The sequence below is a fragment of the Lepisma saccharinum genome, chromosome 23 (genome assembly GCF_977018435.1).
Source record: "Lepisma saccharinum chromosome 23, izLepSacc3.1, whole genome shotgun sequence".
In the NCBI taxonomy this organism is placed as follows: Eukaryota; Metazoa; Arthropoda; class Insecta; order Zygentoma; family Lepismatidae; genus Lepisma; species Lepisma saccharinum.
In genome coordinates, this window is record NC_139251.1 from 25,265,418 (window position 1) to 25,337,506 (window position 72,089).

General features: G+C 38.8%; 1 protein-coding gene across 1 annotated transcript; it reads left to right on the forward strand.

The window, feature by feature from the left end:
* The first annotated feature begins 15,845 nt into the window (after positions 1-15,845).
* ogre (optic ganglion reduced) lies at positions 15,846-39,513 on the forward strand. Its single transcript, XM_083110108.1, has 2 exons — positions 15,846-16,704; positions 35,942-39,513. The coding sequence occupies exons 1-2, from the start codon at positions 16,192-16,194 to the stop codon at positions 36,512-36,514; spliced, it is 1,086 nt and encodes a 361-aa protein (XP_082966234.1). The 5' UTR covers positions 15,846-16,191; the 3' UTR covers positions 36,515-39,513.
* The last annotated feature ends 32,576 nt before the right edge of the window (positions 39,514-72,089 follow it).

The window sequence follows — 72,089 nt, forward strand, 5'->3', positions numbered from 1 at the left end:
TAACCTATCTTTATACACTACAGGACACTTCCCTAAAATATAACAATTACAAGAGGAAAGGAAAAACAACTCCTATCACTTTCTCCTCCTCCATACACACGTATTGTAACTGAATGTCGAAAATATCTTTGTTATGAAAAGAAATTGTCGAAATGTCAAAGGAAACTCGCATGATCATAGGATCTTTTACATTTACATTTTAAAAAAAAAGTCTGAATGGCCCTCTTGGTGCATCTATCTATTATCAAAATGTTCATTTAGCTTTGGAAAATTACTAGGTTCATTTCTCTAAAAGTAGGCAGAAATTACTTCCCTTCCCCAACGGGTCTTACAAATCAGTCATATTTAGCGACTTTTCTCTGAAGGTGGCAACTGTGTCAACACTGCGAAAGTTCGCTCGCCGTGCCAGGCGAAGACGGGCACAGTTTCTTATGGGCTAACCCCGCCCCCTGCCACTTTGTTCTCGGCTCATGATGGAAATGTTCTTCGCTGAGACTTCTTCAACCCTCTGCACGTGTGTCAACTTGGTTAGGCCAGCTCTTGGGCGGCACGGACTGTTCCCTCGCGAGGGTACGAACGAAACAGCTGGCGATGCAGTGAGGAGGTTGGGGCGGTCGTCACGTCAGCTTGACCGATTGCAAGATTCGAATCTCCTTGTCTGTAAACTATCAATGTATTAATTTAACAATAATTGGCGAGGAATGCGTTTCTTCTGAGGGTAGTGGCATGGCGCGGCGGCTCTACCCCTTGAGCAGCCACTGGTCATATCTGTTCATAAGATACTGATTGGTGTAACTACTAAACATCACTTCTATAACGTCCACTGCATGGGCTCCACAGGACGAAAACCTCTGAAAACCTGTCGAAGTTTTACGGTACGTGCCTGAAAAAATACCTCGGTTGCAGTTACCATTGATCTAAAGGGTACACTAGGGGTGCCGGGTTCGAATTTCGGCCTGGATAGGTGATCTTTGTGTTTCTCTTCATCAATTTCATCATATCATAACTCATCCTCATCTTCACGATTAGCCAAAAGTGGGAGAAAAGCGAAATAAAATTAACCAAATCAATCAATCAAATGTGTCAGAAAAGGCGGTTAAATGAGGATCGACCGATTTAACGTCCCTGGTTAATTAAACTGAAGTTGTAGCTCCTTCAAGTTGTTCTGTGTACTGTAAGAAAGCTAGAAATGTATTTTATGTTTTAAAGACTTATATTTTTAAAATATTACCTAATATAACACTTTTATAATTACTTTTATTAACATTCTTTATTGTTGTGAACAAAAATACTCACAATTTCTTTTATAGGCAGGCCTACGTATATCACACAACTTCTTACAACATGCAGACCATCTTGCTTGAAAAAGTAAACGATTTCTTCTTTAATTGATTTTATTTTCGTAGACTGTGTAACATACATGCTATTCTCTCTTTTAATGAGAACCATTAAAAATTAATATTAATTTTTAATTCAATTATATAAATATGAAAATATAGAGATAAGAAGATTCAAATCCCTGATTTGAAAAGAAAATGCTTTACACACAATATTTGCTCGTAACAAATGTATGCATGTGAAGAAGAATACTTTATTTCAAGTTTTAAAGCTAATCATATTCTTGCTCATTACTGTTGACTGATTGATTGATTTGCTTTATTTTACTTCGCTTCTTGTGCCACTTTTGGCTAAGGGCCTCCCCCATGGCGCAGTGGTAGCGTCGCCGCCTTGTAATCAAGGGGTCCCGGGTTCGATACCCGGTGGAGGCACAAGTGGTTCGGATCCCACTATAAACTGTAGGTCCAGTCCCGATTAGCCTTACTGTGCATAAAGTGGACTTAAAACACCAAATCAAACCAAAATCAAACCAAACGTTTGGCTAATTTGCAAAGATGTTGATGAGTGATATGATGACATTGATGAATGAACACTCACAAACATCCATGACCAGGTCAGGATTCGAACCCGGGACACCTGGCGTCGTAGTGCGATGTGCTAACCACTCGGCCACTGGGGCCGGCGTGTTCAATACTGTTGAAATGTGTCAGAAGGTCTCGTACGTTAGTGTTATTCTCGGTCTCAATATAATATAAACTCGTCTTGTTCTCATATCTTTCTTGATAGAGCTTGCTCTCGTCTGCAATTTTGTGACGTTAGAATTAATAACACTTTTCACACACACACCCATTCATAAAAAAAATATTTTCTTTTTTCTTGCATATTTTTTTTACGCAGCTTTTTTTTGCCTTTTAGACTAATCGCGAATATGAGGATGAATGAAATGGTTGGAACACTCCCAGCATAGAACTCGAACCCGGAAACTTCGATGACGAGACCGTGAATCGTACATGAAAAAGGAAAATAATTGAAAATCAAAAGAGATCATGGGAGAACAAGGTAGCCTTGAAAAAATCAAGGAGTAACGCAAGGATGTGGTATTTCTCCATTATTATTTATTCTGTATTTTGATAAAATAATTTAGGAATAAAATAATTAAAACCATCAGGAATATATATTGACGGAAATACTACACAAAGTAATATTTGCAGACGACCAGATATTGATGGAAGCAAGCAAAGTGAAGCAATCAATTCTTATTTCTTACAAAATATAAAATGAAAATTTCAGAGGATAAACCGAAGTCAATGGCAATAAATTGTAAAAGCGTCCTAGTGTCAAAATAGTGATAAACGATAGAATAGTTGAATAGGTTTATTTTGTATATTTGGGAAGTCACATTTCACAGTGTGAACACCAAGAATATGTTGAGAAAAATTTAATGAAATATAATAGATTAAATGGAATTTCGAAAAGGAACTTTGGACAAAAATGGGAACAGAAATTAAAATTATATACCATAACATAATTTCAAAACCGGCTCTTCTATATTATAGCAAATGTTGGACTCTTTGTCAACGTGATAAAACTAGAATAAATTGTTCACAAATAAGATTTTTGCTGTTTTTAAGCGAGTAACTTTACGAGACTAAATTAGAAATGAAGAAATCCGAAATTAATAGAAAAGGTCGAAGCAATCTTGGAATAAATTTTAAAATATCAGTTCAAGTGGAATCAACATGTTCTAAGGATGTCATTTGCCTCGATAATTATAGGCCAAAAGGAAAAAGAAATGTAGAAAGACCATATCGCCGATAGAACGATCAATTTTTGTAGTCACAGAACTGACTCTGGTTACCCAGAAGAATAAGATATACTAAACGTTTCAAATGCAATACTGAACAATTACACATTTAGAATTTTGCATCGTAAATGTTTTGTATCAGTCCTGCGGACGAGTTCTTGAAACACAGATAGCACACATGCACCTTTTTGTTCCTTTAAAGCTTCCTGGAGTGAAGTACCTTCGTATAGATGGTAGCACGTCTGGGTCAGTCGAGTTGCTTTTGTTTTTCGTGACGACATTAAGCCAAGAAGACTGGTTTTCTCGCTGTGGTCGTTCACCTCATCGCCTCTCTTTTTGCTAATCTCAAGTTCTTCCAAGCAAAGCGTTGACGTGCACCAAAAGGAGCTTTGTTCTTGCGAAATAAGTGGGAAACTGGACATCTTGTTTTCTTTGAATCTCCGATTCTTATATGGTAACATGAGCAAGTCACTTTTGTATAAATATTACGTCATGCTATTCCTTGATAAGTAGAAGAGAAGAGTGATTTGGCGGGCAGTAGATTAAAATCTTATAATTATGTAGGCCCAATGGACAATAACAATTAAAATAATTTTTATGAGTGATATTTCATTTTTGTCTGAGATTATGGGATATTTATATCTACGAAAGGGGAATTGTTCTCAATGGCTCTGGCAACATTGGATTCAGCATTTCAGGCCTCGTAATAACACAGCAGTGTTTTGTAGGCACAACCTAGATCTGACATTGTTTTTATCTATAATGTTTCTCATGCTCACGAACTAACCAGCTTATGTAACTGCATTTTCACAACTCTGCGAGACCCAAACGTGTCCTGGGTGATATCATCCGCCACGGAATGAGGTTTCATCAGTTTGGAAGCACGACTTCATCAGCTTAGTTCTTGCTTTAGACATAACAGAACGATAAGACCTACCATGTCTTCTACAACTTGTAAGCAAGACCTTATTTGTTGCTAGTTCTGGTTCCAATCACGGTCTGCAAGATGTTGGATCGGTGGTCTCTATTTGGTCTAGCGGCCCCCAAAGTGCCCGTTATATTAACTTAGTTAAGATTCAGAGATCTGAAAAAAATCAGATTTTTGTTCCATAGTTTGGAGTACGTTATACATTACATTTAGATTTAATTACAAAACTAGGTTCGTTCAATATCTATCAAAATGGCAATTTTATCATATCCAGCTACGTTTTGACACAATAGTGAATTTATATTGTTCCATATACAAATTTCACTTAGTGAATCCAATCTTATAATTCAAACCATTGGCTTATTGATTTGGTTTATTTTACTTCGCTTTTCTGCCACTTTTTACCCGAAGATGAGGATGATATGATGAAATTGGACACTCACCACGAACACCCATACCCGGACCGGGATTCGAATCACGGACCCTTGGCGTCGTATCACACAAAACAACAAGTGACTGAGTCGCCCCTTCCTAGGGCGGCTCTGTACAGTAATAATAGAAAAGCTGATCAGAATGACACCTTATGATTTAAAAGGAATGTCACTTTCACGTCGAGAAAATTTCGACGACACGGCCTTTCAAAATATCCTGACTGTTCAGGATCCAGAGGCGTCGCCTGAAGGGGGTTCACGGAGCACACGAACCCCCCAACCGAAAACGGAAAATTTTCAATTTGTTTTGTTATCTGCAAAATAAAACACTACAGTTCAATATACTTATTTTACAAAGCAACTATTTTCGTTCATAAAGTCTTCACAATGCTTAAAATTTTCCAATGATGGAGGTTAATTCTTAGGAACAGACAAAATAATTTCCAACGGTAATTTTTTTTTTGTTTACCTTAGTAATGTCTCCTTGTTTTTCAGGGCATTGACGGACGAGGCGAGGGGGTGGGGTTAAGCGGAAACTATAATAATTCACAGTAAATTAGAATTGGCCTGTGTTTTGTAAATGGATTTTCGGTGGGCGTTCTGGAGGACTGGTTCCAGGTTCGTATTCTTCATAAAACATGAATTATTATAATTATTCGTATTTCTTCATTTACTTTAGTTTATTATTTTTTCCTTGTACTCTAAAATTTATTAACGAAATATATTCTGACTTCACTAGAACAGTTCTGTACCGTTCAGATTTGAATAACTAAAATATAAATTATATTTATACAATAAAGGAGAAAAGGTTTATTTAAAAAGCAGAGGAATTCTTAAAGATTCGCATATATATATATAATAACCCATGGCGCGACAACCCTCGAAGGGCCTTGGCCTATCTCTTGAGTCCCGACTGCCAGTCTCCCTCCCACAATCCTACCTAGAGGTGTGGAGTTCTTCAACCGGTAAATGGGGTGACGTGTGGTCAGCATGTGTTCTTTCTGAATTAGTGGCTGATGTATCAATGATTCACATTTGGGAGGTCGTGCGTTAAAATTTCGTGAGTCGACATTCTGAGGTTATCCGTGGCCTCCTTCAGTCACTCCCGATGGATGGTGGGGTGATACATTTGATGAACGCCGCTTACCACTTTCTAGGGCTTTCCTGCGTTCTGTCATCTTCTGTCATAACGTCCAGATGAATGACGTTAATAAAATCGATCAGCATAGGTTTTTGTAGCCTTGTTTAAAACTTGGTAAACAGTGATATGTTTCTGCGAGTATTGACGCAGAATAGTTGATAGTTGTTGTTAGTGTCAACTTGAAAAGTTTCAGCTCTTCATGTTTATTAAATTTGCTTACTATTTTTGTCCTCAGAAATTCTAGACAAATGCCGAGATAATCGTGTTACTTGGCTAGTGTAGGACACTCTAAAAACGGAAGTCATAGCTTCGATTATTGGCTCAAATTTCGCCTTTTTGTATGCTCAATTAATCAGTTGTCCACACTTACAGTTTTCTTCTCTGTGATTGTGAGCAACAAATTGGTTCTCAATGTGTTTGTATCCCTCCCCGTCTTGGAGGGGAGTAACATTTTCTGTGAATTTAGGCTGGGTGTGAACACCCAACGATTTACTCCACGCGACACCACTGTCAGGATCACAAAAATCGGGATGTCAGGATGGGGACAGATATTTTTTTTTCTAGTAAGGACTCCGCATTTCTTCCTCAAATTTCCTTCCGTCGCCCTCCGTGGCTAGCGCCATGATGCCAGGGGTAACGGGTTCTTTCCGAGCGTCCCTTCACCTATTTCACCACATCATCTCATCATCGCGACTAGCCCAAAGTAGCAGAAAAGCGAACTAAAATAAAACCAGTAAATAAATAAATCAAATTTATTTTTGGTTTTCTGTTGCTTCAGTGAAAGACGTGCCCGGGATATGTACAACACTAACAATAACATAACATTAATAATTCAACTTTATATTACTTTTGTCATGTGCAACTTTTTGTTACTTCTTTCTGATTTGAAATAAAGGACGCAAATTCCCAGGGATGGTCGACAGTTTCAACCCCCTCCCCCCTCGTTTTCCTTCTTTCTTTGTTGGGATGCTCAGTCAAACAATTCGCTAATCTACCATCGGTCTACTTTATTTTCAAGAATATCCAGCCCTCGAGAACACTCGCAGGTTGCCTGTTCGGTCTGCAACACAGACGGCGACCTTGAACATTAACATTTATAATTGTATCTAATTGCTTTAGTCTCGCGCGCCCCTGCATTTGCGCAGTGTTGCCAGATCAAGATAAATTTCTCTAAGTGATAGTGTCCTTTTCCGCTTGACGTTATTCATAAAATGTATCTTTTTCTTGTGGCCTAACATTTTATGAATAATGTCAAGTTTGCATGGAAATTTAGATCGAAGCGATTTCAAGTATGAAATATATTTTCCCTGTTTGACACTTACATATTCGCATTAAAAACATTAATTGAAATTTGGCTTGGAAATGTGTAACTATTAAAATTATAATAACTAGAGTAAGCCTGTTACCATGACTGCATTTTCGTATTTTGCATATTAACCCAAAATGATCTTTATTATTCGTTCATATCGTTCATTCAATCACTCGAATCATTTCCGGGGCGTAGTGGTTAGCACAATGCACTACGAATCCCGGCCTGGGCATGTCTAGTTTTTGTGAGTGTCCCCTTTCATGAGTTTCATCATCACTCATCTCATCGTCGCGATTAGCCAAAAGTTGCAGAAAAAGCGACGTAAAAATACCTAATTCAACCACCCAATCGAAGCATTTCTGTGAATGGATGCATTGCTTTGGGTTAACTACTAACGATAGCAAATAAGAGGAACTTCTGTGATCGCATATACATTTTCCTAAAACGAAGGGGAAATTTTGCACCTGGAAAAGGGGAAAATTGCTCTCATGTTCTGGCAACACTGCCTCATCGTCTACAGCGGCGAGACAAAGGGGAGCGGGTTGAATCGTGCAGCTGCTACAAGTGCGTGTCACAGTCCCTGTGCGTATCCCGTGACGTCACTCTACTTGCACTACGTTTAAGATCATGACGTCATGACAGCCCAAACCTGGCGTTATTACATAAGCTTGTTCATGTATTCGGATCATCATGGACAAGGAATAGGGGCGGACTTGAAAAGGGGCGATCCATATGCAAGTATTGATGAAAACTGAGTACTGTGCTATGTTATAGTGATGATTAGATTTTCGGGAACAGTCTTTTTCTAAACCTTTTTAAAGCTGCCTCTTAGCCCCACTCTTTCTCTGACACACACAATACATACACACACAGTGGCGTGCATAGGATTTTCGAAAGGGAGGGGTTATGTATATTTATTTGTCTCTTATTTATTTGTTGCGGAGATTAAGGCTCATGCCTTTTCTTACACTCAACCACATACAGCGGCGCTGACTCGTCAAAATTATTGGGGGGGGGGGCTCTGATCACTGAAATAAATTAATGAATGACCCACTCCCTCCCTTTTTTAAGTTTTGGCCTCAGTGTTCGGAATCTCGTAAAAGCCCATGAATTCCTCAAAAATATTAAAATTTTCATTTACAGTTGGAATGCAAAATGTCAATTGTTCACGGATGGATATGTCACGAGTTTCGTCAACCATAATAGCAAAATATTCCCGACTTTTAATATCTGCTACCACGGAGCGCAAAATAGATCTCCCTAATATATCAATGATCTCGTTCTGAATGTCATGTGAGAGCCATTTGTAGCCCGAAATCCCATCCACTCCCCTAGTACATGCACATCGTCTTTTGAAACTCTTTTAGTAAAAATGTTAACAATACTCATAATTACATACTTAGTATATAGTAATAAGTCATGTGTTTTGCTGTCTCTGGTCATAGACCCCCAAAGTTGATTGTCTAGAACATTTCAAATGTGTTTTTAAAGTTACGTTCATGTGGCACAATTCAGAGTAAACTTTACAAGAGAAGCAAAATAATAGCTACATTAGAACCTCTTAAGCAAAATTATTTGTATTTGTATTAATTACTTGACAAAAAACAAAAAAAAATCGAACCAGGAATAAGCGTAGCCTATAGCATCACTCCATAAAACTTTTTCTTAATCTTCTTTTGAAGGTACCTATGGAATTTGATTTTCCCAATTCATGTGAAAGTGCATTCCAGTCCCTAACCACTCATACAGTAAAGGAGTTACTAAAAAAATCAGTTTTGTGGGTTTCAATTGTTAAAAGATTCCAACTTTGTGATCTTGTGTATGGCAATCTGTCTGTGAGATACAAAGGACTGAAGTAGCTTATATAGCAACGCTAGTCTTTCTAGTCTAGTGACAGTCTTTCTTTCATTTTAATACGGCCTAATTTATTATAATATTCAGTTAAGTGGTCACACTTCTGAATTTTTTGAATTCTCAGCATTTCATTACAGTCAGCATATACACTATCGCAGTAGTCAAGATGTGAGAGGACCAAAGCTTGTACAGTGTCTCTCAAAAGTTTTAGGACAACGACATTTTAAACTAGGCAACCCAATTTACACAAGGCGTTGGTGGGTTGCGTGTAGAGCTAGGCTCAATTTCAGGGTTGCCACATGCACAATAGATATTTATAAAATACGCGAAAGAAATAAAAACAAGTATTATTGTATAAAGTATTAAAAATATCACTATAATATCTCGTGTGACAAAATTCCTTCGCAAATAAAAAAAAATAGGTTTTCTAGTATTTCATCGCTGATGATATATACAGAAACGAAAAGAGGTGACAAAGGATAGGAGGAAGAGAAAGCGAAAGGAGAAGACGAAAAGTAGAGGAGAGAAGAAAGAGAGGATAGACGAGGAGAGGAGATGTAGTGAGGAGAATGGAAAAAGATTCTAGGAGAGATGAGCAAAGAAGAAAAAAGAGAAGAAAACGAGATGAGAGAAGAGGAGACGAGAAGAGGGGAGTGGAGAGTAGAGTAAAGGAGAGAAAAAGACAAGAACGAGAAGAGGAGGAGAAAAGTGCAGTCGAGTCGGAAATCTAAAACAGGAGAGAAGATACGAGGAGTGGAGATGAGTGGGATGGAGATAAGATGCGAGAAAAGTAAGGAAGGCGATATGAGATAAAAGCAGAGCAGAAGGAGAGGAGAGAAGAAGGAGAAGGAGAAGAGAAGAACAAAAGAGACTGGAGAGAAGAGGTAGTTGCAGAAAATATCGTCTCAGCGTCAAGAATTGATGCATTGGTGAAATTGTCGACATGAAACATTCAATAACATTTTGAAATGTATAAAATGAATTTATAAAAAAATAAATGATTTGACACGTTCAAAGGGATATTTTCATGTATAAGATCGTGATTTATGATACTCTAACGATAACTGTGTACTGCTTCAAAGACATTGAAAAATATTAATGAAATAACTATTTATATTTGTGCAATACAGGACGTACTAATTTTACCCCTTTTCCCACTCGAGTTCAATGCAAGGATACATCCGCAAATATCGAATGAAAAGTTCTCATCATGTGCAATTCTCCATTAAATGTTTTCGCCGAGTCGTACTACCTTCGTTTGCTTTGTTACAAACAAGTATTGTTTACACATTACATGTAGGAGGAGAGTTGCATCTACATTTCACATTGGTCAGCTCCTTCTACTTACTTTCATGAGCGAAAGCTTGTAGGGTAGTGTTTACCGTTCAGGACTGTCAATCTGATGGTCGTAGGTTCAAACGCTTCCGTTGGCAGAAAATTTTCGTAAGTTTTAGACCTATCCCATTGTGTTCATTGTCCACGCCGTGTGAAACGGAATAATTCAGTTTCGAATTAACGATGGGGGGAGGGGAAATATTAAATTACAAAGTATCCATTTCAACGACCCGAGAAGTGGACAAAAATTGGATAATTCTTATAAATATTAAAATTACATTCATGCTTTTAGTGGTATAATCGCAGGTAAAATCAAAGATCTTACATGGAAGATTTTATCTTGTACTGAACTAAGCCAAAAGGCATTTCGCACCGATCTAATACATTCTCCAATACATTTCAAAATGTTATTGAATGTTTCATGTCGACAATTTCACCAATGCATCAATTCTTGACGCTGAGACGATATTTTCTGCAACTACCTCTTCTCTCCAGTCTCTTTTGTTCTTCTCTTCTCCTTCTTCTCTCCTCTCCTTCTGCTCTGCTTTTATCTCATATCGCCTTCCCTACTTTTCTCGCATCTTATCTCCATCCCAATCATCTCCACTCCTCGTATCTTCTCTCCTGTCTTAGATTTCCGACTCGACTGCACTTTTCTCCTCCTCTTTTCGTTCTTCTCTTTTTCTCTCCTTTACTCTAGTCTCCACTCCCCTCTTCTCGTCTCCTCTTCTCTAATCTCGTTTTTCTTCTCTTTTTAATTCTTTGCTCATCTCTTCTAGAATCTTTTTCCATTCTCCTCACTACATCTCCTCTCCTCGTCTATCCTCTCTTTCTTCTCTTCTCTACTTTTCGTCTTCTCCTTTCGCTTTCTCTATCTCCTGTCTTTTGTCACCTCTCGTTTTCTCTCACCTCTTTTCCTTTCTGTATATATCATCAGCGATGAAATACTAGAAAACCTATTTTTTTTTATTTGCGAAGGAATTTTGTCACACGAGATATTATAGTGATATTTTTAATACTTTATACAATAATACTTGTTTTTATTTCTTTCGCGTATTTTATAAATATCTATTGTGCATGTGGCAACCCTGAAATTGAGCCTAGCTCTACACGCAACCCACCAACGCCTTGTGTAAATTGGGTTGCCTAGTTTAAAATGTCGTTGTCCTAAAACTTTTGAGAGACACTGTACAAGTCGTTCTTTAATAACAGGCGGAAGATTTTTTTTATTATTATTTGCATAGTAGATGTAAGGAGGAATAGGCTTTCTTACAGACCAAGTCAGGTTTGTATCTATAATCACCCCTACATTATTTACAGATTTAGAAAATGGTATGCATGCACCGTTTAGTTGTACACAGATGGCATATTAGCCGAATATATACGTATATACTATTTCTAGGAGGGAGTTTTTGTTACAAGTAACAAGAGATAAACAATTACTTTTAATTTCAAATATACTGTTGTAACGAGTGCACTCACGGTCCCCGAAATGACGTGTCAATCATACCCCGGCACGGGGCCAAACGTCGTTATGTGTACGGGAAACCGGTCGTGACTCACGGTCCAGTTATCAAGTTCGGTACTGAGACGGTCGTTTATTGTCATACTATTGCGAGGCGGAGATTAATACCTTGAAATGTTACACTGTTTTGTTTACCTTTGATATGTAGATTCGAACATTCATAACACACTAATAGCATAATATCCGGTACCTGAAAAAACGTCAAATAACAACACTGACGAACGGTAAAAAAAGTGAATATATATTGTAACAACAAAGAAATATTGCAATCAACAACTGTTTACAAAGCCTCCTCAAACGCTCACTCATTCACTCTCTCTCTCTTTCACACACATGAGGTATTTTTACATGTGAAGTATGGATACAAATCATGGATCTCATTAACATATCATTCCTTTTAATTTTTAAACCTTTATGTGAATTTAGGGCATTTGTCTGCCAGCTCCTGTGCTCTTTTAAATTAACTTAAGATGCCAGCCCTCGGAAAGCGGTTAACTAAGACAATTGGGTCGGCGTGGTTATATCTTTCGTTCCAATGAACGTATGCATCCAGTCGTGAGCACGACACTATACAAGTTTCTCGGACGGGGGTGTTACACATAAGCCTCTCTCGTCCAATGAGAACAACTACTCAATCACATAGTGATGCAAAAACTTAATTGGCTCCAGCTGCCGGAATACACTAATCAATCGTCGGCGCGAGCAAAAATTACCTTAAAAACCACTATGCAACAAATAATACTATTTCACGCACACGACCTTGCAATAAAAACAACTACGCTTTCCATAATTAAAAAAGGACTCATCAGTCAACTATTGACAAATTAAATGGCGCGACGGGGGGTCGGTTACACAAGAAATGGAGCACACTTTGACAATTTACACTAAATATTAAAGAAATGAAATGGAGCTTCTAACCCTGAATGCAGACAATTAAATTTGAACATCTGAACATGAAATTACCCTTCTTTATAACAATACCAAAACAATTTTTAGACGCGGAAGTTAGGTTTGGGTTTTCCTGAGTAACTTTGCAAATAAGTGAGACGTCGGCGTTAACTGTACGGTGTTGATACTAACGACGTACGTTTACATGTACATGAGACCCTCTGAAGTATACTGTACCAGACTCTGCTACATGGCGTGGTCCTTCATCTCTCCCGGACGCGGGACTTGGCACACGGTTCCTTTGTGGCGAAATTGTCCTCCGAGGTCGATCGCGACGAAGAATAATTGCGACGTTATGGTGTACTTGCACCTCCTTGGTACTTCGGGCGTTCCTCTTGCCACTAGCGTCGGATGTACGTGGTCACGCGCCGGTCAGGAATCTCTCCAGTGTCGGGCATCAATTGGACGTCGATCTGCAATCATCTCTCTCTGGAAACGTCCTTCGGGCTTTGGTTGGGACGTCGATCTGAAATCATCTCTCTCTGGAAACGTCCTTCGGGCTTTGGTTGGGACGTCGATCTGAAATCGTCTCTCTCTGGAAACGTCCTTCGGGCTTTGGGCAGTGTTTGGTTTCGGCGTCGTCTGACTGGCTTCGGCGTCGTTTGACTGGCTTCGGCGTCGTCTGACTGGCTTCGGCGTCGTTGCAGGTGTCAGGGAAGTCGACAGACTCCCTTCTCAATCTCCTTTAGCCGCCCATGATTATGTAGTTAACGCTTGGCAAAAACAAATCACCGCGTAATCTTCACCAAAATAAGGCGCACACTGGTACCTCTCTATCTGCGATTCGCTCACGGTACGTAAGGAAACAAAGTCCACGGACACAAAACAATGATCACGCGAGAGTGTAGCGCGGAGATGCTCTCTCTGTGAAATCCGGGTAAAAACTGTGTCTGGGATGGTAGCACCGTATATTTATAAGAGAATCAAATTCGTCCGTTGAAACCCACGCTCAGGTAGCTTGGCTTCGCTTTTGGAGGAGATGCGAATGACCTGTGTCCATTGTCTTGAAACTCGGTCACCGAGGCGTCTTCGATCCTTACAGGCTTGCTCTCCAGCTGGTGTCTCTGGTCATCCGTGAACATGGGTTAGCCCGCCCGCTGCGACTCAAGCCTGGTAGCGACGAAAACAATATTTCCTTATCTCCGTGCTGGTGCAAATATGTCCTGTTCTAAGCGGCGGCTGTCACTCAAGAAAAACCCGTCCCCAGCTTCCGACGTCTGGCTCGGATACAAGTTTATTCACAAAATAAGATCAAACCTCACACTTTCATGTTTGTGCATAAAATGAATCCATAAACAAAAAATAATTTATATCGAACTGCGTTTCACATGTCACTAGATACCGTGACACTGTACTAACAATAATATCGCATACATAAACACATTAGTGTAGTTGTGAGTGTTTAATGGTTTTTCTCTCTCCAGAGATCATTAAAAAATCTACATCATTACGCACAATAAAAGTAAAACAAGAATGCAAAACAATAATTACTATGAAATATAATGATTTATATTAACATATAGCAAAAACTTATATAAAATTACACATAGTAACACCACTACAACTTTTTCATAATTTGATTTTTTTTAAATTTCATTTGCTGTTTTAAGTCCATTTTATGCACAGAAAGGCTAATCGGGACTGGACCTACAGTTTGAAGTGGAATCCGAACCACTATGTGCCTCCACTGGGTATCGAACCAGGACCCCTTGATTACAAGGCGATGACGCTACCACTGCGCCATCGGGGAGGCCCTATTTCATAATTTCTTAACATCTTTAAGCAGTTAGTATAGGACGTAGTTTGCTACTTTATAATATCTGATATATTTAAAAGTAGCAAATTTATTTATTCTTTGGTAATTAATAATAATAATATATTTTTAATTTAGTAATTTATTATTATTTGTGAAAACATTATAAATATGTATATCGTATAATTCATATGTATGTTTGTGGGGAAGGGGGTTCGTAGATTAAGATCTTTGCCCCCCACCAGTCTTAAATAATTTTGCACCCTGAGATTCAATCTCAAATAACACCCACGCCGACACTCGAACTCTGGAACTTCGGTGACGATATCGAAAGTCGACCACATAATGAATTAATATCTAGATAACAGAATGACAAGCACGCTCTTAGATCTAGGCACAGTCGACGTCACCAGTCAGTTTCAAAGGCATTGGCAATTTCACACACGTACAAACAGTGAAAAAAACCAGTCGAAATCAGGGCTGGGTTCAGTTGGTAGAGTAATGGCACAGTACGCCAGAGACCCAGGTTCGAGCCCTTTCCGCTGAAATTTCTACGTGTATATCTCCTGCGTGTACCAAATTGCAAGGTAAGTAAAAACCTGGGCTGGCGTACCCTTGAATGAGGATTTTCGAAAATTTCAACACAAGCCTATATTCTTTACAAAGGTATTTTCGAAAAAAAAACAAGTATTTCAACCCCCCGAGTATTTCCCATCTGGAGGGGGGTTGCAATGTTAAATTTAGAACAAAAATGGCTGTAAATTGGGCCTTTGGTCGTTTTTTGCTGCAAAATGGTAAGCGCTCTCGCCTTTGGTGCGAACGGTCCCGGGTTCGATTCTCGCAAGGAGCCCCCAAAATTTTCGCGTTGGGACAATTGGGGAGCAACTTCAAAAGAATTAGGGTGTTCCAGTTTCGAAAGACAGTACACAGCGGCGATGGGACTCGATGCGCTGACCAAGCGTCACCTGATGAAAAAGCCGCTCTGGCCTTTAGAGGGCTGTTGCTCCATGGGAGTTTTGTTTTAGATGAAAAAAAATTGGGGGGAGGTAGCTGCTACGTAAGCAGGCTCATCATCCACAACCAAATCTTCGCTGTGGTCGACAAGATACGTGGAAGAACGCACGTAAACACACTTGTCTGTCCGCTGCTTTAAAATTTCCCGCGTAAAAGTCCGGGAGAATCGATGTTCCTGTGCATCCACTTTCACCGGAGCCAACCCTCATCGATATTTACCAGGGTGTCTACAAAACAGGGTCTTGCAGTCTCTGTTGAACCTTGAAGAGGTCATAAGAATCAAGTTTTGGGTAAGAAATGCGAAAAATGTCAAGAAAATGTTCCGGACACGAACTCCTGCAGGCATGTAAACCCGAGTAGGGACATGACAGAAAATATACCAGCTGCCGTTTCAATGAAACACTGCCACGAGAGCGCTGGTGGTTTTATTTTCAAGGACCTTCGTGCGAGAGTAGGCCTAGGTGGCGCGCTGGTTGCCTCCACAATACATCGCTCTGCAGTGCACGCGTTATCCCGTGGCAAGCCGGAACTCCGGGTACAGTGGCGCGCTCTTTCCAACCCCGTAACGGCAGACGAACGGGGGTGCGCTTCGGCGACAGACAACAACACACCACAGCGCCGGGAGGGAGGATGCACAAGGCTCCCTCCGTTCTCAATTTCCAGTTTATACCTATAACTTGCAGACGCCATATTGAACGCTGAGGGGAAAATACACGGTTTATTATTTCGCGGGGGTGAAGTGCACGCGAAATTTTTAACGCCAGTGCGTCGGAACAGTGAGTGACTTCCATGTTTCTGTGACAACGCCAGGATGTATAAGCTATTAGGAGGACTAAAGGACTATTTGAAATGGCAGGACATAGTGACGGACAACGCAGTGTTCCGTTTACACAATATTTTCACGACAGTGCTCCTGTTGACATGTTCGCTAATCATAACGGCCACGCAGTTTGTGGGCAACCCTATCCATTGCATAGTGCAGGGCCTGCCTACGCACGTTATAAACACCTATTGCTGGATAACGTCCACATTCACCATGCCGGACTCTTTCCAGAGGCAGGTAGGGGTGGAGGTGCCTTTTCCGGGAATTTCGAATGACATGGGGAACGAAGAAGCGAAGAAATACTACACGTACTACCAGTGGGTGTGCTTCGTACTGTTTTTGCAGGCTGCTATGTGCTACACGCCTAAGTGGCTATGGGACTGCTGGGAAGGTGGGCTAATGCGGACTATAGTCGTGGGCCTAAATATAGGCCTAAGAGCGGAAGAGGAAAAAACAGCAAGGAAGAAAGTGTTAATCGACTATTTGTTGCAGCATGTCAAGGTAAATATTATTTTTTCTTCGTATATTTGTAGTGAATTGGCAACACTGATTCAAATGTGTCACAAATTAGCCTAATTAGATTTTTTCGAAATTAGGGATATATTTAGTGGGTTGGCAACACTGATTAACATTTCTGTTGTCCTACGGTGTGATCATTCTAGGCCACTTACTTGATAACCCGTAATTAGACATCACTAGATTCGGTCACTAGGTTAAGCGCGGGAAAGATACTTTGATGATGAATGAAATGTTATATTCTGTTAGGGTTGATTTCACCCCCCCCCCCCTACTTCTTTTTTTCTTTCTTTCAAGGAAAAGCCAAATATGCTTGTACGGTTTTAACTGTACATGAGGTCCGTAAGACACAAAAATGGCTGCAATTACAATAATCAGATTTTCAAAAGCTCCCTAAATAATAATTTTTAAATCATATATTTCACTTAAGAGTATTATGTTGCAGAGAAAACTGTATAAGATGTTTTTCTTTTGTTCTTTTTCTCTCATCCATGGCACAGCAGTTGCATATACGCTCATCCAATGAAAGAAAACACATTAATTTGTATGTAAATCAATTTCGATCCCCCCTTTTTTAATCACTATAACAGCCCCTCATTTCCATGTGGGCACGCCTGGAATTTTCCCGAAATGATGACTATAAATACAGGTATATTTGTCAGATCGAAACTTATACAATCTTGACTATAAATATCTAAATGTATGTTTTATTTCAGTTGCATTTTGATTGGTTTGTTTAACCTTCATGTATGTCTAAAATGGTTTTCTTTCAGTTTGTAAGTAAGAGTGCATAACGAAAACAAAATATCATACATGGTAATTATGCTCGTGCTCAAAGGGTAGTTGGAGAGAATCAAAAACTGTTCGTTTCCTTGGTCCTAAAAATAAGGACATCGATTGTAGGAAAAGGTTATAAATAAAAGTAAAGAACTGGTTCATAAAAATTGAAGCCACTCCCTCCGTACGAAAATTCTGGGCACGCCACTGATCTTAGTATGTCTATTCATCTTTTAACAATGACATGGTACATATTTTTATATCGTGATTTGTCGATTGAAATATTTTTTCGAAATAACTAATTTGAAATCCACTAGCAAACTAGTTTAGACATCAGGAAAGGATAACATGACTAAAAGCTTTCATACTAATATACAGAAAATATTTATTCCCATAAAGTCAAGACTGGACTAGTTATAAGGTTTGTGCATTTTAAGGTATATCAGTTGTATGTCGCATATGCCTTAAGTTACGATTCACACATATTTCAAGCGTTTTTGGTTTTGATATTGTTAAGAGTGCAGATTTGTAGGCACCAAAAACCTCCAAAGTCTAAAATGTTTTTTCTCAGTTGAATACTTATAAATTTGTATTAACCAACACTCTGGCATCCCTAAACCTGAACGTTATTACCGCAGCAACATAATTTTTCACTACGCCACCGGGGAATCTTCGCATTTAACTAACAGTGGCAGAAATGCAATGCTAAATAATAAAAATAAAACGTGGAAAGAATTAAAAACATTACATGTGTTACTGCAAGGTAATAATGCAAATCATATAAGCAAGAATCCGCCCCTAGACGTCCATAAATGCCACGAATGATTACCAGACAATTTCGGGAATTTTGTGGTTGATAGTGGATGTGAGTCAAGATGATTCATTCCTTCATGTTTTCTCTTGGTCAGAGACCAAATTTCGTGATAAAAACAAGCGTTTCTGATGCTTCCTGTCAAACTGCAACCGTCTTCAATGTCAAAAGGAAATACTGAAGGTCACATAAATGTCTGAATGTCCAAAATTAGATGTCATGATTCTTGTTAAAGGGTAGCATACACCTTTCTCTGAAAGGGGAGTTTCACTCTTGTCTTATCCAAACTCTTTTAGTGGATAGGCAGGCATGTATGTAGAAATGTACATATTTAAATTAATATGTTAATATAATTTATAAGTGTTCATAGTATATAAATTGATTAATATTTTATTGTTTTTATTACATGAATAGGCAAAAAGCGGTATAAGAATAGAGATAACAGCACTAAGTATTCATCATGTAATATACGTATTTGTATAAAAGCAACTGTCCTGTCCAAGAAATTCAATGTAAAGAACTGAAGATTTATCCATGTTATGTTCATTTGATGAACAGTAAAGGTCCTGATTAATATTTTATGCATATTATTGTAAATAGTATTAAATCTTCTTTTGTACTGTCATTCAAAGTCTTTTGATCACAACCTAATCTTTGACAGAAGTTCGGCTGAAATGAATAACCCTGAATTATGCAATAAATGCTAAACAAGCAAATTTCCATTATTTAATTTTAGGACTTGGTAAGTCTTTCGGGGGGGAGGGGGTCCGGATCCCCCCTGAATAGGTCCTTGTAGATAGCAGTTGATTTTTAGAAAGTGCAAGGGGGAACAGTTTAATATTATAGGAATGCAGGTGATATTGACAGGCAGAATTTCCAAATATGTACATTCGTCTATCTGTGCGAGTTAACAATTGAAAACAATCACATGAACACTGTTGTTGCCCATAAACACTAAATGTCACATAAGACAGCAGTCACTCAGGAGTTCTAGAGAAGTTTTACCGTGTAGAAAAGGCTTCCAAATTGTTCCTTGCCTGTTTCCCACCAAAACGTATTTAAAGCTGTGTGTGGTATAAAATTATAACTTATCAAAGGATAAAACCACGATAGTAAGCCATATTTTATTTGAGTACATTATACAAACAAAATTCCAGTCAATATTAGTATCACAATACAATAACTTGATTTGATTTATTTAACTTCGCTTTTCAGCCACTTTTGACAAATCGCGAAGGCCATTTGATCTTATTATCAACACAATAATGCAACCTAAATCTGCATCAGTGATCATAAATATAAAATATTATGCAGGCTCCGTCCATCTCTGCCGAAGATCGAAAACTGGCGCGTAATGCAATGGCAGCGCAAAGCAAGATAAGTTACGAGTATAGTGCAAATTTGTAACCGTTATTCTATATAATTTTATATGGTGTACAGATCTAAATCTATTTTGGTGGCAAATTATCCCTTTCCCTTACATCTGTCCGTAAAAGTTACTGCAACTTATGTCTCCCGGTGACAGTGGCGTAGCCAGAAATTTTTCTTGGGTATGCCAAGGGTGCATAAAATATATTTAGGTGGGCTCTGGTTAGTTGTCATGGCAGGAATTTTTCAAGGTGGAGCAACGTTTCATGAGGGTGCTCCCCCAAATCAACGTGCTGTACTGGAGCATTCTTGCATGGCTCAAATCCATACATATTATTACAAATATTTTGTATGCAATTTTTATTATTGTTAAAAATTCTGCATATGAATTTCCTGTATTTTGTAAAGAAAATGAATATTATAAAAATTAAACGAAATGAGCTTTCGTTGGTTAAAGAAAAGTTTCTCTAGGCTTTTACAATACAAACGAAGATTGTAAACGTATAATGGGATAATTATTTTCAACTGATAACATTAAAAAAAGATTTAACTTACCAAAACTCATTTTGTCTCAGTTACCGGAATAGTAAAAATAATTCTACAGTAGAATAACCAGTTTGATCAAATTTATTCAATATTTCTTTTCCTATTTTTGTCGGTTTGTTCAATGTTTTTACATGTATTGAAAGTTTAATTTAATCATTTTGGGCGCACGTAATTATTTTTCGGACGTTAATGAAAGGAAACCAAATTAGTGGAGAATCTAGAAACGTTCTTCACTTTTGATTTATACTGTAATTATTTACCAGCCTGTTACTTTGCGTTATCTAAATAATATATATATATATATATATATATATAATGTGTTCATTCTATTTAGGTGTGGGGGTTGAGCCCACCCTCGCCCACTCAGTGGCGACGCCCCTGCCCGTGGCTAAGAACAACGCTTGCCATTCTTTTGTTCCCTCCTCCCATTACCGACCGCATCTGTCGGCTCTATTCAGAGGATCTCTGGTTTTATTCCAGACACATTTTAACTTATAGTTCTATTTGGCTGTAGTTCTATTCCGGAGTAAACCAACTGTGCATAAGTGAACCTAAAAATAATTTTATTTTTCTACTTCCCTACCCCCTTTCTCTGTGCAGCGATATATACGAGCATATCTGCATGCCTCCTTACCTGTGACGTAACTACAGCTGTTTGACGTATTAGTGGGGACCAATCGTGACCCTGAAGAGGGCTGTTGCCTCACCTGTAAGATAACAATCTTGCACAGTCAAAAATAGAAGCTTGTAAACGTCACAGACGACATTCTCCAGACAGGGTAGAGGGAGGAGGGGGTGTTTGCTTATTTTTAACAGGAAAATCTCTGTAGTCATCTGTCACCACAATGACAGTCTTGAAATAGCCTCTGGCAACACGTGTTGTGCAGGTTATTGTGGGAATTTCCACTCAAACATATATCTGATTGCTGATTTGATTATACCATATCTTCACGTGTTTATGTCAGTAAGTTTACTACTGTGATGTATCGCCCGGTTATGTAGATGAAGGAAATCGCAAATAAACCTTACTTCACTAGAATACAAACCTAAAACCCAGGAAGTCGGCTTGGTATTAGGAATATTCGTTATTCCTCCGTAAGAGGTCGCATGCGTTACGTGCTGGACTCGCTATCCCATCACGAAGGATCCAAGTTCAAATCCCGCCTTTGCGTTATGTTTATTTGCAAATATCCCTTCGTCAATTTTAACTAATCATCCTCCTCTTCGCGATTACCTGAAAGTGGCAGTAAAGTGTAAGTGTACATTACGGTAAAATGCAAAAAGTTATTTCTTTCAAATTATATTCCCTGTAGCTATACAAAGCACGATTTTCAACACTTATGCTATCTTATCCAACGTTATTTCTGTGTGATCCGGGCAGTAAGTCGTTTGGCTACCACATGCAAGCTTGGCGTTCGATAATCAGGGGCAGTGGGGGTAGTTACCCACCACTTCTTGCCACTTTTATACCCCCGCACTATGGTCTCTTAATGCCAAGCTAAGCCTTTTATACCAATATAAAATACACAGTCCTCCTCCCCCCCCAGCATTGGCACCCAATCGCCACTACTGACGGGGGGGGGGGGAAGGAGGTCAGCTTAATTTCCATACAATTGTTAAATGAAAACAGCACGATCACATTTGGTTCCGCCCATGCTCCAGAATACGTGGAGCCTTACCTTCACGTACCTTCCCTTTACATTCATATACAGCATTTGGAAAAATCACATTTCATTTTTCAATCACAGGTGCGTATGTATGTATTTCTAGGTTACCAGCGTCATGGGAGAGTATCCTTTCACCCCTGCCCCCCTATCTCGGTTAAGAGCTCCTGTTTTAGATCAATACAAATGGTCCAACGATCTCGGCTATTTGTGCAGGTGATGTGATCAGCACTATGCTCCGACAGGGTTGCCCACATTTATTAGAGGCTGTGGAATCTCGTCTCGGGAATCGAATCAGGATCTCCCGCTCGTATACACTAATGTTTTAGTGTATCTTTTATGAAAATACTTTTGCATCACCGTGATCGACAGTTTTTTCTTCTGGTCTGTCAGATTACATTTTTAATACTGAGAAAACTCATCACACCTCTTTCGAGTTTCCGATATATAATTAAAATGAAAATAAAATAAATAAAATAATTATATTTGCTATTGTCAATCTATTTCTATGCTGTTCGGAAAAGGCACTTAATTTCACCAAGAAAGAAAAGCTCTACGTAAAAATAGTTTTACAGCAAACAGCTTTATATTATATCTTTTAACATCAAACATTACAGACATGATATAAATGTTCGCTCATCACTGTTTAGAATCTTTACGCATGTCCAAATAAATGTGTACTTATAATATTGATTTAGTGTGACTTAGATGAAAACATCAGAAAATCTCAGTTTGTAACTAACGTACATTTTCCCGAAGGCTCCAAACTTATTTTCTTTTCTTGTTGCAGGCACTGCCATCTTTCGGTAAAATTTGAAATTTTTTTCTAGTTTTTCTTATCGTGTACAGCGAACCGCAAAGAAAACAGTAGGCAAATTGTCCGTCGCTATTATTCTATTGTTTTGTTTGTAAGGGGAATTGTGTTGATACGAAGTTGATGTTGAAAACAGATTGAATGAAAATGGTGGTGGACAATTCGGCTAATATTACTTGTACCGTTAGGTTTACAAGTGAAATTTAAGACCTTTCAAGATTTCCAATACGAATAAGAACATTGTTCAACATCTCTAAACTGTTTGTTGGTTCTTGAACTTTCTGTTTCAATGACACTTGATTAGTGTACGGACTCGTTCACCTTGCTTCCCGCTTGGTGGATAAGAATACTGCGAACGGACTTACGTGTAGCCATTATCAGCGTGCGTTTAATTGTTTCCAACTGTACTCTGGACACTAAACATGTTTTGCAGAGTCCAGTTAATAAAAGGCAAAAACAGAGCTGTACTTTATACCACAGCACAGTTCTTGCCGTGAATCAAATGAAAAAAGAAAAATACGCCCAAAACTCAACAATGCTTCCATGTAGTGACAAGAACAAACTTCCTTTCTAGATCACAAGGACCTTTAAGTAGGTACATAGAGGCGAGTATTCAGTGTTAGAAAAGGGGAAACGGGACCCAATTGACAACAACGCGCTAAAATGAGTTTCCTGTTTCACCAGCTGACGAAGTTCAAAGACATGTATGCCACGTCGTGTTCTTTGTACTTTGTTGAATGCACCGCTACTTTTTCTTAGCTTCTTTTCTCGAATCCATTGTTAGTTCTGTGAATGTTTTTAACGTCATCATATCTGTTGAATTCTTGGTAATTAAGTGTCAAAGTGGTTTGGCGAAGTGTTGAGTAGTAGTTCGTCCAAGGTTATCTTGGCATTTTGTACTTTTTCGTTCCTTTTTTAATTACATTCTTCTGATTGTATGTCACATTTGTGTTTTGTTATGTAACTATGAAGTTGAACGTTGTAGTAAGTACTGTTGGGCGATATATCATCGTCCAGACGATGTATCGCGATATTGTAAAACTATCGTCCAGGCGATATCAACTAGACGATATATATCTTGGCCACGATGTATATCGTGTCGGCGATACATCGTGACGATATTTGGCGATGTATATCGTGGAGACGGTATATCACCGATATCACGGTACGGAAAAAATATCTATGTATTTTCTTGACGATATATCGCGATATCAAATTTCCGATATCGTTCATTCCCTAGTAGTAATGTAAGGGAAGGTTGCTCCGTGCCATGTAGCCGCATGTATGGTCATGTTGCAGGCAGAGCCACACACATTCTCGATCGCTGCCATTTCTGGAGGTAATGTGATCAGCACAACGCTCCGACCGCCTTTACGCCTCAGGGTTGTCCCCAGTACACATTTGTTGAACCCGGGAACCGGTTTACAGAGATTTGGCCGGAAAAATTCAGACCCTAGATCGCCCATCCCGGGAACCGAACCCAGGTCCCCCATGGCAGCCAGGCTAGACAACCATTGCTCCTGAAGTGTGATGAAACTATTGCAAGCATCTGGACAACCACGAAAGCAAACTACACGAGGATTCACGTGAATGCTCCAGTACATTGTTTTAGGTAGCGGGGGCCCTGTCGTCAATTACACCAGGCCGGATAGGTCATTTTGAAGTTTGCGACTTGCAGCCCGAGCTGGCAACCACTTGGAAATATTTAATTTCGTTCGGGTTTCAACTGAGATGACAGGAAATGCTTTCGCGTCAGTGGCTGATGGATCAAATGATTTAACCGGGGGGGGGGGGGGTGCATTGCTTACCGCCTACAAATTTGGTGATTGACGGACGGGCATCACAGGCCAATTGATGTGAAAATAATCTGATAAGTTGTAATTTTTCGAGGTGCGAAATGGAACATGGCAATGAAAATCTGCACTTACCAAATTAATGTAATGATTGATTGATTTGGTGTTTTAAGTCCACTTTCTGCATAGTAAGGTTAATCGGGACTGGACCTACAGTTTAGATTGGGTTCCGAACCCCTATGTGCCTTCACCGGGAATTGAACCCGGGACCCCTTGATTACAAGGCAACGACGCTATTAATGTAATGATACTGGCCAAGGGCGCCGACTTTCCAAAATTTCTGTGGGTGCATATCAATGGCGGATAGATCTGTAATTATCAAGTATTGTATACTTTAAACAACTTACATGCACAATGATTGCAAGAGGCAATAATATTATCAACACGTTACTAAAAGAAAATACCACATTCATACAAATTAAAATGAAAAATCTGCATAAATGCAAATCCTTTTAATTGTATTGCAAAAAGAACTATGCAAGGATTTTGTTGTGAACAGAAACTACAAAATGACTAACTTTATGTACCAAATAATAATAATAATAATAATAATAATAATCATGACATGTTAACTTTCAATATAAAACACATTCCTTCTTACGTCATTTGCACTTCTGAATTTGTTTGCAATTTTGGTAATGTCAATATTTTTAGTCATTTCTTTATGAACATGCAAAATTGACAAATCATTCAATATTATTTGGGTCATTGTTGACCGCAAAATCGTGAACATTTCACGCATGGAACCACTGTTTTCTCTACTTGAAATATTTGTAATGTCTGACAAGTTGGCCACTTTTTCTTTGTTCGTTCTGCACACATCTAGAAACATGTCCCTGTGCAATGTTAGCTTGTCTTTATCAAATTCTGTCCCATCTCAATGTTTTAATTGCTTATTATTTTTTGATAATGGCAAGTGAGAAATATTTATTTTATTTTGTTTTTATCAAACTAAACATCTTGTGGGTGCGGCGCACCCACAAGATTATTTATGTGGGTGCTCGAGCCCCGGAGCACCCACGTAGTCGGCGCGCATGATACTGGCTAGAGAAAACTAAAAGATTCCACTAAACACAGTCGTTGTGAACTAATTTAAACCAAATAATATATTTGTCAACGAGCTTGGACATAATGGAACTAATGCTATCAATGGTTATGCAATAATGTATTTACTAATATTTAATTTGAAGGGTACATATTAATTAATGTATAAAGTTTTAAGCAATCAGAAAGCTATTTACGAGGATTCGGATGTTGAGGTTTATTGTCATGTTTTCCGTGCATCTGTAAATGGAAAGAAATTTGCCTACGTGAGTATGACCTAAAGAAGAAAAGAAAATCGACTCGTTTCAAATGTGCTGAATTCATGGAAGTCGCATGAACTTTGTTTGCCATTGGACTCTACGATAGATTTCATTCGTTCTGCACTGCAATACTCAGAAATTTACTGTCTCTAAAGAAAACAAGGTTAGGCTCGTAGGAAAGTTTCCGTGCTTGTGGAATAGTCGTATTAGCGTTAACTTTAAGGATCACGATGTTGGAGGCTCTGCCTATGGAAATCTTGGTGCTGGTGTTTCGCTTTGTCTTGGGTGGTTGTTCCTGGAATAACATCTGCACTCTTTATTACCTAAGTGCGATGTTCTCCCCTCTTGAAATGGCGGTGCTCGTGGCCCTGTGAATGTTTTGTCTGCCACTGCATTCCTGCTTCTCAAGTTCCTGTCTGGAAAATGATAGCTACTGTCTGTGATTTAGAAGTTCTTTTATATTAATGTATTTCCATTATTTGTGGATTATTACGAATTATTAAGATGGTCCGCGGGGTCACGAAGGTTGAGAGCCACTGCTCTGGAAGATGTCATTTTCAGATTTTGGAACATCACGGTCGTTTTTCGAAAGCGTCTTCGCTGACCTTGGCCAAAGTTCCAGTAGAATCTTACAAAATGTGCAACATGAATATGAATATAATCTAGTTTTGTTTTGCGACTTAACTGCAAAGTTATGCAATATCAGGTGTTGAAATAACCAAATAGCTTTCGATAATTCCTTCTCAATAATATAATCGTTCGTGTTTTGAATTCCAGCAAGGATATGCAAGGTCATTCTTTATTCTTAGGCATGCGTGCACCGACATTTCAACTATTTTACAGACAAGTTGCTCGCAGTAATCTAAAATATGCTTCTGGCTGAGTGTTGCAAAAATTGATGTTCACCATATTAAATATTTACACTGATACTCGCAGAGAAAACACCCATCCCAGGGGAGTTGAAAAATACAGGACGGATTTTCATATTCAGCTCTCTAAGTTATTTTTTTAAAAATTTCGAGTTCACTTACAGAAATTTCCATTACTTTTATAACGAATACAGTATGGTTTATTTAATTTGTGTGTGTGTCTGTATCATGTGTATATTGAATCCGAATAATGAACATTCGTCATTGTAAATCTCTCTCTGCACAGTTGCTAGCCAAATTTTAAATTCTTCAATGATATGGTAGTCTCCTATATATTAGATTATATTGCATAGTTATTCATGCTGTTACCGGCACTGGCGTATACATGTTTTTTTTTCAGGGGCCGGAATTGTAAAGGTGGATAGTAAATAGCTGCTTTCTAAGGGGCTGTATACACAATAAGATATTTCTTATATTTCGAACTTTCCACTCTCAAAAATGGCAAGGGGGGGTCATTTTAAGGGGAGGTTGCATATATCACCCGAGATCTTCTGCTTTTATTTGAAAAATATTGATTTTCGAAAAATTTCGGAGGGAGCTGTAGCCCCATCAGCCCCCCTCTGCGTACGCCAGTGGTTACCGGTAGAACCTTCGGTGCAAGAATTAATTACATTTGAGCCAAACTTGTATTAATTTATAAATTAATGTTTAAGGTCACATTCTAGAATGTGATTCATGGCTTTCATAGCTCGTATTTGCAAATACACACACACACACACACAGGCGGGAGGGGGGGAGATGTATAATGCTGGCGCCTGAATTAAGTTTTTTCTACCCCTGCCCATGTCTGTAGCGTGACTCAGTCTGGTAACCATACAATGACCAGATTTGGTTCCGTACGAAGCGGGTTGGCAACATTGCATCGGTGACTATTTAACTTCGCCTTCCAAGATCTTGAGACGAGATAGCACCAGAGTTTTTGCTTCAATCTGGCGCAAGGCTTGGGCCTTTAAACTTGCAAGGTCTTCTGTCTTGTCTGGTTGTCCATGCCTCACGGAAACTTGTTCCAATTTCTGAACACGAGGCAGATAACAATCTCGACGTCCCTTCCTGCTAATCAAATCAGGTGCGGAACAAAATCTGTTTTGAGATCAGGAGAGGATCGGGAATAATGAATATTAAGAGCCTCTGAACGCTTTCCTCATACCTCATAAGTCACACGTGTTCGGGCATGTTATTTCCATTTTCCATACGCGAAACTTAGCGAAAACATTGCAATACAGTGTGCCCCATAAGTCAGTTGGTATTTTTTTTATTTTTTGTTAGTTTTTGCCCCCTTATGGCGAATCGCGACGATGATGATGACTGATGAGATCAAATTGAAAAAAGAACACTCAGAAAGAACATCTGTGGAGCTCCCACGTGTGTCAGTTATTGTTAATAACTGCTAGTGTAAACTGATATATGGGCCACTCTATATTATCATTACACTGCGGATTTTTGTCTATGTAGTTTTTTTTTATTTCTTTGCACTGAAACATTTTTTGTTTTGAATTCCTATTGATAGTGTTTCGGGTCAAAATACCTATTTTTATAGTACTCATAAATGTGTGTATTGGTGTGTAGTCCTTATTTTGCATAATCTTGCCTTGTTTCCGCTTTCTTTCGCTAATTTGCACCTCTCCACTGTACACTGGAAAGTCATTTCTTGTTTTGCGATTGTTTCTTGATCAAAAGGTCCAATCAGCATTCATCTGAAATAAGAAGAAACTCCGAGACAACTCCAACGTGAGGAGTGAACTCGTGACCTCCCAAATGTAAAGCTACTGTCATTCCCACTAGTTTAAATCTCTAGAACAAGCACTAAAAATATTGCAATGTTCACGAATCACAAGATATTTACTGGCGCACCGATATAGCAACATGAACAGCCAAAGAATACTGCTGCATCATGACGGAGTACTTCCGGTTAACATAAATAACCCTACATCGATTTCTTGTGCTCTGGTAATTGCGACAAAGCTACCGAAAAAGAAGAATGACGTCACAGTGAGGGAACGAATCAGCTGCTACCATCCTATATAGACCTTACTGGAGAGAACATTCTCGGATGACAACGCAGTCATGTTCGTAATTTAACCAAGGATTATATATATGAGGATAACCCAACCCCATAAGCCATGGCGAACGCGGAGATCACTTAGAGGATACGGAAGTTGCTAGCGTCATCTAACCGCTTGGACGAAAACTACAGTCCTAAACTGATGGTGCCATTAGTCCATGATCAGAGGCTAACTCATAAAACGATCGTATAAATTCAAGGGATGTACATTATAAAGTATATTTGTATTAACTTTATGTAGTACTGTGTTACGTCGTACATATTCAAGAACTTGAAACTTTTAATGAAGCTGTTGTAAAGATTTCAGACTTTCATGGAAGATTGTGACGCATTTCACTATTCTCAAAGTTGGTTATTGACTAACCTATGGTAATGCATCGTGGATCAAGTTTTTGTTATAAGTACATTTCGATTTATGTGGCTGTATTTTACTTTTTGAACCAATATTTAGGTTCATTGTGGAGAATTTTAAAGCTTCTGTGATTCCCTTATGCTATTCCTGGGATGTTTAGGAATTCAGTGGTGATTGGTTTTGTCATTACGTCTGGTGCTGTGAAAGATGTGTTTTTTGTCTTATGTCAAGCATAGTATAGAATAGGCTAGGAATTGGGTATTCGTGTTTAACGTAGATATCTCATTACAAAACTTTTACGTGCGTTGTTTACCTTTTATATTGATTAAATACCATCCTCTAAAAAGTCTCAAAGCACACAGGTTGAGTTTCATCGTTCTAAGCAAAAGTAGAAACTCTACATATTTTAAGTGTGTGTGTGTGTAAATTAAATTCGTGTAGAATTAAATTTAAGTTTAGTTGGAAAATAAATCTTTCTTGTATCCTACAAATGAGTTTTGGCTGCATACGTGAATAGTTATTATTTTAAAGGAAAACCTAAACATATTTACAACATTTAGGAATAGTAAATGATTTTTAATTAATGCCAGTAAGAAGAAGACAATGTCCAAGGTCAACGTTGACCAAAATCACATTAAAAAAACGTATATAGTCAACGTTACAAATTCTTACAGTTTGACATTATTTGGCTAATTATTCCTCTATATTTGCATACGATGAATTTTCATTCTAACTCCACAGTACAATATTTCTTCTTTGGTAAATGTGCTGCGTTACGGGTAGTTTGTTATTTTAGTGCAAGGGCGAGATATTTCGGTTCTATTATTGTTCATCTCATTGCATATCACGTGGATTGCAATCATTAAACTCCAAGGTAAATAATAGAAAAATCCTGAAATCAGTTACAATAATGAACCACCAAGTAAGATTTTTAGTGTAAGTTTTAAAATGTTGTTTCTTGTCTTGAATTTTACGAAAACCAGAAAATGACCCAATAACATATGTGTTTAGTAAATGTATGAGCGATTCGAATATTTTCTAAATATTTCCTTTGGACAACCCAAAACCAGAATCCACAAATTTTAATTATTCCTTCTGTAAATGTATTACATTCCAATGAAAAAAGTCGATTTGCTTTCCAAGTATCGAGCTCAAACTTCGATATACGTATTAATCGATAGTTCCTCACTGTTCGAGTACGCTGTCTTCCCCCGCCAGATGGCTCTGCTTGTACTGGGTATGTATAGTCTGTTGTTTATAAGGCCTTAGAAAAGTGTTCGCACAAGTCAATGGAGAATATGCTCAGTGTCCCATCCTGTAATAGATAATCCTTGATTTAACCATGACTGATCAGTTAATATTGAACGTGTCGAGAATACATTATGATCTGTATATTTTATCTGTAATTATCACCACAGCGTCAAATTGGTGTATCGCGAGTAGTTTATATTAAAAAAGTAAAGTGTGTGTGTGTGTGTGAAAATATATTGACAAGTATATTTGATTCTACATTTTACAAATTATAGCTTGGTATGAAAACTCCTAAAGAAACCGATTGATTGATTTGATCAGTAAACATTGGCCTATCTTCCCTATGTTGTAACCAGGCCCGTAGCTAGAATTGATATCCATGGGGGGGGGGGGCGGCTCACGGGTTATCAGGGGGCTTTGTAAACCAACTCCATTTTTTAAAAAATTAAGTATTAAATTAAGGTAAATTGTGTGTGGGGGGGAAAGGGGTCATTAAGTTACATAAAATTTATAAATATCACACAAATGCTACATTTTTCTGCATCGTTTAAAATATATCTTGAAGTGTTAATTGATTGATACTGAAATCACCCCTTACACACTCCATACTCCTTTAGATGATACAGATATTTATATCACACAAAAAGTGCACAATATTCAATCACAGTGGCAACAGTACATTCCATCCCGGCCGAATCAATGAAACTCTCCTTCGTTCCCAAAACTTGAGAGCTGTTGACCTTTGATACAGATGCGAAGGAAATTTGCATGATCAGATTTCTGAATAAATGGAGGGCGCAACAGGGGCAGTGAAGGTACAGATAAAGAAGCTCCCCTATGAAAGAACTTACAAAGTCTAGATAATGTTCTAAATACTTGCAGTTACTTGGGCTTCAACTTATAAACAAGATGAGCGAATGTAATAGTTGCTGTTCAGTGGCGTAGCGCAGTGCCCTGGGGCCCCCCTGCAACTAAAATATGTGGGGGGCCCTTAGTAAAAAAAAATTCGAAAGTACTACAACTTATATATATATATTATTGATGACGTCAGATGGTAACGGATGTACAACAGTTAGCTACCCCCCCCCCCTTTGAAGTGTTTAACAATTAAAACAAAATTAAACTACCTTATCACACCATAGCTAAAAAATCTAAAATAATCTGTAACACTTAACAGTTGTGGAATATGTGGGAAATTTGTCTCAGTTCTTATTTGAATATGAAAAGACTTCTGCCCACTTTGAAAATATTTGGTGGGAAGTTACATTTTAAATACTACACATAAAACTAATGTTAGTGGTAAAAGTTCATGAAATACCAAGTTTTCTTGTTTGCGTGGCAACAAAAACCAGATTGTCCGAGCCACTGAATCTTCCTACTGGATTCATAACTGCAGACAATTTATACTCTAAAAGATTCCGACAAACGGTATATCTGTAAAGGAGTGAGATGAGAGATTTCCCCCCCTATTTTAGGCGATCTGCGATCAAGTAACTTAATACGGAATTTCTGAGGGCCCACAGATTACGTTTCCATGGCCTCTTTAATTGAACTAGTACGCCATGCCCTGCTTATTATCGAAGACATTGTCTTATGATATGTTACTGGGAACCCACTCGACCACTTTCCACATGAAAATATATAAATAAATAAAACAGTCGTGAAGTTGTTCGTGGTGTCCCCTGACTAATAAATTAGGTACAGTAACTCTATTGATACATATTCTAAGTTCACTGATTGGGGGTTTCTATTTTGTGCTCACCTCAGTGAATTTCGAGTTCAAATTTTGTCATTGTAGACCTACATTTTGTCTATTTCGTTTTTTTTTTTTTTAAATAACCTGCAATATGTGTTGAATTTCTTAAATTATATAAAATTTCAGGAGCGCAGAGAAAACATTGCGGGGCCCCTACACCCCCGTCCTCCACATTGCGGGGTCGGCCGCTACGCCACTGCTGCTGTTCATGTTCTGTGGATTTATGTCTACATTTTCACTCTTCGCTGCAAACAAATTATACAAAATAGTTTTATGTAATGCGAAGAGGGCTGATGGCAGTGCCAGGGGGGTTGAGCCCCCCCGGCTACGGGCCTGGTTGTAACCCCATACTTGCATTATCTATGTTAACATGATAATACCTAGGTATGATAGGAAGGAAACAGTTATTTGTGCCACGCACTGTGCCGCTCTAAAATTACCTTGTGGCTTCATACACAGCAGCACTGCACAGTCCATAAAATTTCCAGGAGGTTAATACCCATGACGCATAGGTTGCTGGAATTTTCCGACGTAAGCCGCACGTGAAGAGGTCGTGATTTGTATTTTACCTCAAAGAAATAGTTCAGGCTTCCCTGTGCTGTGTGAAAATCAGCAAGTGCTTTCCCATTGTGGGAAAAACCTGAGCGAACCAAACTTTCGATGCTTGGGAAAGCGTGAGACTGAAGGGTGGATGGATTTGGAGGCATTGGCTGAGAAAGAACGTGGGTATCTGCCCATGAAGGTTGGTCGCGGTTGTTCTTCGTAGAGACTGTGCAGAGACGGTCACCATTTTGACGACCACCATTTTAAAATCGAGCTATGCCGCTGGCAATTCCAACTGGCGGCTGGGAAACAACAAATCAGCGATCAGTTGAATTCTCTTCGACTGACATCGGCAGGCCCGTAGCCAGAATTTTATTTTGGAGGGGGGTGGGTATTCCCTTATCAGCACGGGCGTCGCCAGAAGTATTTGTAGAGGGGGTCAGGCCATAGATAAAACTTGATTAGTACAAATAATAATGACAATAATAGACCTAATAATTGTTATTTTACCGTAAAATACTTATATTTTGTACAGTTAGTGTACTGAAAATCATAGTTATTGTATTTTGTTATTAACTTTTACACAATCGTTCAAAAAAGGCTTTAACAGTTAGTGGTAAATTTTACTCATAAAGTGTATATTCTGTGACCTCTCACAAAGAAAGCTATAAGTTTTGGAAGCTGTGAATCCATTTATTCTTTGGATTAAATGGTAGAATATAAAAATATAACCGGCTTCCTCTATTATTCACTAAACTTTTTTCGATGTAATTCAGTTTTTACTGTGGTTATAACTTTATTTCTGTTATTAACAATAAAAATAACATTTAAATTAGATATTTTTCGAGGGGGCTTCAGTCCCCTTAGCTCTTCCTCTGGCTACGTGCCCGAACATTGGGCATTCTCGAGTCACAAGGCACCGAAAGTTTGCTGGCGGGACGAGACAAATAAGCGTCGGATACACAGCATGCTGCGAAACGTACTGTAAAAAGAGAGAGAGAGAGAGAGAGAGAGAGAGAGAGAGAGAGAGAGAGAGAGAGAGAGAGAGAGATAGATAGATACCCAAACACTGCACAAACAAGGTAATAAAAACAACAGACTTAACGCTTGGCAACGTTGCAACGAGAGAGTGATATTACCCCTACAGCTGTTACTTCGCAACTGAGGTTGTTGACACTCATCAAGGCACACACTCCCGAAGACGATTGGCGAACGGAGGGCACCTGCCCCCCCCCTCGCCCCCTTAATCGATGCCACTGTCAGTATGGCTCGGAAGTTGATGAAAAATCATATTTGTTTTCTGAGCCTTGAAAACCTGGTATCAGTCCGTTTCCATTCAGTTAGAACCAGAAAACGTTGTTTTTTATTTTGCAATTTTCGGTCTTTTTGGCTTTTAGTAGTTCTTGCCGTTTTTATTGCATTTCTCTTCATTTTTATGTTTTTTTTTCCTTTACCCTACCGTTTCGTGAATTTTACATGAATTTCGTAGCATAATTTAGGTATTTAAACTAAGGGGTCTCAGGTTCGATACCCGGTGGAGGCACAAGTGGTTCAGATCACACTTTAAACTGTAGGTCCAGTCCCGGTTAGCCTTACTGTGCATAAAGTGGACTTAAAACAACAAATCAAATCAAAATGTATTTAAATTTTAAATTTCCCTACCTGGTATGTTTTCAAGCTCGCTACTAATCGAAAATACGGTCAATGGAAATGAACAATATTATTTTTAACTGAAATGTCTGGCAATAGGTAATTAATTAATTGTGGTACATTTATTTTTCTGCCAGCACTTAAAATACTTTGAGATTCCCTTTGAATCCTTGGTGGCCACTGTAATCGATTTAATCTGTGGTTTTAGTCAGAGTATATTTAAAAAAATATATTATCTGATGTGCGCGAAACACAACTGTATTTTCAAATGCTGACTTACTTACACACAAACAAACAAAAAAAACGAAATAAAAATTTAGAAAACTACAATAGCACTTGATTGCTTTTTTCCATTTGTTTCAGTAGCTTAAACCACCAAACAAAGGATTTTGTCTAATTATTCAACTACTCTCTTGTAATTTATGACAAGAATCGAGCTTTCATTTTTAGAGCGAAATTTATTTCTACCATCATTTAAAAATAATTTTAAGGTCATTCTATGGGTCATTTTTTGAGATTTTGATGAGTTGGAAACCCTGCTTGTGAGGCAATAATTGTGTAACAAATAAAACGTTTAAAACATAATGTCAATAAGGTGTAATTGCTATAAGGAACCTGTTAATCATCCCAGGAAGGGTTTGACTACTTAAAATACCCATTTACATTACTTATAAATCTTGCATGCAGGTTGTTTACGAAGGTTCAACTAATCCACGGTTGCCAGGCTTTGCTCTATCCCCATGGCATCTACTCTAATTTTTCGAAATATCGCATTTTGTTATAATGCTAAACTATTGGCATCAGAATTACCACTATCCGTCGCCTATTACTGGACATGTTTTATCTGTAGTGAATTTCTAAAATGTTTCACTGATTTATAAGTCACGGTCTATAAGTATATACAGCGACATGCTGAACTTGCATACCAAGACTCAAAATAATGTAAATGTAGTATTTTACGTGATTATTTCTTGCAAAGTTCACATTTTTACGCATTTGATGAATCACCGGTAAAAATCACAAATTTCCTTCTCTGTGACTTTTTATGTGTTCGGTAAACATTCTGGCGTAAATAGTATTTTACGAATAAATTAATCACAATTTAACAATTGAAGGGTTAGGGAGGGAAAAAACAGATAAGTCGATGCTATCGATGCTTGTCAAATTCCAGAAATACGAATATTAATTGCAAAACGTTACTGAACATGTAAACGAAAAGGTACAAAATCATATGCTTTCATGATTGAGAAATGTCAAATTTATGAAACAAATAATGTAAAATCCAGCACAGCATCAACATGGCAGGAAATGACAATACTACCTTGCTTAAAACAGAAATTGACTTATCCGGTTTTTCCCTGACCCTTCAATTGATATGCATAGTGAAGGTATGCATTTTTTTTCTGTATGAAAGATTCAGCTTCAGCCGATAAGAAATCTTGCCCATATCCCTTAATGGTCTATTTAATAAGAACTGTGACTTGTACTTTGTTCTATTTTCATTAAGACAAAAAGAAACTAACATCTATTTGTTTCTTTCAGCAACACAATATGTATGCAATAAGATACTGGGTGTGTGAGCTCCTCTGCTTGGTGAACATCATCGGACAACTGTACCTGATGGACCACTTCTTCGACGGGGAGTTCTTCAGTTACGGCCTCAGGGTTGTCTCATTCTCAGAACAATCTCAGGAGGAGAGAGTGGACCCAATGATTTATCTGTTCCCGCGAGTGACCAAGTGCACGTTCCATAAATATGGTGCTTCAGGTACGATACAGAAGCATGACTCTCTCTGCGTTCTTCCACTCAACATCGTCAACGAAAAGACCTACATCTTCCTCTGGTTTTGGTTCATCATCTTGGCCACCTTGCTCTCCCTTTTGATAGTGTACAGGGCCGCTATACTTGCCCTTCCCTCCCTCAGACCGCACTTGCTTCATGCCAGGAACCGCATGGTTCCTCGTGAAGTAGCTGAAGCCATATCGAGAAAAACCGAAGTTGGTGATTGGTGGATTCTGTACATGTTAGGAAGAAACCTTGACCCCCTTATCTACAGGGAGGTGGTGGGTGAACTAGCCAAGAAGATAGAAACAGCCGCTAGCAATGCGCCGTGAAACATCTAGGATTTTAAAAAATATATAAGCTGATATATATATTAAGAAAAGGGAACCAAGTTTTTAAAAAAGTTGCTCATGTTTCTCAAATCCACCTGCGTGTGGAAGATTGTGATAACATAATAAGCATTCAGTGGAATCTCTGTGATGTTATAGGAGTTTATAACAATGTTTTTTATAAAAAGTATTAATTGCATACCAGCAGAGATGGATCTGCATGTTGTAAAATATTGTTTCAAAAGTTGCACAACTATAACTTCTATTGCACATGGCATAAAATCTGTATAATTATAGCCTTACCAGGTGTCTTGCATTATGAGTAAGTACTTTGTCGGTGGAGGCATTGCACAGAGGTTCAAGTTCCACTTTAAACTGTAGGTCCAGTCCCGATTAACCTATTTCAGCATAATAATGTGAACTTAGAACTAGGACAACTTTTATGCATCATGAAACCTAAGGTCAGAGATTTTTTTTTCAGAATGTTAATTTCTTGAGGAAAAGAGTGTAAGAAAATATTTTAGGGTCAAAATTCGTGGTTTCGTGACTAGTTCTATCCTAATCTGTGGTTTGGGACCAATTGTTGTAATGTGCAACATTTAATGGAATAGTGATTTTAAGGAAGAAATGCATGTGGTAGGGTGGATGTTCTCGATCTAAGCCACACTGTGGTCAGCATTATGTTCCCACCGCCTTTACCACAGAGCCGTTTTTTGCAGGAACATTCTCAAAAAATTCCCACGTAAGATCACTCACCCCGAAGATCAAATCTGGCTTTCACATGTGGCAGTCATAAGTGGCTTGCAGGAGCAACAAAACCACCATCCACTCCTGCACATATCAAGTAAGTATGCATGTACGTATGCCACTTGCACACTCACTATGTTCAATTCCTGCTGACCACACACTCCCTAGACAGAGGTAACATGTCCTACTCTTGGTTATAGGAAGTGTTCGCCACTGGCAGTATAAAATAAGCTGGCAACCAAAAGTATTTTTAAATATCTCAGTAGATGAGACTTCATAGTTAAGAAAACATGATGTGAATATGTTATACAGTTTTCATGATATGAGCGATCGAAGTTAGGTTTACACGACTTTTGGAACACCTTGTAGAAGAAGTTGTTCTGGTACTGACTGTTGCAGAGTTGTAGTTTCAATGCAATAATATGTGAACGTGTTGCTGTGTATGCAGCTGTGTACAGAGGATGCTTACCGATATAATATTTATGATGAGTTGATGCTATGGGAGATTTCACACTGAGGCAACAAGTGGCACTCTGCTCATGTTGAGAACCAATCAACACCAATGTTTAACACCACAGCAGCATGACAGATCACACAATATTACGTTTGATACATGCCGCTTGTTGCTTCAAGGTGAAATAACCCTAAGGGTGTGCAATCCTAAGGTAGGAGCACATTTTGTACAATGCATTTAAGATTTTTGTTTGTCTATGTATAAGTAATATATATACATATACTATTATATATTTTTAGCATATTTTTTTGATAATTGTGAGTTACTTGTAAGGATACATTAAATTGTATTCTTAGAAGTTACAAACCACATAATTTGAGGGTTTTCTGACACTAAAGTTTTTATATTGCCATGATAAAAGGACTGCAAAATGTCGAAGTAATACCCTCTACACTGTTTTCTAGTTTCTATGAAGTGTAATGTTATACATTTGCATATGTAATGTTATATATTTGCATATTTAATGTTAAAGATGTTAAAGAAGAGCTTTTTTGCCTTTTCTCCAACATGCAACCTTTTTTCTAGAAACTTTTCTTAATGTTTTACACATTGGACTTGTGTTTTAAAAAAAACATGTGATAATATAAACATTTTTAATAGGTATAACAAACACAACAAATAGCTACCATTGCCTTGCTTGCACTTTTTTATATATACATTTAGTAAATATAGTTTTGAGAACATGACAAATTTTCTAAAAGATTTTACTCTCTTCTTGACATAATGACAAAGATAATAATTGTGATACGTTATCAACTTGAAAACTTTCTCACAGTTTTGATAAAAGTAACTTTACATTCCAGAATGTAATTGTTTATAGATGTATAAGGGCTGTTGTTTTGTCCTTCTTAATTAGATATTTACATTCCAGAATGTAATTAATTATAGGTGTACAAGGGCAGTTCTTTTGTGCTCATGAATCATGCTCATGAATCACATGTTTAATGTAATTTTGCACATACTAAAGACACACAATAGTCTAAAAAACAGTAATATGTTGCCTATTGGAAAAGACTGAACAGTGCCTTTCTGTATCTCTTTTTGCAATAAACTTTGGACTAACATATCAAAACACCAATATTCTTATCAAACTCTACACGCACAAAACAAGAGAGGAACAAGACTGCAAAGCAAGGCATTTAAAGTAGAAAAACAAAACATATCAATAATACAATTGTATCATACAAATTCATAATTTTCCATAAATTGTAAAGAAAAATATTTTGTATTTTTACAATTTTTACATTGCTAATTAGTGAATCATAATGTTTTCAATGAACTATTTGACTTATTGTTTTTGCCATTATTTCAATTAAAAATATTTCAAGTGTTATGTAAGTAACTTTTTTAATGTATAGCTAAGAGTGTCTCGGCTACATGAGGGTCCAATCTTATTTTGTATACTAACAGCACAATTTATGCATGTTGACTAGTTAATTTATTTCTATAATGTACATTCCGTTTTAGTAAAAACGTAGGGATTCCAGTGTGTGGTATTTTTACCCTGAACATCCATTGTTTAGTGGTAAAAAAATATGGCATTTTTTTTTTTTTTTTACATTTTGAGATGTGAACCCACACGTACACACAAACACATTGCCAACATTAAGTTCCTTTTTTTTTTTGCATTGTGCATAATATTGATTCCACATATATCTTTGTCTTCCTCTGCATTTCTTACAATTTGTACAATTTTATGATTTTTTTTAGAAAGAGGAAAAATAAATGTGGTTGAAAATTATATGTTGCATTTTTCTTTATTATTGAAGAAATGTACTTTAGAATGTTTTGTGTGATTTGAGATTACTTTTTGTGTTATTACAGTTTGTGCTGGTAGGGGAATGGTCTGTCCACCCTCCCAAAATATAATAGGAAGAGCAATACGTATAATGGCATTATTATTATTATTGCATTTAAAGGTGAAAAGATGGTGTAAAATATTCATTACCTATACCATATTTCTAGATCAGATTACTTTCTTAATAAAAAAAACTATTCTATATGCCTTCACGACATGGTGCTATATGCACAGGGAACTTTACCTTATCTATCTACGAAGGAAATAAATAGAAAAATGCTAAATTTTTTAAATAACAAGAACTTGTTATCTGGAGTGTATGAAAACTTAAGTCTATTATTCTTTATGCATTTTGATCCATTAATTTTCGTAAACACTAATACCGATTGCATTTTATATTCATGTAAGTCCAGTGAAATTAATACATATTATGCAACAAACGGTATTTTAGCGCTGAAACATGCAGTGTAATTTTATTGAAAAACATTTTATACTAGTAGTTGCAACTCTTTTTGCGAGGAGCGTCCAGACAACCCTTTTAAATACGTCCATGACATGAAATAGTTTAATATTTTTATTTATTTGTAGATCATGTTGTGACATGCAAACACATCTTCAATCAAATATTTGAATTTGTAAAGATTGACTCACCAAATTCTTTTGACAGCCATCCAGTAGCCTAACCACACCACAAAGACTGACGCTGCACCTGTGGAAGATACATTATGCAATTAATAAATTTGCAAATCAAGAAGAATATTTCAAGTGCGTTATAAAAGTGCTTTCCCATTTTTCTTTTATTTTTAACAATAAAGGCATTGCATTATTTGATGAAATTCGATTTTAAATATGCCATAATTTTTGCATAACCCTAATAGATAATAGACATTTTTCTAAATTACGCTCATGGTAAAAGTAGTTCAACTTTATGGGCCATTATTAATTTGGGAAATACCTTTCTGTAGTAGATATTAGTCCTATAATTATCCTCGAGCTAAATTAGTACGATTAGATTGGGATGCATAAAGAAAACCATGCAAATTTATCATTGCCATGTTACTTCAATTTTCATGCAATATATGGTTCAAAAATGGAAATAAAAGAACCAATGAAGCCGTTAACAGCTTCAGTACCAGTGGCGAAGCGTGACATTTTTACGTAGTCATCGCAAGACTTGCCAAACGTCAGGATCAATCTTTCAACCCGGGAAGGGGGAGGGGCCATTCCTACATTGATAATGATGATAACAGTGTTCTTACATGACGTGTGAAGTAGAGATGGCTAAATCTATTCTAAAAATTAAAAAAAATGGAAAAATTGTTAAACGTTTATCTCCGAAAATCGGATTGCTTCCGAAATCCGGGTAGTAGAATTTTTGAATCGAGATTTTTAGATTTTCCGGAATCCTGATATTTTTGGCCATCCCTGGTGTGAAATAAGATATGTTAGGGAAAAGGTTCTGTTTGAGTAAGTATGTCTATCACCTTGAGAACAAAAATCTTGTCATTTGTAAGCATAGTAAACACAAAACAGCAGGAAGTACTTCGTGTTTTGTAAACCAAGAACATTCCCCCCCCCCCCCAAAAAAAATCGATATTTGAACCGCAGGATCCAAAAAAATTAAAAGAAGAAATACTATGAAGAAAATAGAATGGATCCAGAACTGCTTTTTTCCAGTTCATTCTAGCACTAACCGTGGGGAAATTTATGCTTTTGCTTACTTATATTTTTTTGTATGCACCATTACTTTCATCATGTATTCTGTGTAAGTTGCGTTGCATGCTTTACAGTGCTGGACATTTTGAGAAGTTTCATCTTGATGTCACAGAAACCCTGCCGTGTTTGTAAACAACGAGGCTGAAAAAAAAGGTCCCTCATGATCAGACCTTCAAAAGCAGTCGAAGGACCTTGGATTCGCAGACCTGCTGCGATGAGCTGGCTCGCCTGACACCATTGCACTCAACTGAAGCGCAGCGGGATGGTTGGGCACGGGGGGAGGGGGTGTAGAACTGGGCTCTCCTTTCGATGCGCTAAACTTAGCGAATCTTTTGCGTATTTCTAGCTGTTTAATGGTGTTACTTGACTAATTTCGCTCAAATATGCGAATATTCTGATTTATTTTTTCTTCTTCCCTGCCCCCTTGTCATTGTCGCATCTCCCGATGACTGGACGCCTCGCCTCTGTATCAGTACACTTCAATTTCATTAGAAAACATAAAATGAAGGGAAAAAATGACAATGGGCAATTTTTTTGGTAATATTTAAGCATCTCACTACAAATTGACTCAGGTTTGTCAAAGCAAATTATCCAACATTATTTCGCTCTTTTCATGGAATGGAATCTGCGAATAGCATATTCAGAATTTTATTTTCCTGCAGATAAACCTGTAGTCTGTAATATACCCACTTGGGAAATAAATTTGTCCCAGAAAACTTTACCAATCTGCTCCCTTCCCTTTTCTTGTGTATCCTAGTGGTTAAAGCTGACGCCTTGTAATGAAGGGGTCCTTTTTTTCGATTCCCAGTACAGCCGAATTTCACCATGGTTTGGATCTCGCAAATTTCCCTATTAAAGTAGTATAAAGTAGACCTAAAAAGAACTTTTGATGCATGTGTGTACATCGAAATTCATGTAGATAATGCTGATGGTTGTACTGAATGTCCTGATGTGGAAAAGTCAAAAACTATTAATCCGGTATAGTTAATAATTTTGTACTTTTTCAGAGATACGTTTGATGTTACAGATTTAGATTTTCACATATACTTTTTCTCTTATGCATTTGGAGCCTGCAGTTTTTTTTTTTTTTATGTATGGTTTGTCTCCTGTTTGGTCTAATCACCAGGATAAGGACCAATGATTTAATTGATGATGGAACACTCTGGCAGAAATCAAACATGGTACCATCAGTGGTGAGATTATTAGTGTCCCTCCAACACACACGGCTTGATTGACTAATTGATTTAGTAGTGCATTTAGCGTCTAACTTCTTCCACTTTTGGCTGATCGCGACGATGAGGATGAATGGTGATAAACTGAAATAGTTGAAGAGACAATAACGAACACAAGGACGACACAACACGAACTACACAGAGGATTATACTGAGTGCGAGACCAGACGCCAGAGCTTCGCTAGTCTGCAAAATTCAGTGTATTACATGGAAGAGAGGTTTACATTTGGATGTTTTCACGACACATTATACCCCAACACGCTTGGTGATCATGGGTGATTTATTGGACATCCTTTGTTTTGGGCCCTGTCGATATTGTTACTTGCCTGCCCCCCCCCCCCCCCCCACACTTTACCTTCGCACTCGAGGTTCGTTGCACTACGTACTCAGCTCTGATTTGTCTAGGGGTATCTTTGTTTGTACGATAACGCGCGTAGGTTGCAACGAGTCAACATAATTATAATTAACTACAAGAGACAACGGATAACCTTTTGCGAAGCCTTATTGTTACAGGGGATAAATTACCTTGTCCAGCATCTGGGAAATTAAAAACTGAAATTTTGGATATTTTCTAAAGTTTAATTAACGTAAAATTTGAATATATACAAGTCGTATCCGAACGTTCATTTCTCTAATTGTCGGGCCAAAACTCTAATTTTGATGTTGGAAATCTCTATTGTTTGTACCTGGATGCTTTACATTTCATGAATTACATCTGAAGTACGCTTGTTACAAGGTAGACTTGCGTTACTCCAAAAAACGCCTTAACAGGCGCGAGGTCGCCCGACGTGTACATTTCGCAACACTCCACGGTGACAAGGCACTAGGCTGCCCGGCGCACCGTAATTACTTCAAAATAACATCCAGTACAAACTACCTTTTTACCTGTAAACTGGATACCAAGGCACTAGCTTGCCCGGCAATCCAATCTCTTACAGCATCCGTTTCGGGAGACCTGTCCTCCGGTCCTAGCTGACCGAAGCAAAAACAGCCTCTCCCTTTCAAGTCTCAGTTCCAACAGCCGACCTCCCCCACTCTCATCTGGGAGTTTATATATGTTTGGTTGGCGTCTGTTGCCAACAGCCCTTCTTTCAAAATTTTTAATCTTTAACAGCTAAACTGCCCGCCTTTTCTTTGAACGTTCGAAACACGAAGAAAGAACAGAGAGCTACATGGTTTTTATACATGGAATATATAAACGAACCTAAAACTGCATAATAAATTGAGATACACTTACCACATATACATATTTTTATACACGTAAGTACCTAATTAATTAACATTTAGAAATATTTCAATAAGGTAAAAAACACTTTTACCCTGACAGTGGCCAGGGTAACAATAGGTATAATTTATTATTATTAATAACAGCTTTGTTATCATGGTACTTCATTTCCATTAATTGCATGCTCTATTCTAATAACACTTATAAACGTTACAATATAGACACATCTGATTAAAAATTATTCATTAAACTTCGTTTTCGTTTATAAGTGCCACTTGCACCATGCATTTCGCCACACAACACTAATACAGCACACGCACCAAAGGAAATGGAACCGACACTACATTACAGTATCCACACTGGTGGCGAAATAAGAAACAAGGATGTTGATTTCAACCGTCAATATCCCTCCACTTGACTTTCAATTGGCGTTCAAAATGTTTACATTAGTTTCTTCGAGGAACAATTGTTTATATTCGAGCACTATTACGTGAAAATATGATTATATTATGACGCTAGAAACTCCTTCCTTCAACCTTCCTTTCATGAAATAAGCAAGTAAGGGGACTTCACATGTTTTATTATGCTATTATCACAATATTAAGGTATTATAATAGTCGGCCTTTGTCACTTCTGCCATTTCAGCCTCTGATTTTTGTGTGCGCCCTCCCTCCCCGGACTTGCGGACCCTAGTGGTAAATCCCTCCCTGTTGGTGACAGGTGGAGAATCTCTACTTGTGCACAACAAAATGATTGATGTGATGGACAATTTTGGAACGCAAATCTTTTGCCGCGACAGAACCCCTAAAGTTTTAGTAAACATTCATAAAATTCTATAGGAAGATTGTAACATGTTTCAATACTACAAATCTTCATGTAAGCTTTAAAAGCAGGTTGGAATTAGTACCACAACACTTTTTCTTTTTCTATCTATCCTATCCTAACCATGCATTGTCCGTGCTCACACCAATGACGTCACGACACGTCAGCCAATCGGATTGCTTAAAACTGTTGTGGCAGCAATCACTACCTTAAAGGCAAGCAAAAAACACCCCAAACTTTACTAAAAGAAAAGTCAATGTAAGAAGATTGCAATCCAAGTTTCTGAGTGTGCTACCAGTGAAGAGTACAAATTTACATCACGGTTGGAACATGAATCGTGCCATACTCTTCCTGGTGTGTTGTCGCAATCCGATGTTATTTGCGGTTGGATGTAGCTGTGAAAGGTTCCCACGCTACAGAGCCCATTTGGCAGTAACATTATCCTCGACCAGAAAGGAGGTCATTAATATTCCAAGAGACGGAGGAGCTACCTTCCACAGAGGGAGGCACACACTGCTACATATGCATGCCGAGTGCGTGGCGAGAAAACACTGGAATGGAGATATAATCTTGTCCGGTTAAACAGGACTAGTGTCGCGGTTACAAGTCTGGAATAGTGACGTTGAGAAGGAGGGGAGGGGGGAGGAGGGGGTAGCAAAGGGGCCACCAGGACGACGCCAGAAATTTTTTTATTATATTTTCTTTCACTATCGACCCTCCTCCATATTTTTATGTCTGGGGTCCGGGAACGATGGCGCTAGGGCGGTATGTTTAAATTACATTTGAACCATGTAGTTCGCCTAGTTTCATAAGGCACAGTTTCTAGCATCGCTAGAAATTTCTGTAGAGGGTCCAGGCCATTTATAAAACTTCATTGTTAGCAAAAATAATATTTTTATTATCATCATTGTTATGATTATTATATAATAACTATTGTAATTATAAACCAATAAAAATAAGCCAATTTTATTCGAAACTTATTAGTATTACATGCTTGATCCACCAGATGAGTGAATATCGAACACATTTTTCAATTTTTTTTTTTATATTTCATATAGTTTGTGCACTGAAATACACACACACACATGTAGATATATATATAATACATATATATTGGGGTGTAAGGGGTAATCCTTCCACGTAGTACAGACTAACGAGGCTCTGGCCTCTGGCCCTATGGCCAGTATAATTCTCAGTGTTGTCCTGTTTTTTGTCCTTATGTGTGCTGAGTGCCCTTTTACAGCCTCAGCTTTTAATCGAAGTCAGAATGTTTTAATATTGTAGTTACACGACATTACAGTTAGTTATTTTAGTTATGGTAAGGGGCTGGACCCCGTATAACGTGACGGTGCAAAATAGCCTTAGTGCTGACCAACGAGCTATAAAGGGCAGTCCATCAGGAGACGAGAGATCCGCGCCTAAAGCCCGCATCACACGGAACTGGATTTCCAGTAGATATGCCCCCGTTGGCGCTGGACTGGCTCCCAATTTGCTAGTTTTCGTCTCACACGATACTTATCAGCGTACTTGTCGATAAACTTTTCTTCCCATACGAGGGAAGTTGTAATGGCGGCCGGGTGAGATGTACACAATGTATCACTTCACATTTTTAAAAGCCGATAACTATTCAACCGAGAAGAATAACGTTTCGTATAAAACATTATTAGGTACAAAACAATGGCGCTGCTTAAATACATACTTTACAACGTTTACTGTACTGGAGTAACACTCGGAAACCACAGACAAAAGCGCTCCTTTGCACACTCACAGATTATCTTCACATAGCGAAACATTGTTCTGATTGGCTGTTCCACGGAATCCAGTCGAGGAAAGCAAGTAGCAATTAGAACATGTCCTATTCCTCCAAACCAGTCAAGCAGTCAGCCAAGCGGCCATGATCGCTACCTAGAAAGTTAGTTCAGCGCCAACTAGGGCATTCCTACTAGAAATCCAGTTCCGTGTGATAGGGGCTTTAGAGATGGAAGCTAAATTGGGAGGGGGAGGGGTGGACACCCCCCGCCTAGGAGCAGGTAGGCGAAGTTCCTGAAGGAAAGGAACCACCGACGGAGAGGGGGAAGAGGAAGGTATCCAGGAGGACAGGGACGGCGGGAGAGGAGGAGGTAAGGTCAATGACTTTGAGGGGGTTGAAAGTGGGGTCATAAACATTCTATTTTGGAACATTGAGGGTTTCAGGGGGAAACTCTCGAATCCCTCGTTTGTAAATTTTGTGAAAGGGTTTGATATTTCATGTATCGGTGGAAACGTGGTTGCCAGCAGGCGAAGCGCCGCAAGCGATGGACAAATACTCTCTCCTGCAGGGCGCGCAAAGGTCGGGGAAGAGGGGGCGACACTCGGGAGGGATTCTTATTAAATTCGCTCATAATATCAGGAAGAACGTGGAAGAGATATACAGGTGTAAGGAGGTTATTAGCGCCAAGGATAAATATTGGAAACTGGCATTTATATATAATAGTAGCCTACAGGCAGCCGAAAAATTCAAAATTTCACTCAGAAAAATTCTTTGAGGACTTAACAAAATGCGTAGAGGATATAACAGATAGCGACCCCACAGCAGGCATTATAATATTAGGAGACATGAACGCCAGAATTGGAGACGAAGAAGTCATATCGGAAGGGGAAGAAAAAGCAAGGATAAGACTATCAACACGGACGGCAGGCAGCTATTACAAATGTGCGAAGCGATGAACCTAGGCATATTAAATGGGAAGTATTTTGGAGATCGGGAGGGGGGGTATACATTTGTAGCTCAATCGGGGAAAAGTGTCATTGATTATGCTATCTGTTCCAGGGAAATAATAGGAGAGCTGAGTGACTTCTATGTAGGGGACAGAATAGATTCGCACCACTTCCCGATCATACTGTCGCCGAGATCAGAACCACACGAGGTGAGCCTGGGAGAACAGAGAGCACAGAAAAAGGGAAAAGAGGTACAAACTATAGTGGAACCACAAGGAAAGAAACCTGCGCAGACCCCATCGCGCTGGCGGGTGGGGGAAAAACAGGAGAAAGGAGGGTTCAGAGCGGCCAACGTCAGTGTTGCCAGACCTATTGATTTCTCGGTAGGATTCCATAATAAACTATTGCTATGGCACCTCCGACGGCCTGCTCAAAAACAAGTTTCCTGGTCACCTTACTTGAACATGGAGGGGAGAGTGGAACTCCACTCAGCCATGAAAAGTGCTGTTTGAACTGTGAAATTATGCCAAACGATGTGCTAGGACATTGTTATTATTTTATTACTATTACTACATTACCATGGGCGTCCGGAAGGGGGGGCGTGGCCCCCCTGGAAAATGAAAGTCAACCAAATATTATATATTTTTCATATATCATTTCATTTCAGCTGCAATAATGTGTGTTAATTATTGCATGAATATGATACATTGAAATTTAAGCAATGTTTTTTGAGGGAACAACACTATTATTGGAGAAAATGTGCCTTCTTTGCCCTCCCTGGAAAAAAATACCTTCCTTGCCCCTGCCTGGAAAAAATCCTGCGGACGTCCATGTACATTACTATTTTTAGACGGTTGTATTTTATCCCACCCGAAAATGTATTTATATTGTAGTTATTTTACGTCGCTTTTGTGCCTCTACGGGTAAGTACGACAACAAGGATGAATGAAAAACTGATGAAATGAATGAAGTGACACAAACACAGTGAAACGTCCTTGCCTTACTAAGTAGAAATACTGACTTCGTAGCGTGGGCAAATTATTTTATATACGTATGTGTGTGTGTGTGTGTGTGTCTATTATATATTAAATGCAGCAACATAGAGGCAGCATAACTGACAAATAAAGCATGTGAGTGTTAATAACAAGAAATTTGCTACAGAACGAAGCGGCATAGTTCAATTACAAAGGAAATAATGCACCCCCTCCCCCGTAGCTGCTTCCAACTTTCATCGGCTTGAAAATACTTAATATTCTATCCTTAATATACTATTCTATACTTAAATACTTACTTTCTACAAAATTATAAAGCGGCATGGACGTCCAGAAGGAAGTGCAAGGATGGTCGCCACCCCCTCCTCTTCTGGAAAATGAATGTTGACATGAAAGTACTTATTATTTCAGACGTATGAGTTGATTTCAGTCACAGTAATTTACATCCATTATTATAATAGGGATGTAGGAACGTGATAATTTCAAACTCAAGTGGTGTTTTCTGAGAGGGCAACATTATACGGGGTGATATGCCTCGTTTACCCGCCTGATAAAAATAGATTGTTTCCCCCTCGCTGGAAAAAATCTGCAGACATCCTCTTGCCCCCCAGTGCGCACGCCTATGACGCCCCCGAGAAGGTCGTTCATCCGCTACTATTAGATCATCGGATTTTGTAGCAGATCTTCTGGTTTCCCAAGGAACAATCTCCCGATTTTTTCAAGTCTGACCTGGTAACACTGCCCCGAGCGCCGATAACGGCAGGGAAGATGCGCGAACGCTTTTGAGGGAAGGTTTTTTTCCTTGTGGTCGAGCTATAGAAAAATTCCGAAATTTAAATGGAACGAGGCGGAAAGGGAAAGGATGGGAGAAATCATGGGGGACGGGCTTATGATGGCAGAGCAAATAGGGAGAGAAATGGAAAATAGGGAGGTGGAAAGAGCCGTAGACTTGCTGCAGCACACTATAACAAGAGGAGGGAGGCACATGCGAGTGCACAAAATAAAACAACCAACGATAAGAAGGTGGTACAACGGAAAATGCAGGGAAACAAAAAAGACTTTGCAAAAAGCAAATATCCTAAAGAGATTTTAGGATATTAAATAGTGAAAATAAAAGACAGCTGTATGTAGAACTCAGAAGAAAATATAAACAAATCATAGAATAGGCGAAGCAGGATTGGAAAATAAAAAGTACGGAGATGCTAGAAGCAGCAATGGATACAAAATACACTAGAGCGATATGGGGGGTGATAAAGAAGCTAAGGGGAAGTCAAGGGACCAACAGTACCATATAGCCAAAAACATGGGATATATATTTTGCAGAACTATACAAAATACCAGAGGAGGAATGGCGTAAATGGAATTTTCCAACCAATCCTGGGGCACATATTCCTGTCCTAGGCAATGAAATAACAGAGACGGATGTCAGGCGAGCAATACAAAACTCGAAAAGCGGGAAGGCTGCAGGGGCGGATGGAATTTTGGGGGAAATTGTAAAATCAGGACTACAAAGGCCCGATATGGTGGGAGTAGCTACACGTTTATTTAATAGTATGTGCAACAGTGAATTATTCCCCGAGTGCTGGAGCGAGTCTATCATCTGTCCCATTTACAAAGGGAAGGGGGATATGGACAATCCAAACTACTATAGGGGGGTCTCGTTGCTTCCAGTATTAAGTAAAGTATACACGAGTATACTGTACTGGACAATTAAAAAATGGACCGACATATTCGACAAAATAACGCCATTACAAACCGGATTTAGAGATAAAAGCACCACGTTGGACAACATATTTACACTCCAAACATTGATGGAAGAAAAACTGAAGAGAAAGAGGGAAGCTATGTCACGGTATCCAGTGACATGTCAAAAATCACCGTTCGATATGTTTATTTAATCATATTATGGTTAAATGTAAAGTGTGAAGTTTGGTTTATGTTATCTGAATATTTCCAATGCATATGTGGTAAAGTTGATATTCGAACAAGACATCGGGAGTTGGGAGACGGGTTTTCTGAGTGACAGCACGAACCGTCAACACGGCAAAGTACATGACATATTTCCAACCGAAGCGGCTCTTCACGAAGAAAGGATGGACTTATTTTCGTCAGGACCAACAGAGGATTCGCCGCGGAAGGGCAAACTACTTTTCATCGGAGCTTTTGGGCAAAATATGCGTTTCATCTTTCAGGGAAATGTTATCACAGGAATAAAAATCTCAAAAGGGTTACAGTTATCTTATAATTCAAAAAATATTCGGACCCTGGTGCATCTCTCACTCTACCACTCCAAAATATGTTTCTGCTACACAATTACATGCACCTATGGAGTTCTTGGGGAAGAAGTTCTTCGATTTTGATATGTACGAGAAAAAGCGAACCTGCTTCTAATGATTGAAGAGTGGCAAATCCTAAAAAGCGTTATTTTACCTGCCCGCGATACAAATATCTTTCTTGTTCCTATCTCGCAATTTATTTTGTTTCATCTGACATCTGTGCGAATATACTCACCTCATCCACTTCCTGGCTTATTTTGCTGAGAGTAAATGTGGACATTACGCAGATTAGTTTGTTTTGAATATAATTTTGAGTGTAATTTGCATTTTAAGGTTCAAGTTCAATACATTTCCGAAAAATATCCCCTCATTTTGAAATTAACTTCAAGAGTATCGAAGAAATTCCCTTTGGTAAGGTTTGCCTCAGACTCATCATCTGGAAAATCAAGTCCTTGAATAGTAAGAAACCGCGAGGCATCCACAACAACTGACATGTAGTGTCGGCTTTCTTGGATCTTTTTTGGTCTCACGTTCGATACCCGGTGGAGGCACTTTAAACTGTAGGTTCAGTCCCGATTAGCCTCAATGTGCATAAAGTGGACTAAAAACACCAAATCAACCAACCAACCAAATCTTGAATCACCTTTGAATGTATTTTACTAAATAGCGTTGTTACTAACGAGCCACGATTAGAATAATTTGCCCGTACTACAGATGTGTTTTGTGGTCCTCAGAATGTTCGTGATGTTTTAAAACCATCATCATTCAACGCTTTTATCCAGTTCTTAAAACTGGTTAAAACTTATGTTAATCGCGACGATTACACACAGAGAAAAATGTTTGTTTGGATTAACCAAAAAAAAGTGGTAATGGTGAACAAATCGTTTGTTTAAATAGGCATCAAGCAAACAATTGTTCACCAGTACCAAAATATTTGGTCAAGTTCTGTTTGTTTGTCGTAAACAATTTTTTGGTTAACAAAACCAAATATTATTTTGGTAAATCTAACAAAGTGTAGCCCATTTGTTTAGTAAAACCAAATAATTTAGTCAAAATTACCAAACGATGTGTTAAATAATTTATTCATAATTACTTATGTTATAATCGGGCTAATTTCAGCTAGGGTGGACAGTTTGAAGAAACTAATTGATCTCAAAATACACATTCAGAATAGACAGTTCAAACCAATTACTCGAGTTTGGAGCGTGTTTGTACTTAAACGCCACTTTTTTTTTTGTTCATCCGTTTAGAGGGTTATGTCCCTCTCTTCGGTACGTGCTAGATACTTTTAAATATATAATAATAATAATAGATAGGCTAAGTGCACTTTTTCTATTTTTGGGATTATGAAATGAACACTAACCTAGTCTTGAAATGATCTTGGATTTTCATTGCTATATTATATAACACCCTACTTTCATTCTTATGTTAGTAAATAAATACCCTTTCTTGTAGTTTGATTATTAGTTGCAATATGAAGGGTATAAATGTGGTCGTAATTGTGGTGGATGATGAATGGTGTATAGTTCATAATCACGATGTCTGGGCCCGATGGTCAGAGTATACAGAGTTAAAAGATGTTGTAATGGAATATACAAGCTGTACGGGTAACAGTCGTGTATTGCATCTTCACGGATTGTGTGAACCAACGGTGGGTGTTCTTTGTTCATCCTGTTATTTATATATTCTTTTCGCAATGCCTCTAGGTGAAGTGTTATATGTGGAAAACTTATTCGTGTATATAAGAGTCGAGTTGGACTTGGTAGTTTGATTCTGTATGCCAGTCGACATGCATGTCTCTCTATGATTTGTAGTCGTTCATAGAACGAGTCCTCTGCTGAGAGCCATGCTGTATGTCCATACGTAAGTACGGGCTGAAGAAAGGCCAGATAGGTATTTAGGAGGATGTTTGCTCGAAGTCCCCAATTCGTGCCGACAAGTCTCTTCATCAGCTGTAGTCTGTTTTTGGCTTTCTTTTTGATGTTCTGCAGGTGTGGTGTCCATGTTAGTTTTGTGTCAAATATGACACCAAGATATTTAACGCTGTTGGTAGGAATTATGCGTGTGCCACGGATCTTAAGATCTAACATACTTGGATTTCTTTGTATCCGTGAGCGACATCCGGTAGGAAGAAATATTATGGCTTGAGTTTTTGCGCTATTGATGGTGAGTCTCCAAGTGTCGCACCATCGTTGAAATACATTAATAGCTAGTTGCATAATGCGATTTATTGCTTGAATTGTAGAACCACAAGCCAGTAGAGCTGTATCATCAGCGTATTGGTATGTTGACACCTGAGAGAATGTTGGCATATCTGCGACATAAAGTAAGTAGAGCAATGGAGATAATACCGATCCTTGCGGTACTCCGGCGTTCAAGAAGATAGGGTGAGACAGATTGTTATTTATTGTTACATATGCCATTCGGTTGGTAAGAAAGTTGAAAATTAATCGAATGTAACAGAAAGGAAGGCGAAACTTATGCAGTTTATATATGAGGCCGGTGTGCCACACTTTATCGAATGCCTTTTCAAGATCGAATAGTATTAAACAAGAGGGTTTAGATTTATTGTACTGGTTGTAGATTCGATTTGAGAGTCTTAGTAGGTTATCCAAGACGCTAAAGTGTGGCCTAAATCAGGCTTGGTGTATCGGGAGAAAATTATTTGACAATAAGTGAGATTGTAATCGGCGGACTAAAATTTTTTCAAGGATTTTGCTGAGTGTTGATGTTAGTTGTATAGGTCTATAGCATTTTGGATCTGTACGATCTTTATCAGGTTTCGGAAACATGAGTACCTTCGACACTTTCCATTCGACAGGGTAATATCCAGTGCGAAGGATTAAGTTGTATATCAAGGCGAGAAATGACAACATTGCTAGTGGAGCTTTCTTTATCAAAACATATGTGATGGAATCAAACCCTGGGGCAGTGTTTCTTTTGTTGCGGACTGCGTTTGTTATATCATCTGTGGTAATTAAAGTAGTAAGAGGGTGATTTGCGTTGATAACATGATGAGAACTGGGTTGCAGTTGTCTATTTTCAGGATGTACCTTCCTTGTTATTTGAGATTCTAATCTGCTATTAGGAGCAAGCGGAAGCGGAGGAGTAAATGTGTCTTGGAGAATCTGTGTAAATTCATTTGCCTTTTCGTAATCATTTGTAAGAGCTTGTTGTTGTGAGAGAAGAGGATATGTAGTACTTGTATGTTTTCCTGTGAGCATATGAAATCGTTTCCAGAATTTGCTAGGATGGCTTTCAGCATCAAGGTGATTGCAAGTGTCGATCCACTGACGTTGTTTGTGTGCCTTTATGTAGTTATGGACAGTTCTTATCCATTGGCGGTGAACTCGCAGACATTCAGGATTCCTTGTTTGTACGTATTCCCGATAGGCACGACGTGATGCAGTTACTAGATGAAGGTATTTAGGTGGTAGTTTAGGTTTAAAACTGTTCACAGTTATCTGTGGTATATGTGTACTTGCTGCTTGTTTGACTTCTGACGTGATGTTTTCTACAGCCTTATCTAATTCGTTAGAGTTCGTTGGAGGGGTGAGATTTTGAAAGACAGTGGAGAGATCTTCTCGATAACCTTCCCAATTTGCTCTGTTATAATCGTAGATCCGCTTTGGAGGAACCTGTTTCTGTTGAGTATAGTGGTGCACTGGTAGAGTTATTTTAATTGGTGCATGATCACTTCCTATCGGTGCTAGGACTTCTATGTTAATTTTGTCAGCTAAGGAAGGTGATACAAAAACTACATCGGGGGTTGTGTTACTCTCTGGACGAGTTGCAGATGGTAAATCTTGAAATATACCTGTAGTATTGTTATCGATGGTAGTGTGGAAAGCTGTTCGTTCTGCATTTGTTCGACTATGTATATTAATATCAGCTAGTATGAAGTAGTGACGGTATGTAGAAGCGATATAAAGAAAGAAGTCCGTAGGTAGAGGGCTAGTGGGTCGTATATATATACAGGAGCCAATGTCACATTTATACTTTTGAGATAAAGTGTGGCAATAGAATATTCTTGGTATGGAAATTGAGGTGGTAATATATTTGTTCTATAGGGAAATTTTGGCTTGATCCCTAGGGCTACTCCACCACATAATCGTTGCGCCGTTGTAGGACCAGGTGTATGTAGCAAGGAATACCTGGGTATGTAAAGGGGTGTGGTTTTGGGGATACGGGTTTCATTCAGTGCAAAGAAATGAATGTCTTCTTCCAGGAGAAGTTCCTGGAATAGAGCTTTATGTTTCGGTAGAGAACGGATGTTCATAAATAGGAAATTATATTGTATATAGCCCGCCATAATTATATAAATAACAGTTAGGTTTCTAAACTTCAGTTTCCAGTGGTACAATTTGAAAATGTACATGTGGACCAGAATATGTAGCGAACAGGTGGACACGAAAAAGAGTCTTAGCTGTCTGTACTATCTGTTGTAATATATGTTGGCGTAGAAATGGGTGGATATTTTGTAGGGTTAATGTTTGAAATCTAAGTAGATCTTCAACAGTCACTGGTTGTTTCAGAGTTCTGTGGTGGAGTTGTAGAGTCCATAGTTCTTAATGGTACAGTTAGGTCAGGGCGTGAGGCTTCGGGATTTGGGCGTGCAGCACAACGGTAACTATATGAGGGATGAGCCTGTTTGCACGTGTTACATTTGGGTGGTGCATTCAGATTTGTGCACTCTTTAGTCGTGTGTTGGCCAGAACAATAGCCACAGATAGGTGTTTCGGGGCAATTTGCCGTAGTGTGGACGTTGTATTTCTGGCAGCGTTCACATCGTAACGGAAGAGGTGCCCTTGAGTGCGATGGTTCAACCCTATGTCGTTGGCGATATATACCGTGCGTCCATTTCGATCGAAATGGACGCACGGTATAAGCCCCTTCATGAAGTAAGCGATCGATTGTGCTGGAACAATCTGTTATTACTCGCATCAGGTAAGTTGGTCCGTTGTTGTTTTGGATTCGAACGCATTTTATAACTTCATGCCCTTCCAAACGTAGTTCTTCTAATACTTCTTGGTCAGCGAGTTCTGGATCTACGCCTTTAATAACGACTGACATATGAGGTGGTTTGTTTGGGGGTGGTGATTGTTTGGCAGTTTTGGGCGTCAGTTGGGATAGAGCAGCCTGTCGTCCAAAAATTTCGAACGAAAATTTGTTTCTCAAAGTGGATAGAAATTGCGGATCTCTGGATTTGATAATGATGCCATTTCTGGTGAATATAATTTGTTCTACTTGTGCTCGGGGGAGGTATTTTTGTAACTGTTGAAGGAGCAACTTAGGAGTTCTGTACTTGGGGTCGTAATTTTGTAGTAGGAAGTTGTAGACAGTGGAATTTTCTTCAGTTCGGCCATCAATTTGTGTGGTATCTCTGGGATTTAACTTTGGATTGCGTGTTTGTTCTTGATATTTTTGTTTCGTTTGTAGTTGAAGAGGAGATCGAGAGCGATCCCTGGATGTTTTTGAATCGGCTGAATTGCTTCTTGAGTTGCCTCGGTCTTGTTTTTGGATTATCCTGTCTCTAGAGTTTGCACCCCCAACTTGTTGGGGGAGCCCTTGATGCATGGTGAGCGAAGGGAGGCAACCTAGTAATCCTTTTCGAAGACGAAACAATTAGGAGACAGAGTTATTTCAGGTGTTGCAAAATAAGCAGAGTACAAAGTGCTGCAAACTTTGCACGTGATGGAGAGAGTCAAAGTCTCGGAACAGACACTTACCAAACAAGATTTTAGAACCAAACAGCCAATGAGAAACGAGGACAAAAACCAGAGCCAACGAAAGAAAGAAAGGAATGGTATCTCTAGCTACTGTGACCAGAGCTCCAACGGGGAATGTTTGGGGCTACAACCTAGTTGCGGCCACCTGAAAAGTGTCGTGCGAGCTAGATATCCCTTCGCGGAAAGGCGTTCAACAAAGTACCTCGGGAACACCAAACCACTGTGTAGACTGCAATTACCTCCAGTCGTCCGTTCCAAACGTACTGAAATTACAGTCACAGCGAATGTTCCAAGGGGGTTTTCTCTCGACGCACTGACGTGCCATGCCGACTTTTTTTTTTTTTTTTTTTTTTGCTAGTGTCAACCCGTTGAGAGGGTTATGCCCTCACTTCGGTAAGTGATTTCATTGTAAGTTATGTGTCTTTCATCATTTTGGATGGTCTAAGTGCTTTTTTATATTGCAGAATATTTTTCTTATTAAGATTGGTGATTCGTATGTGTTATCTTACTTTTGAGCATGGTTGAGAAGATTGTAAATATGGATTTCGATATTTGGAGTCGGAGTAGTGCTTAGCAGAATATAGACTCATCTATTTTCACCGCGGAAAGTTACAAAGTTACAGAGCTTTACAATGTGGAATATCCGAAGGTTATTAAAAAAATCTTCTCCTTAAGTGTATTACAAGCTTTATCTCCATCTTATCCTAAATTATGCCATCAGTCTATATCCAATATTCTAATAATTCAACAAGTTCAATTTGCTCGTAAATGGAACATTGATATACCATTTAGTTATGTTAAAGCACATAATATTCATGTGGGCAATGAACAAGTGGACATATATGCTAAGAAAGCCAGAGATTCACAACACCTAAGTTTTAACAGATGGTACACAGATTTATTACCTCGAGTAAAAAACAAAGTCATGAATCATTGGAAAGACTGGTGCAAGGAATAATGTATGGTAGTGGGTAATACATATATAGATGGATAGCAGATGTTACAATAAAAAATCATGGTTTCATTCATTCATTGCTTAGGCTGTAGTGGTGGGATAAATATGGCATGATAACTGCGATGGATGATATATATCGTATTCGTGTATCTGTGGGTCTAGAACATCTAGATAACATGAATACATGGTGAGCAGGTGTTGTAATGGCGTATAAATATGTGTAGGTGCTGCATCATGTCGGATATCAAGATGAATGGTATTCCAGAATACTGGGTTTTCGGATATCATGGCTTTGTTTATGTATCGTTGGCGAAGGCTCTCGACGTGATACAGAATAGTCGGGAAGGAAATTCTGTCATACAGTAGTGCTGTGGGATAAGGTAATTTAATCCGGAAAGCCAATCTAAATGCGTGCCGTTCAAAGATTTCCAGTTGGTCGTAGAAGGAAGCGGAAGCGTCAATCCAAGCAATATGCCCGTGAGTGATGGCTGGGCGCAAGAACATTTTGTAGGTGGTTAGGACTGTTGTCGGGTGTAATCCCCAAGATGTACCCACCAGTTTCCATAATAGGTTTAGGCGGTTTTTTACCTTCTTCTTTATCTTTTCTAAATGTGGACGCCAGGTCAGTTTTTCATCTATGGTAACCCCAAGGTATGTTACGTGATTTGAAGGTAAGATGCGTCTCCCCTCTATTTTAATCTCCAAGAGTTTGGGGTTTCGGTGTACTTTGGAGCGACAGTGGGGAGGTAGGAAAACTACTGCCTGAGTTTTTGAAGAGTTTATTGATAGTTTCCATTGGTTGAACCAGCAAATAAAGGAGTCTACGGCCTTTTGGAGTGTTTTATTAATGGATTCAACTGTTTTCCCAAGAGTTAGGAAAGCAGTGTCATCTGCAAATTGGAATACGTGTGTGCTGGTATCCATGGTCGGCATATCTGTTACATACATTAAATATAACAGCGGTGACAAAACAGACCCCTGCGGGACTCCTGTGTGCAAGAAGATGGGATAGGATGTTGCCGAGTTCAGAGAGATGTATGCCATGCGGCCTGTCAGGAACGAATGGATAAGGCGAATGTAGCATTGAGGAAGTTGGAATTTGTGGAGTTTATATATTAATCCCGAATGCCATACTTTGTCAAACGCCTTTTCGAGATCGAATAAAAGAAGACACGATGGCAAGGACTTGTTATAGTGGTTTGTTATAGTTGTTATCAATCTCAGAAGTTGGTCGTTGAGGCTGATGGATGGTCGGAAGCCTGCTTGATGTGCTGGTAGAAGCTTCTTGGATGAAAGGTGTTGGTGCAATCTGCGTACAAGTACTTTTTCAAAGATTTTGCTGAGGGTCGATGTGAGCTGTATTGGTCTGTAAGAGGATACTTCGCGAACAGGTTTCCCGGGTTTGGCGAACAGCAGCATTTTGGAAACTTTCCATTCTGTCGGGAAGTAGCCTGTATAACGTTATAAGTTGTTTTTGGACTTTTAACGTCGCAGTATCGTTTACGCTAGAACTACTTAAGAAAACCCAAGGATTCTTTACTGTTTTTTCCTTTTTTTTTTTTTTTATTTATTACAAACTTTTAAAATAAACTAGCGGTTAATAAATCTTTAATTTGCCCTGGAAAGCTGGAGGGCTTTGTTTTACATAGTTAAAACTAATACAAAAATTACCTCCAGTTGCCTTAGATTAATCTTAGGTTAGTAACATAGATTAATAAACAGAAAATAAACACTTTAACCTCAATTAAAAGAATATGGTCGACCTACTTACGAAATTTACTCAGCGCTGCGCTTTCACTTTGACTGTAATCAACACTTCCGATATAAAAGTACACATCTCGAGAGCTCTCGACACTAGGGGGGGGGACACTATTGGCAGAAGCTCCTTGATGACTTCTTTCCCTCGAAGATCTTTGACGTCTATCCCTCGAAGTAATTCACCGTCGCATTCATAGTTCAAAGGTCGGACTTGGTATCTACGTCGTCATCTCGATTAGCAATTCTCAGTTCACAACTACACACTTGCAGTGTTCTTTTCACTTTTTGCGCTATAAAAGTTGCCACGAGAAAACAGTCTGTATTTAAATAAAATTCCGCGCGCTCTTTTCCCAATCACGCGAACGTTCAGATCTCCGGGACACAGATCACTGTTAACTGTCCACTAGGCAAACGACATCTACAAAAACAGTCCCCGAATATCTAACTGCAACTTACTGCCTATAGCACTATCAAATTCGCGAATTCTCCATATAAAGAGATCTCGACACCAACTGCTGCATGTAAACTTCTGCAGCCAACGCGCGAAGCAACGCGGCCTTTCACTCAAAGGCTCTACAAACACTACTCGAAAAACTTCCCCGCGTTTTTCTTTGTCCCTTTGTCTTAGCATAGTAAGGACAGTTCATTTTCCCCGAGGGGCGTTAATCTCTCTAACCTCTTTCTTCTCGGAAGAAATAAGCAGTCATCAAAATAATCTGTTATAAATGCCCCCTCCCCTGAAGAGACATTAGATGGACTGATCAAGAAGAGCTAATGTCTTTTAGAGTCTATTCATCTCCCTGAATTTTTTGACCAGACCTCGCATATACATTTTTCACACTCACATTACAGTTAACTTTTTTTTTTTTTTAAATACACATAACTATATCGATATTCCTTTATATGTAGCACAAAAATATTTATAAGGTATGATTTTCAGTTACCAAATGAGTAAATAATATTTTAGTTACAATGATTTCACGTGAATTCACAATAAAAAATCAAATATTTACTCTTGAATTCACACATAAGCACCATGTGTAATCATTCATCTAAGCACTATTAACATTCTACAGAAACTTTCCAATATATATATATATATATATATATATATCATCATAGTTCACCTATCTTTATACCTTACATAAAATCAACTTTCAATCATTACCACTATACGGTCTATCAATCCAGTACAAGTAACATTAATCAATAACATTTAGTCTTGCAGGTTTTCGAATTTTTTCAACTGACTTACATAAATTTCTCTCTTACAGTTACTACAATTCCATAATTTTAAATTTTCCACATGATGTGATTCAAGTACCTCTCCAGAGCAACAATCAAGTAAATCAAAACTTCCAGCATTAATTTGCCTTTTACACAAATAAGGACCCTTATAAAGTAAACAATATTTAGCTATAACTTTATTAATTAAAGAACTCTGATTTCTAGCTTTCAGAAACACTAGGTCCCCTTCTTGAATTTCCTTTCTACCTTTCTCTTCATTTGCTTTCTTCTTCATATCCTTTTCCCTAATTGTTCTGGTCCTTGCTTCCACCATTATCAGTCGTTTCTCCCATTCTTCTGGAATTTCTTCTAATTTTAAAGCAACTTTCAGTGGGTTATCTATTTGCTCATTAAGATGAATTGTGACTGGCGCTTCCACTAAAGTGTCATTGATAGAATAATTTAATAAATTTACAACTTTCGCCACCTGTTTAGGCCAATCTTCGTGCGCTTCATTGCAAAGAAGTCGCATTAATCTATTAATTTCTTGATGGATTCTCTCCACGAGATTAGTCTGTGGATGGTAGCTATTACAGTAATAAACCTCTACTCCAAAACTATTCATTTTCTCCTTAAATTTTTTACTAATAAAACAAGGTCCTCGATCACAGATGATTCTCTTAGGTATCCCTAGGTGCACAAAATAGTTATTTACAAGTTTTTCCAGCACCTTCTCAGTTGTTGCAGCTGTCATAGCATATGCTACTAAATATCTTGAAAAACCATCCAACACTGTTAGAAGAAAATTTTCTCTCCGGAAACCTCTAGGTAAAGGTCCTTGCAAATCCACGAACACTTGTTCTCTCATTCTCTCTATGCGATGTTGCCTCAAATTAGACCTCGGAGGGTGCTTGTCAGCTTTACTCCTGGCACAAATCTCGCAGTCATTAATCCAGTCTTTGATATCTTGCCTCATTCTCCTCCAACTAAACGTCTTCAAAATTCGATCAAACGTTTTCTTCAATCCAAAATGTCCTGATTCATCGTGATAAACGAATAACACATTACCAATCAAATTTCGAGGCAAACATATTTTCCACACTTGTTCAAAGTGAAAATCTCTAATCATCAACACTCCAGACTCAACTTGGTAATATTTTAGTAGCGGTCCTTTTCTCTCAACATTTTCTACATTTTCGTTAGTTTCTAAGGCATCAATTATTTTCCTCATTTCTTCATCCTTTCTTGTGCTATTACTAAATCTTCTATTTTCAGATTTAAATCTGATAAAGATATATTTCCCACTACATTAACAAACAATTTCTCCTTTTCGACTTCAGGCTGAAAACGAGACAACAGGTCAGCTAGATGATTTTCTGAGCCCTTTATGTATTCAATTCGAAAATTAAATTTACTCAATTCCAATTGGTTTGTTAAATTGCTGCCAGTATTTGGATGGATGTGTTGTATCAGCCAGTGTATTCCACGTTTTTATCCAATTCCTTCTTTTATATGCAATGATATAGTTTTGTACCGTGCGGAGGAGTTGTCTATGATGCCGTAACGCTTCAGGATTTCTTGTTACAACATACTCTCGGAAGGCACGCCTGGAGGCTGAAATCAGTTTCAGATAGTTCGGCGGTAATTTTGGTTTATATAGATTGATGGTTTGAAGTGGGATGGTACTTTTCGCAGCTTCAGTTAAGGCAGAAGTGAGTAATGGGACTACATCATCCAGATCCCTATCGTTTGTTGGCGTATCTGCGTTTTGCACGGAGTTTTCGATTGCATTACGATATTTTTCCCAGTCTGCTTGATCGTAGGAGTACCTTGTTATGAGAAAGGGTTTGTGAGGAGTTGGTGTAGTTGCGTCAACTGTAAAGATTATAGGTGCGTGATCGCTACCAATGGGTTCAAGTATATCCACGTTGCTATTTGTAAGGAGGGAAGTCGATGTAAGTACAACATCTGGAGAAGTACTGCTAATTGGTCTAGATGGTTTCGGAAGTTGGTGGAAATCAATGCCGACGCCACACTTCTACTTATATGTCCAGAATCAGAAAGGTTGCTCATGAGAGATTCACTTTTATTCACTGCAGAATATTTCCTTCTTTAATTTGTAGCTTTGATGTTCACATATCTTTTGAAGAGTGTTAAAGCACATTTTTTTTTACTATGATTACAATCAAACGTACCATTATTTGTTGTCCAAAAACTTATGTTTTTTCTACACATTTTGACAGAACCATCTAGCGGCCGGTGTAGGAAACTCAGTATAAAGTAAGTATATTCTGACTTTTTTCCCCAGAATATTAGGTTACACAGCAACATAAAGACTCGCTTCGAGTAATTACCTATCTACATGAGCTTCAATTTTCGACAAAAGATTTTCATACTACACTCGACGAAACTGGACAATCGTTATTTCAAATTCGAAAGCACGGTCACGCACATATCGTAAATTTAACCAAACGTTTTGTTTCCCTTTACTTACATATGTATCATTTTGTTTACGAGTACCATATTTTGTCTGACCAAATTTTTTGGTATTCTTAAACAGAATTATTTAGTAATTACAAGCAACATTTGGTTATCGGAAACAAAAAGCATAACCAAACAGCTCAACCAAACTTTTTTGGTAATTCCAAACAAACCAGTTTTTTCTGTGCAGGACATAAATGAATGAGAAATTGCCTGCGGCCAGGTCGGCGCTCGAATTTTGAACGAAAGTCCAAACACACACATATGTATATATATACGCGTACTAAAACAAATTCATATTTGTTAGTCAAGTTGGTATTATAAGCAGGAAAAGTGATATCATGCAGAATACACCACTTAGAAATAGTGAAAATCGTCATTCTCTTAGAAATGAACACTCTTATTATTCGATATTTCATTAACTTCAGTTGGGGGCGGACGGGCGTGGGGCGCCCGACCCACATGCCCCCCTCTGGCGTCGTCACTGACCGTTGCCCACCCTTGACCTACCTTTAACTCCGCCATTGCACATAATTTGACAGTGCCCTCACGTATCAAGAAGGGTGAGTAAGCATCATTTTCGTGAATCTGAAACTTTCTGCAAGGATGAAGTCATAAAACGTGTCCTTACTCCATTTTCCCTTTCCATCGGAAAAGTAGTGTTACCACATGAAGGGAAATTTTCCTCAGTGCGAGAAATTGTAGGAGAAAGTGAACATTTTTATGAAAATAACAAACCCGCAGGAAAATGTGAAGACATTGGTCCCATAATTTGAAATCGTGTAATCGAAAAAAATGAAATTAATTTTCCTTCTTTCGCCCATAACTTCAACAAAAAGTGTAACTTAAATTTGACTCGAAGCTTTTGGAGTTTTAAGTCCACTTTATGCACAGATAAGTCAATCGGGGCTGGACCTACAGTTTAAAGTGACATCCAAACCGGAGAGGGCCCCGAATTTGCTAGGGAACCGAACAATCAACATTCCCCTTCGTTTTACTTGTAAAATTCTTGTAGTCGCAGCTAAGGTAAACCTACAGTTAAATGTTATGCTAATTTTCATATTTCATACATATTTTCCTCAAAATGTACAATTTTATGTACTTATTTCTCGCTCTCTATTATTTCATCCATATTTTTATTCATCAATCATAAATTCATTGCGAATTTATGTCTTTAATGTGTTTTGTGATTGGGATTTCAATTTTGATGACGGGAAAAAATGTGTACAGAAAATGGAAAGTTTGCAACCGAAAAAGGGAAATTCAGTTTATGGTTTAGCAACACTGTTTTCAAGGCCTGAAGAACATGCACGTTGCTCTGACTGTGCGGTTTGCAGAATTTAATTTTGTAGAAAGGGAAAGAACCGCTTGCCTTTAAGGTTTTGATGCCACGGCAGTGAAAGCGATTTCCTTGCCTCGAAACGCACGTTTACTTGATCGATTGGGGTTATTGGACGCTGTCGAAACAACTTGAAACAGTGCTGCTCTCTATCCGAGGTTATTCCAATGCTTAAGGCTACCTTAAGCAAGATTTGAGCGATTTTCTCAAGCCTTTGTTGAGATTGTAGAGTACTTGTTCATAATTATCTCGAATAACAGTGAACAGATAATTATCTATTGTAGCAGATCGTAGACGAAGCTTCTTCCTCACAATTCATGGTTTAACATTTTCAATTATCGCATTACTTACAGTTACCTGAACCAAAATTACTTTGCTTGGCATATTCACACATATCAAAGGGGATATTTGCCAATGTTCGCCAGATACGGGGGAAAGGGGGAGCCTAGGGGGAAACGTTTTGGTGCATGTCATGACAACGTCCGCATTTTGGTGACCGCCATCTTGGATACAACTTCAATTCTTTAAATGGGAAGGGGGCATGTGGGGTATCCTTTTGGGATAGATTTCTAATAGGAATTCAGTGGTGAAGTCAGATTTATGAAAACTTTAATAAGAAAGTTATAAACAGGGACTTTTGACTCACCCTGTACTATGTTTTTAATAAGTTTATTATCATCTTTTCATTATGTTAATACAGTATCAGCTTACAATACTGCTAGGGACTTGCCCATCGAGTCGAGATGTATAATAAACATAGCACCATCTGTGTTGTATTTTGTATATTATCAGTGTTTTCATATTTCCAGTTTCAGAAGTTTGGGCTGTGAACGTATCAAAATTTTAAAAGATTTTAACACCCTTTCGTCTCACTCTTACAGTTTGAATTTCGGAAAATCCCTTATTAGCGGGTCTCACAAGAGGAAGACATTGAAAAAAAAATATCAGGTTCTTATAGGTTCATGGGTTTGGGCTGTCCATTGGTCAGTCAGTCAGAATGATTTTTTTTATTTTGCAACTTTTTGGCTAATCGTGAAGATGAGGATGAAATAGATGAAGGGACAATCACAAACATACGAGCCCCACAGAAGATTATGCTGGCTGCGAGTCCAAACGCCAGAGCCTTGTTATACTGAACGCAACTCCACCTGGCTGCTGGGAAACAGCGAATCAGCGATGAATTGAAATTTCTTCGGCTGAGATCGGGCATTTTCGAGTCACAAGGCAGGCCCGTAGCTAGAATTGATCTCCAAGGGGGGGCTCACGGGTTATCAGGGGGGCTTTGTAAACCAAGTCTATGTTTAAAAAGAATATTAAATGAAGGTAAATTATGTGGGGGGGCTCATTCATTTATAAATATCATATACTACACAAATACTACATTTTTCTACATCTTTTAAAACATCTCTTGCAGTTAATTGGCTGATACTGAAATTATCCCTTACACACCCCATACTATTTTAGATGATACAGATATGTATATCACACACAAAAAACGCACAATATTTAATCACAGTTCCTACAGTATATTCCACCCCCGGCCGAAGCAATTAAACTCCCCTTCCTTCCCAAAACTTGGGAGCTGTTGTTGACCTTTGACGCAGATGCGGAGGGAACTTGCATAATGACATCAAAGTCACAGATTTCTGTCTAAACGGGAGGTTGCAACAGGGACAGTGAAGGTACAGCTAAAGAAGCTCCCCTATGAAAGAACTTTCTGAAGTCTAGAGAATATGCTAAATACTTGCAGCTAATTCTGCTCATAAACAAAATGAGCGAATGTAATAGATGCTGTCCATATTCTGTGGATTTATCCTTAAAGTTGTGAGTTGTCTATATTTTCACTCTTCACTGCAAACAAATTATGCAAAATACTTTACCTAAGGTGAAGGGGGCTGATGACAGTAACTGCCTGGCTACGGGCCTGTCACAAGGTACCGAACGTTTTTCGCAGGACGAAACAAATGAACGTTGGGTTCACCACATGTTGCCAAACGTACTGTAAAGGGAGAAGAAAGTATTCTCGGGCAACGGTATTGTTAGATGTAGTTTCCGGAAGGACCATCCGCAGGTCGGATTGCAGGAGAACACACAGTCATATAAAGACAACTGGCAAAAACAGAAGTACGCTTGGCAACGTTGCTTCGGGAGAGCGATGTGATCCCTTCAGCTTTTACTTCGCGACTGAGTTTGTTGACACCCATCGGACCACACGCCCTGAAAATGATTGGGGGACAGAAAGGGCCAGAAATAGGCATCAAGGTCAACCGCCACGTGGAGTTGCGTTCAGTATAGTATGCAAAATGCGGTCCAATCAGGGTCGGCGCCAGGGGGGAGCGAAGCGCTCCACATCCCCTTCAGCACCCCCTAATCAAAACCTATATTCTAACGAAAACATTACCTCTTACAGCGTCATATTATGATATTATGTCATGTCGTTGTCATATTGAGGGCCGAATGTTAGGTATTGAAGTAGGTAAACCATTGAAATAAGGCAAGCATGAATCCTACTCTCAAAGAGATTCGCCATTTATCTTCTTGTACGTCTGTAGTCTATACAGACTAGGGATGGCCAGATCCGGATCCTGGCGGATCCGAAATCCGGATCCGGTTGGTTCCGGATCCTAAGGATCCGGATCCTAAAATTTTTCGGATCCGGATCCGCGGATCCGGAATTTTCAGATCCAGATCCGGTACTTTCGGATCCGGATCCGGTACTTTCGGATCCGGATCCAGAACTTTCGGATCCGGATCCAGAATTTTCAGATCCGGATCCAAAACTTTCGGATCCGGAATTTTCGGATCCGGATCCGTTTTGCCATCCCACATGCGCTTCTTTGGAAAGTAAGAATGTGTTTATAACATATTGTTACCTGCTAGTATACATATATATATATATATATAATATACATACATACACATATATATATATAGTGTGTGTACGCGCGTGCGCGATTTGTAATTAATTAATACACTTACAAGGGAGGTCTAAGTCTCCCCCTCCGATCTCCATGAAATTTGCCAGGTGTATAGAGGCCCCCCCCCCTCAAATGTCAAGATGAGGAGAAATTGAAGTGAGGATCTGACCCCGAAACCACGTGCATAGGAAGAAACAGGGGACATAGGGCCTCTCTATACACCTGTCAAATTCCATGGAAATCGGAGGAGGACACAGGGGTCAGATGATCCACACGTCAATTTGTACTCATCTTGATATTTGAGGCGGGTTTTGCCCCCTAAAACAGTTTTTTAGCCGAAACAAAAAACAAACAAACACGTATTTCTTCCTTTCGGCCCCTCTATACACCTGCAAAGTTTCATGAAAATCGGAGGGGGACACAGGGGTCAGATCCTTACTTCAATTTGTCCTCATCTTTTCATTTGAGGGGATTTTGCCCCCTAAAACAGTTTTTAGCTGAAACAAAAAAACACTTATTTCTTCCTTTGGGCCCCTCTATACACCTAACACGTTTCATGGAAATCGGAAGCGAACACAGGGGTCAGATCCCCACTTCAATTTGTCCTCATTTTGACATTTCAGGGGAGGTTGCCCCCTAGAACAGATTTTTAGCTCAAACAAAAAAGACACGTATTTCTTCATTTGGGTCCGTTTATACACACACCTGCCAAGTTTCATGGAAATCGGAGGGGGACACAGGGGTCAGATCCCCACTTCAATTTGTCCTCATCTTGACAATTAAGTGGGTTTTGACCTGTAAAACCGTTTTTTAGCTGAAACAAAAGAAACACGTATTTCTTCCTTTCGGCCCCTCTATACACCTGCAAAGTTTCATGAAAATCGGAGGGGGACACAGGGGTCAGATCCTTACTTCAATTTGTCCTCATCTTTTCATTTGAGGGGATTTTGCCCCCTAAAACAGTTTTTAGCTGAAACAAAAAAACACTTATTTCTTCCTTTGGGCCCCTCTATACACCTAACACGTTTCATGGAAATCGGAAGCGAACACAGGGGTCAGATCCCCACTTCAATTTGTCCTCATCTTGACATTTCAGGGGAGGTTGCCCCCTAGAACAGATTTTTAGCTCAAACAAAAAAGACACGTATTTCTTCATTTGGGTCCGTTTATACACACACCTGCCAAGTTTCATGGAAATCGGAGGGGGACACAGGGGTCAGATCCCCACTTCAATTTGTCCTCATCTTGACAATTAAGTGGGTTTTGACCTGTAAAACCGTTTTTTAGCTGAAACAAAAGAAACACGTATTTCTTCCTTTCGGCCCCTCTATACACCTGCAAAGTTTCATGAAAATCGGAGGGGGACACAGGGGTCAGATCCTTACTTCAATTTGTCCTCATCTTTTCATTTGAGGGGATTTTGCCCCCTAAAACAGTTTTTAGCTGAAACAAAAAAACACTTATTTCTTCCTTTGGGCCCCTCTATACACCTAACACGTTTCATGGAAATCGGAAGCGAACACAGGGGTCAGATCCCCACTTCAATTTGTCCTCATCTTGACATTTCAGGGGAGGTTGCCCCCTAGAACAGATTTTTAGCTCAAACAAAAAAGACACGTATTTCTTCATTTGGGTCCGTTTATTCACACACCTGCCAAGTTTCATGGAAATCGGAGGGGGACACAGGGGTCAGATCCCCACTTCAATTTGTCCTCATCTTGACAATTAAGTGGGTTTTGACCTGTAAAACCGTTTTTTAGCTGAAACAAAAGATACACGTATTTCTTCCATTGGGCCCCACTATACACCTGCCAAGTTTCATGGAAATCGGAGGGACACAGGGGTCAGATCCTCACTTCAATTTGTCCTAATCTTGACATTTGAGGGGGTTTTGCCCCCTAAAACAGTTTTTTAGCTGAAGCAAAAAAAAAACACGTATTTCTTTCTTTGGGCCCGTTTATACACACACCTGCCAAGTATCATTGAAATCGGAGGGGGACACAGGGGTCAGATCCTCACATCAATTTGTCCTCATCTTGACATTTGAGGGGGTTTTGCCCCCTAAAACAGTTTTTTAGCTGAAACAAAAAAAAACGTATTTCTTTCATTGGGCCCCACTATAGACCTGCCAAGTTTCATGGAAATCGGAGGGACACAGGGGTCAGATCCTCACTTCAATTTGTCCTAATCTTGACATTTGAGGGGGTTTTGCCCCCTAAAACAGTTTTTTAGCTGAAGCAAAAAAAAAGCACGTATTTCTTTCTTTGGGCCCGTTTATACACACACCTGCCAAGTATCATGGAAATCGGAGGGGGACACAGGGGTCAGATCCTCACTTCAATTTGTCGTCAACTTGACATTTGAGGGGGTTTTGTCCCCTAAAACCGTTTTTTAGCTGAAACAAAAAAAACACGTATTTCTTCCTTTGGGCCCCACTATAAGCCTACCAAGTTTCATGGAAATCGGAGGGGACACTTAGATAACCTCCCTTGTTAGTCTTACACTTTGTAATTATATAAGACTGCATATATTATAATGTTTCATTTTAATTTGTAAAACTATAAGTGTAGAACAATTGCATAATTTTTGTATAACATTTCTATCTTGTTATATGTGTTAAAGGTTTCATTCTGGAATGGAAAGTCTCACATTTATGTGTGTTTTCATTTCCAATACATTGGAATGAATACATATTCGTTTCAATGGCGTTTACAAAATCACCTCTGACATTTTATGTTAAACAAGTAAGATTACTTTTGTGCACGAGTGTGTTAGCCGATGCGTAGCAAAGTATTTTAGGAACAACACTTGAAAAAAATTCTTGTAGGACTAACTAATGAAAAATATATTTGTAATCGAAGATCATAATACCTTTTGAGGTGTGGTAATATTATAATGGGATTGAGATACGAAACTCTCGGATCCGGATCCAAAAAATCCGGAATTTTCGGATCCGGATCCGGATCCGTTTGGCCATCCCTAATACAGACCAGCGGCCCTCGTCTTTATTTCTTCAGAACTGTTGTTAAGAATTGTTTCTTCTTGTGTTTCAAGTAGTCTGTGTTTTTCGATAAATGTAAAGGATATAGCTCAGTGTTAGTGGCTGCACGTTTTCCTTTGTACTGTTCATACACGGTTTTGTTGTCTGCCCACTTGTTCTTCGTTTCTTCAAGTCGCATTGGGGGGAAAAAATCAGTTACTTTCAAGAATCATCAGGCCCTTCTCGGGAAATTATTTAACGCTAGTTGTATCGTGACGGTAGTTTCCTTCTTAATTCGATCTATTCGTTCTGATAAACGTACCATTTCAGACTTTTTCAAAGACTTACGAAGGGGCCAAAAATTCGCGAAGAAGTGCTATAATTCGTTGTTGGGGACAGTGCGGCCCAAGGATGTGAACTTGAGAGTTTTGTCCTGATACCATAGCATCTGAGCAGACGGAAAGTAAGCTATGTATTATGTAAAACGAACGCATATGAAAAGAGGGGTCGCAAGGCAACGGAACATTTTCAGAAAAGTGACGCAATCCCAAATGAGGGGAGAGGGCGTTTAGAGTGACAGGGGAAGACCGGTCTATTTGCAGATTTTAGGGGTAGAAGGAAGTCTTCTGATGCGGCCATTGTCGTTGTGGAAGTGCTTCTGCGTGGGTGTTTAATTGTGATTTATTTGGGATTTTTCGTGGTTTTCGTGGTGTTGGAAGAGTTGTGGTAGTTATACATTATTTATCCGTGTTGTGTCGGAAACGTTCGAATAAAAGAACTGATCAACAGTGTCGATATGAAACAATCATCCCGAGAATTTTCATGCCAAACCTAGACCGACAATGTAATGTTTATCATTGTTGACAGTTGTAGCTTTGCACATTGTAAGTGCAAATAAACGTTCTCCGCTTTCGCAACTCTTTTTATATTTTTCTCTTTGCCATTTGCTTCGAACGCCAGTACTGTAACGTCGTTGAAAATATCTTAAAGAGTGTAGTTAAGTTAGTACAATCGGCAGGCTCTTTATTTTTTAAAAAATAGAAAAATCGGTGTACTCTGTCAAGAAATCAACACCAGATTATTGATCATACCTTTACCGCTAATGTGGATGGATACCCCCTGACCATGCGCGGACAGTGATTTGAGCGTAGATGTGAATCAAGCCTTACAGCTTACAGCGAGACCACAGCGCTTGTTTCTGACCCAGGCTGCACTCCCCCAACCCTAATAGTGGAGTCTCCTGCCGGCACGTCACTTGACTTCCGTCAGGGATCTTCTCCTGACCGGTGGGCTGTAGAGGGAGATTATTTCCATAACATCTGGCTGTTATGCATTTGAAGCTCCGGAACGAGTCACAACTCTCGACGCAGCCAATCAACGAAGCGAGCCGCTGACGTCATCTCAACCCAGAACCTATCGATAAGACCCCTGCTCAGGCTCTACACGCCCACTAGGCTCGCTAGACAGACTCGCGTAATCCGCTGGAGATGTTCCGAAAGTAATTCGAGTCTACATGATTTCGTATTTATTTCGTTTTTCAAATTGCAGAACTTCAGGTTGCATAGTATCGATTTCTTTCTTTTACCCACACAAACTGAACACTCAACAGTTGTTGTCAAATATACAACGTATTTGACATTTGTATACCTCAATTGGTTGTGCCATGTAATCAAGGGATCCCGGGTTCGATAGCCGCTGGAGGCACATAATACTTCGGATCCCACTTTAACCTGTATATCCATTCCCGATTAGCATATATGTGCATGAAGTGCACTTGGATGTCAATCTAAATTGTACAGTCACGGTCATTTATGTTATTTATTATTATAAGAGCGTTACAGGAACATGTTAACTCCAAATTGAAGGGTTTTTTGAAAGAGTGAGCAACACTATTAGGGTGGAAAATATACCTCGACCCCTCTCCGCGGAAAAATGCCTTGCCTTGCTTGCATGCGCCATTGGCCTCCCTTGAACAAGCTGTTCTTTTCAAATTACCAAACGTCGTTGTTATGCTAAAATCAGACAAAAATTAAGCAAGTCGCTAGTACAGCATTTTTCAGTTTCATTAGCATATTTCAATTTCAATTTCTTTCTTAAAGGGCGAGGTTCAGCCTGCGGCTGTTCTACCACCTAACCCCGATGGATACATATACATACTAAATACATTATACA

Excerpts from the sequence above, each read along its gene's own strand:
- ogre (XM_083110108.1), top strand. The coding sequence starts at position 16,192 with ATGTATAAGCTATTAGGAGGACTAAAGGACTATTTGAAATGGCAGGAC. Across the intron at positions 16,705-35,941 it reads ATTTGTTGCAGCATGTCAAG|CAACACAATATGTATGCAAT; the intron begins GTAAATATTATT and ends TGTTTCTTTCAG.